This window comes from Rhododendron vialii, chromosome 11a (genome assembly GCF_030253575.1).
Source record: "Rhododendron vialii isolate Sample 1 chromosome 11a, ASM3025357v1".
Classification (NCBI taxonomy): domain Eukaryota; kingdom Viridiplantae; phylum Streptophyta; class Magnoliopsida; order Ericales; family Ericaceae; genus Rhododendron; species Rhododendron vialii.
The window spans coordinates 22838066-22910154 of NC_080567.1; the positions used below are offsets into that span (position 1 = coordinate 22838066).

Genomic DNA, 72089 nt, shown 5'->3' on the forward strand with positions numbered 1-72089 from the left:
GAGTGGTTACCCCTTTCGAAACTTCTCCAAGAATCAAGTCCTTTGGATGGTTTTGCACGAATCTCCAATCCTTGGAAAGATCTTGGTTGTCTCCCATGGCATCTTGAGGTTGATTAATAACTTCATCTTCTTTGATTTGAGAGCTTTCTACTTGAGTATCACCATCAACTTTTTCTTGAATTTTCAAGTCATGAATCTCATGTGTAATTTCTAAGTCATCATTATCAACAACATCCTTAGTAGCACAAGGATTAGATTCATCAAAGGAAACGTGAATAGATTCTTCAACAAGATTAGTGCGCTTATTATAAATTCTATATGCTTTGCTAGTAAGAGAGTAACCAATAAAGATGCCTTCATCCGATTTTGAATCAAATTTACCCAAGTTATCTTTTCCATTGTTTAATACATAACATTTACAACCGAAGGCATGAAAGTAATTAATGTTGGGTATTCTACCATTCCAAAGCTCATAAGGAGTTTTCTTGAGGATAGGCCTAATTAAAACTCGATTCAAAATATAGCATGAGGTATTAACGGCTTCCGCCCAAAAATATTTTGGCAAAGAGTTTTCACAAAGCATAGTGCGGGCCATTTCTTCCAGAGTACGATTTTTTCTCTCTACTACTCCATTTTGTTGAGGAGTACGAGGTACGGAAAAGTTATGACCAATACCATGTTCATCACAAAACTTTTCATATAAAGAATTGTCAAGTTCTTTTCCATGATCCGTACGAATGTTAGAAATAACAAAGCCTTTTTCATTTTGAACTCTTCTACAAAGTTTAGTGAAATTAGGATAAGCCTCATTCTTATGAGCTAGGAACATCACCCATGTATATCTAGAGAAATCATCAACAACAACAAGACAATAATAGTTTCCACAAAGACTTGGAGAGCGAGTTGGTCCAAACAAATCCATATGAAGTAATTGCAAAGGTCTAGTAGTTGAAACAACATTTTTGGACTTAAAAGAAACCTTGGTTTGTTTTCCTTGTTGGCAAGGACCACAAAGTCTATCTTTTTCAAATTTGATTTTAGGAAGACCTTTTACCAAATTTTTTCTAGAGAGTTTTGAAATAGCATCCATACTTGCATGTCCTAGGCGCCTATGCCAAAGCCAACTATTTTCACTCAAAGCGGAAAAACATTTTATATCACAATTACTTAAATCATTGAGATTAAAAACATATACATTTTCAAGTCTTTGTCCAACGAAGAGTGTCTTGTTGCTTTTGACATTTTCAATGATACATTTGGATTTTTCAAAGATAACACGATTTCCTCTATCACATAATTGACTTATGCTAAGAAGATTGTGTTTTAAACCACTAACAAGTAAAACATCTTCAATAATAGGAGAATTACCTATATCACCGATTCCTATGATTTTGCCTTTGTTGTTGTCTCCAAATGTGACATGTCCACCATCTTTAGGCGAAAGAGAATTGAAAGCCCTCTTGTCACCGGTCATGTGTCTTGAACATCCACTATCAAGGTACCAACTTCCTTCCTTGAGAGAACTTTTGAAGCATACCTACAATAGCACATCAATTCTTGACTTTTGGTACCCAAATCATCTTGGGTCCTTGAAGGTTAGCATTGATACGGTTCTTAGGAACCCAAACCTTTTTTGCATTAGAAGATGAGTATCCTTTCATAGGACATGTAGGAGAAATATGACCAATTTTACCACAATAATGACATGTCAATTTAGAATGGTTAGAAGGAGGAACATCTTTTCCAAAAAGATTTTTGTGTTGAGTGGGATTATAACCAATTCCGGCCTTGTGAAAAGAAACCATTTGTTTTCCAAGAAGAATGTCTAAACTTTCTTTTCCATTAGTGAGTTTTGAAAGAGAATTAGTTAAATCGTCAATTTGTTTTTCTAAAGATTCGTTTTTGGAAGTATCCTTCAAATACTCTTTTTCTTTTGCCAAAGAGGTTCTTAAACTTTCATTTTCTTCCTCCAAAATATCTTTCTCTTCAATTAAATCATCCATTTCTAGTGAGAGATCTTTAGCAACCTTTTTAAGAAATTTGTTTTTAGAAACAACTTTTTCAAATTCTACTTTCAACTCTTTATAGGCAATAAACAATTCATCAAAGGAATAGGATGAGTCGAGATCTACCTCGTTTTCTTCGATGGCCATGAAACACAAGTTAGCGACCTCTTGTTGCTCATCGTCCTCATCGGAGCTACTATCGTCACTATTGTCCCATGTGGCCATCATAGCTCTCCTTTTGTCCTTCTTTGAATATTTTTTGGCATATGGACATTCACTTTTGATGTGGCCGGGCTTCTTGCACTCGTAGCAAATGATTGGATCCTTTTTGCTACTTTCTTCTTTGCCTCCATCTTTTCTTGAAAATCCTCTACCTTTGCGAGATGCTCTATTTTTGAGGAGTTTCTTGAACGTTTTTGTGATGAGCGCCATTTCATCATCCTCACTTTCGTTGCTTGAATCCTCCTTGCTTTTTGATTTGCTTGTTGTACTTTTGAAGGCAAGATCCTTAACTTTCTTCTCTTTTTCACCCTTGAGGTTGTGATGCATTTCCTCCGTCATGAGAGATCCCATGAGCTTGTCCATCGTGTATGTTGAGAAATCTTTGGATTGTAGGATGATGGAGGTGGTAGTGTCCCAATTGGTTGGCATGGAACGGAGCACCTTCCTTGTCATTTCGGATTGACTGTAAATCTTTCCAAGAGCTTTTAAACCGTTAGTAATACTAGCAAATCTAGCAAACATTTGAGATATAGATTCATCCGGTTTCATTTTGAAGAGCTCATAGCTATGCACAAGAATATCAATTTTGGACTCCTTAACTTGACTATCTCCTTCATGTGACATTTCTAACTTATCCCATATTTCTTTAGCCGATTCACATGCGGAGACACAATCATATTCATTGGGAGTAATAGCACAAAAAAGAAGGTTCATAGCTCTATAGTTCTTTTCTATTGAAGCCTTTTCCAAATGACTCCACTCATAATCTGGTTTAGGCATAGTCTCTTCTCCAACTTTCTTAGTAGGAATAATGGGACCATTTTTGATAATTTTCCATAGATCATAATCCGTGGATTGAATAAAGATCATCATTCTATTTTTCCAATGAGAGTAATTTTCTCCGGTGAACAAGGGAGGTCTATTGGACGATTGACCTTCGATACAAGAAACATTACTAGTGGTTGCCATGGATCTTAACTCTTAGATGGTTAAATCTACAAACAAGAGCCGAGGCTCTGATACCAATTGTTACCCAAATTATGCAACCTAGAGGGGGGGTGAATAGGATTGCTAGTAATAATTACCAATAAAAATTTATCTCTAACAATATATGCAAACAATAAGTATGCAATCAAAATAGAGAGATAGAGAGATAGAACCCGTTTATAGTGGTTCGGTCCGGATTTGTCCACGGTCCGGCCCTACTCCACTTCTCCTCAAGCAATTACTTGAAGGTTAGACTAATCTTTAAAAGATTACAACTTGTAAGTCTTGCGGGTGCTTACAAGAACCGAATGCCTCTAGCTTTCCCGAGGAGCTAGCACAACCGCAAGAATTTTCTCCGAAAACTTCTCAAAAACAATAACACCCAAATTCCAACCCGAATTTGGTCTTCTAAGCTTTCAAGTGTTTGACTCAAACACTCACTTAGGAAATACAAGTATGTGAAGAAGGTATGAAAATTATCGCTCACGACTTGTACAAATTTTCTCTCAAGAATAATATGAAAGTGGAAGAACAATGAGAATTTTTGGCTTTGATCTTTTGAGAATTTTCTCTTGCAATAATATGGAATGTTCTAGCTTGTGTGTGTACTCATTAATGAGTTCTTGATGCCTTATATAGCCATCCATATGCTTCCTAGCCGTTGGAAACTAGCCGTTGGAACTAGCCGTTGGAAACTAGCCGTTGGAAACTAGCCGTTTGAAACTAGCCGTTGGAAACTAGCCGTTGGAAACTAGCCGTTTGAAACTAGCCGTTGGAAACTAGCCGTTTGAAACTAGCCGTTTGATAGAGTGGTCATCCGGGTGGTCGTCCGGTTGTCACAGCTTTCTGTTCAGACAGCCGGCTTGTCAGCCGGTTCGTCAACCTGTGGCTCACAATTTCATCTAAATAAACCGTTAAAGCATGTATTGAGCTCAATAAAGTCTTTGTAAATATAAATCATGAATCCAAGAGACTTTATGCTATATTTCAAGGTCACGAAAATATTTAATTCGGGAATCGACTTTTCGATAATTTTGTATTTGCCGAATAAAAATATCATTGAATTAATCATCAAAATAATTAATAGAGATGCATATAAATTTTCACAAATTATAATGCATACATTTTTCAACATGCATAAATTCCAAAAAAAAAGTGTCCATCAAACTCAAGTATATCAAATCCTACGTAAGCCCAAACCCCTAACATGTCTATGAAATATGTCTCTAGCAATGGGTTTGGTTAAAGGATCAGCAACCATGTCGCTCGTAGAGACATGCTTTAGGACCACCTGTCCTTGCGCAATGATATCACGAATGAAGTGATGACGGGTGTCAATGTGCTTTGTTCGACCATGGTACTTGGGATCTCTTGCATAAGCTATTGCTGATGTGCTATCACAATGAAGCACCACAGCCTCACCCAGATGTCCTGTTACACTCAAGCTTTGTAAGAATCTCCTCAACCATATCGCTTCTTAAATAGCAGTAGTGCATGCCACGTATTCTGATTCCATTGTAGATAAAGAAACACACTGTTGTTTCTTGCTGCACCATGTAATGACTCCTCCTCCAAGTATGAAAGCATAGCCAGAAACAGACTTACGCTCATCTCTATCAGCAGACCCATATGCATCATTATAGCCGACCAATCTAAGAGTGCCACCTTGGTAGCATAATGCGAAGTCTGCAGTCCCTCGCAAGTATCGGAATATCCTCTTAATTGCACTCCAATGGGCAGTACCAGGATTACTTTGATATCGGCTGACCATTCCAACTGCGAAACATATATCGGGTCGAGTACACATCAACGCATACATCAGACTACCAACTGCACTTGCATATGGAACATTTGTCATTTGCCTTTTCTCTTCTTTTGTTTTAGGACTTTGCTCAGTGCTAAGAATTTGACCCTTCTCGATTGGAGTATCTATGGGTTTGGAATAGTGCATACGAAACCGTTCCAAAATTCTCTTTATGAAAGTCTCTTGAGACATACTAAGATGTCTCTTGGAACGATCTCTTGAGATCTTAACCCCAAGCACATAATCTGCTTGACCCAAGTCCTTCATCTCAAATGTAGAGGACAACCACTCTTGAGTGGCTTTGATTAACTCTAAATCATTTCCGGCCAACAGAATATCATCCACATATAATGAGAGAATGAGAAACTTTTTCTCAACTCTCTTAACATACACACAATGGTCCTCTTCAATCATCGTGAAGTCAATACTAATAATTGCTCGATGAAATCGAATGTACCATTGTCTAGACGATTGCTTTAGGCCGTAAATGGAACGTTTTAAGCGGCACACCTTGCGCTCTTGTCCCTCGACCTTAAAACCCACTAGTTGATCCATATAGATCTCTTCGTCTAGTTCTCCATTGAGAAATGCTGTCTTCACATCCATTTGGAACAATTCCAAATCTAAATGTGCGACGATAGCGAGAATGAGGCGAATGGAAGCAAATCTCACCACAGGGGAGAACGTTTCCTCATAATCTATACCCTCACGTTGGGTATAGCCTTTCGCCACAAGCCTGGCCTTATACTTGTCAATTGATCCGTCAGCCTTGCGCTTAATCTTTAGAACCCATTTGTTGCCAATGGTCCTGCGCCCAGGCGGAAGATCAACTAACTCCCAAACTTTATTCTTAGCCATTGAACTCATCTCTTCATGCATAGCAACTATCCATTTTTCTGAAGCAGGTGACTTGATAGCTTCTTCAAAAGAAGCTGGCTCATCAACATCCACAGAAACAGTCATGAAGGACTCTCCTTCAATCTCGAAGCGGCGACGAGGAACTGTTCCACGTTGGCTTCTTCGAGTCTGTGGATCTTGAGAGGCTACTAGTGGTACACTCCCACTAGGTGAAGGATCGCTCCCACTATCTCCAACAACTATAGGATGAGGTTACATATCCTCATCTTGCCTATGTGATGGAGATAAATTTCTTTATGGTTCCTTTAATTCATAGAGCTCAAGATCCTTTTTAACCTCACCAATGCTTGGAAAATCCTGCTCTAGGAAATCCACATCGCGCGACTCAATTTCAGGTACACTCCCACTCAATGGTACACTCCCATTAGGTGAAGGATCGCTCCCACTATCTCCAACAACTATAGGATGAGGGTGCATATCCTTATCTTGCCTATGTGATGGAGATAAATCTCCTTGTGGTTCCTCTAACTCATAGAGCTCAAGATCCTTTTTAACCTCACCAATGCTTGGAAAATCCTGCTCTAGGAAATCCACATCGCGCGACTCAATTTCAGTCATTCCCCCATCTAGGTGTTCACCATACAGAACGTATCCCTTGGAGTGCTCAGAATATCTAATAAAAACACATTTATTAGCTCTAGGGCCCAATTTCCCATGTTTGTGGGAAGTATTGTGAACATACCTAGCAGTTCCCCAAGGATGTAAGCCCTCTAAATTAGGCTTTTCGCCATTCCATAACTCATATGGTGTGGAAGAAACTGATTTGGAAGGTACTCGATTAAGGACGTAGGCAGCAGTCAAAAGAGCATCTCCCCAGAAACTTACCGGGAGATTGGCTTGTGCCATCATCGACCTAACCATATCAAGAAGTGTTCGATTCCTTCTCTCCGCAACTCCATTTTGTTGCGGAGTACCAGGAATCGATAATTATCTACGTATCCCTTTTTCCTCACAGAATACTTTGAACTGATCAGATAAGTATTCTCGACCCCTATCGGTTCAAAAAACTTTCAAGTTTCTCTCTTTTTGATTCTCAACCTCTGCCACAAAGTGCTTAAAACAATTCAAAGCTTCAGAGCGGTGAGACAATAGAAATACTGAGCCAAAGCGTGAGAAATCATCTATGAATGTTATAAAGTAGGATGGGCCATGACGTGCCTTGACATTCATTGGTCCGCATATGTTAGAATGGACTAGCTCTAACGAATGAGTAGCCCTAGAAGCCTTACCAAAAGGCTTCCTGCATGCTTTACCAGCCAAACAAGGCTCACAGGTAGGCAGGCTTACTTTGGCGAGAGGGCCCAATAGCCCTTCTCTAGCCAGTCTAGCCAATCTTTCTTGGCCTATGTGGCCAAATCTCGCATGCCATTTTATTGAATCAGACACAATATCAGAAGAAGAAGATGCAACATAAATAGCAGAATTATTATTAAAATCTGAATCCAAATCTAGCATAAAGAAATCATTCTGCAAATACCCATGACCATAAAAAGTTTTACCAAGATAAATAGACAAACCATTATCCTTAAAATGAAAAGAAAAACCTAACTGCAATAATGTTAAAACTGAAACTAGATTACATCGGATAGAGGGTGCATGAAGCACGTCATGAAGAAGTAAAGAACGCCCAGAACGCATCTTTAGCTGATAGGTTCCAACACCCAAAACCTCTTCTTGCGCTCCATTGCCCATTATTATGTAGTGTCTACCAACTGGCATCCGATGATAATCTACAAACCCAGCTCGATCTCTAGCTACATGTTTTGTTGCTCCCGTATCTACAATCCAACCAAGGAGAGAATGAGTCACAAACACATGTGAACAAACAAAAACTTTTAGAGAGCTAGTTTTAGGGTTTACCTTCTTTGGCTCAGAACACTCCAGAGCAAAGTGACCCTTTTGTCCATAGTTATAGCATTTCAGTTTGGACTTATCCTTTTTAGCACGCTTGCCTTTTTGATGCTTGGTTACCTTGCCTTCTTTTGGCCCCATCTTTTCAGCCCTTCCTTGTCTTGCTCCCTTTTGCTGTCCTTTGCGCTGGGACCTATGTCCATTGCGCTTTCCAGCTTTAGCGACAAGTGCAGCACTGCGGTTCGCATCAACGCGCTCCGCCTCCAGCTCAAGGTGCCGAGAGATGTCATCAAAATTCTTTATCCCTTCATTGTGTGTTAGCACAATTTTAATGTCTTTCCACAAAGGATCAGGAAGGGATCTGATGACAGCCAAAATCTGTTGCTCATCAGTGAGATCATTACCAGCTGATCGCATTTCACGAATCATGGCTGACATCACCCTAAGGTGCTCAGCCATGGTATGCTTTGGGTCCATCATGTATTGACTGAACCTCAATGTTAAGGCACGAAGCCTTGTTGCGAATGTGCCACCATATTTTAGGCGTAATTGATCCCACATTGCTTTAGCAGTTTGGAAATTCTCAAATTCCCCAAGAAGGTCATCGTGCATGCAACTCAGCAAGGTAAAGCACGTACTTTTGTCCTTCTTACACCAAACGTCATAGGCTTGCTCATCACGACGATGTTGTGCAGTGGTCCCCTCCTCAAGCGGGGTCATGACATTGATCAAGTGATCAAGCGACTCTTGCTCGTTAAGAAAGTACTGAACCTTCCTATGCCAGATATCATAGTTGGTTCCATTAAGTTTCTCTCCCTTATTAAGATCAGCAATAATATTCTTGGATGCCATTTGACTACATTCATTGCACAAGAAATTAATTAGGCACATATCATAATATTTTATTCTCAAATTTAAAGACCGTGAAATTCTTTCCCACATTATAAAATCAAAAATTTCGCATTTTTAGGTGCTAGTAATCATCTCCCATAATGTGAGATAGAATTAAATATCTAGTTAATTTGAAAATAAAATATGGGGAACAACTCCCATTTTCCACATTATCTAAACATGTGACATTATGCAATAATAATAATAAGGCATTGAAACAACTATTGCATAATTTATTTGAACGAATCAAAATAACAGGCTAGTAGTAAATCATTGAACTAATCAATTACTAAACAACATGGCTCTAACATGTTGAACTTATCAATGATAAAGATGATAGCCATAAAATTTTATGTAACATATGCTAGCAGAAGAAGAAAAAAAAAAAAAAACAGAACATCTCTTCCCCTTTCTTTTTTTTTTTTAATGGAACATATTGATCATCAATAAAAGAACAGGGAAAAGTTCAGACAATAGGGATACTCCGAAAATAGATTTCGGTCCCACATAGCTTTTACATATGCAACCCATACGTCCAGTCAACATCAAACCTAACACTGTTAAGGAGTAAAAACAACCAATTAAAATTGATATGTCAAAATTCTGTACACAACTAGAGGGACTAACCAAAACTTTTCCATGCAAAAGAGACCTATGTATGACGTGTTTTTCAATAACACAATCTGTAGAAGTCCTTTTAGGAGATAAATATGATACATGGAAAAAACAGGAGGATTAAATGTGGAATAGCCATAAAATATTGAACTAATCAATAATATTGAACTTATCAATTAAAGCAGTACAACAAACAAAGTCAGGGAAATAGGCAGATGTCCTCATGCTCAAACCCTTTTATGCACATTCAGCAAAATAAAATAAAAAACAGATCTATCAACAAGAACATTATTATTTTCTGCTGTAAAAACAATTATTAATGGGTTATGCACAAAGCATTAATTATTAATAGCAAGCTTAGAACATGAAGCAAAATAAGAGTTGTATATCAGTACGTAACAAGAATGATCTGCTATAGTGGTGTCATGCACGTGCTCACAAAAAGCTGTGCCATGCCGTTTCGACTCCCACTGGATTCAAGCCACCACACAATTTTGATCTCAATTGAACACATGTCAAAACTGATGCAAACCTTCACAAGTCATAGTTTACTCCTTTAAAAACAGATCATGTGTTCACTGTACGGTTTGAAAGGTTATAGAAAATACTTTCAATCTGTAGCCCAAAGCCACAAAATAGACTTCCAACATTATCGAATAAAAAAAAAGGGATGGGGTTTCCGTTCGCTTACAATTTTTTTAATCAATCCAACCGTATGCATATAAAAGGCAAAAACAAGCATGAAGGCTCTGATACCACTGTTAGCAAATAATGCAGGTAATACAAAATACCTACTGCGGATTACTCAAATATAACGGATAGAAAACTTGTCTTACGAGCCCTATCAATACGCACCCTGCACAAAGAAATATTAGAAAACCCTTCCTCGTAGGTGGAGAGGCTACTAGAGTCCTCCACAAACTTCACACATTTCAAATCCCTAGGGACTAGATGGTGCCCTGGAGAGAACTAGGAGAGAGAGAGACTACTAATTAATATGTGAGAAAATATAACTGATATCTTTTCTATTGTAGGCTATAGGAATATATAGATGAGAAAGATAGAGATATAAGACTTACTTATCTCTATCACTTAGGTAGTTTGAGTCCCTGTAGGACTCATCACCTTAAGTGGTTGAATCCACTTAATATTTATCATCTAAAGTTGTAGAGTCCACTTAGGACTTGTTACATATTCAAAATACATGATAAATACAACCAAGTAATATCCCATGTGGACGCACCCATGGGTCCCATGCAACAATTTTAATATGTTTTCACGGAATAAAAAAGAAAGGGAAATATATGTAACGCCCCGCGCCAGTTGAACTACAAATCATTTGCCTAATCACATAACTCAAAAGATTAATATCGAATTACACAGTAGCTGTTCGCGATACGTTATATATTACTTTCATTTCTATTTTCTTCCCGATATAGGACAATTGGGATCTCACAATATCCATGTTTAAATTTGATACAATAAATTTCTTCCAATGTAGAAAATGATTTTTAATTACACTCATACAAAATGCATACGCACTTACAAGTGACATGATGCATTTTGTTTGTGGTTTTAGAATGGGTGCGGCAAAGGTTCATGGTCCCCAAAACTAGATGAGACGAATGTCAGTCTTCTATATTGACCTTTCTAGAAGTTAAACTAATGTTTGTGTCAAAATTTTATAGTTTAATTATTTATTTTGATGAGTGAAAATACAGCCAAAATAGAAAAAGAAAATTTAACTGGTTTTATCTTCGTCTTTTTTTGAATTTTTTTTGAAATTTGATCCATTTTTTTATCATTTTATTTTTTTATTGTCAATACAAATGATTAAAGTCAAAAAAAAAAAATTACAAAAAAAACTAAAATATACTTGCCAAATACTAAACATAAACTATTATTCAAAACAATGAATTTAATCGAAACCCAACCCGTTCCTAATCCACCCACCCACTCCTCAAAATTGGAAATTCTGTAGCCCTCTCCAATCTCCATCCCCACCCCGATCTCTACGGGAAATTTTTTTCTCCATCCCAACCCCAAACAAGGAACAAAAATCCCGGAATCAGGAATTCTAACCTTAAAAATACTTTAAAATAGCCTCGTTACTGTAGAAATGGAAACATAACTTTTCATTAATAAACATTAGTTTATTGTGGACTGTCGCCGACACATGAGTGAAACAGACTTGAAATTACATCAACCAACTAAAGATATTGTTTTCTAAAATTACATCAACCAGCCATAGAAATAGACAAACGGTCCATCTATTGACAGCAAAGAAAAGACAAAACACTCCCGTATACATTTTATACTTTTTATAATACCCTTTTATTCATTTTGCATTCACTTCAATACGCTTTTCCATGGAAAATTATTCAAAGCCTCTCGCAACTTCAATAGCATCAACCAAAACAGAGTTTACCAACACATCATAAATACTCCCAAGTACTACCAATTATAGGGGTGGATATTTGTCTGGCTCCACCCCGAATCCTGCCCGATCCCCAAAAAACTCCCCAGATTTCATACCCATTTGGGATGAGGATCGGAGCGAATAGGATCAAATTGGTCGAAAATGGCCATTTCTATTATAACACCACACATTTCACTGCGATCCATACATTTAGTGATGAACCCTGCAAAAATGTGTGAAAGTTAAGAGATATTGAGACACCACGTAGCGATGTTCTGTGACCCCTTATAATTTTTCCAATTGTAGCATGGCTGATTTGGGTGTGGGCCCCACCGCAACCAAGTTGTTCCGCGACCAATTCATAAATTTCCATATAATTGGGGTTAATGTCAGCACATCTAATCGTTATCCACATCGTACTTATTTATTGCCATTCCGGAACATGCTTTGCTTATTATTTTCACACGCTAACGAAAAAAAAACTTCGTAGGAAAGTGCCACTCCCCAAATTGTTAATGACACTCCCCAAGAGAATGAGTGTCAAAATCAATATGAGATTATCCACCCTCTATTTTTTGTTTTATCCTTACATTTAGCGCACGATTTGATTGTCGAATTAATTTTATGAAGAATTGGGTAAGATGAGATTAAGAATGAAGAAATATGAGATAAGTGGGGCCTACAAGATAATATATGAGATTATATAAATACTGAAATTAGTTGTACTGTGTTTGATTAAAGTAAAATAAAAATGAGATAAAGATGACTGTGATTATTTTTTCAGAAATCCTATTGGTACCGACGGTACCCATAGGGAAAATGCACCGACGGCCACCGGACGGCCGTCTCCGGTCACCGGACGGCCGATCCGAGCCGTCCAAAAATTTTAAAAAATAAAACCGAGGGGCCCTACGCGAGAATCAATGACATCCGAGGTGTGTAGGGTACTTGATCCGAGTACCCCTTTTTCGTGTATATACACGTATATACAAATATACACGAAAAATGGATGCTCGGATCAAGTACCCTACACACCTCGGATGCCATTGATTCTCGCGTAGGGCCCCTCGGTTTTATTTTTTAAAATTTTTGGACGGCTCGGATCGGCCGTCCGGTGACCGGAGACGGCCGTCCGGTGGCCGTCGGTGCATTTTCCCTATGGGTACCGTCGGTACCCATAGCAGTACTCTTATTTTTTACAGTTGGATGAGGAGGAAGATAATCCTAAAGAGTACTAGCTAATATCACCCTCTCCCCGGTGCGTGTTAATCTCTAGCTGGGATGCTAAATGAAAAATAGGGAGACTTAAATAATCATTCTCATATCTCAATTGACTTATGTTTTCATCCTGTTCAATTTGAACAGTTATAATTTCACCCTCACTTTTAAATAAACCCAATAGTACTCTGCTATATACTATTATATACTATTAAATAAACCCAATGGTCTTCGTCTCTTCGGGTAAAACCGGCGGCATGGGGAAGAAGCAAAACTTAGTCTAGTCCTCCAGCCCCATTACCGACGGTCCTCACCGGCCATATCCTTCTCTGATATTTGCAGCAAGTGGTGAACGGCGACGCATGGATTGGAGATGAACGGCATGGGGTAGATGCACAGAGCTCTCCACAAATCCCATCACCGGCGGTCCTCGTCGACGTCCAGCGAGTCTTACGATTTGGTCTGCAACATGAATCTCTCTTTCAATCAGAATGGTGCGAGATACTGAAGACGATCCAATGAAGAAGATAATGGTGGAGGAAAAGAAGTGTAGCAGGAGAAGCATCTTGTTCATTTCGAATGGAATTGAGTGTGTACCCCATTGCTTCATTCCATTTGTTTAATACATGTAGGCACAAATTGGTAACATTTTTTGCAAGAATTGATCAGATGGGGTTTTTATTCGCACTGCACTTATGATTCGTGGTAAATTATTAACATCATTTACCATGAAACGGGTTTGTCTGGAAACTTGACAATATTTTGCAAGAATTGATCAAGTTTAATTGTTCATGTAATTAAGTAAATGGTTTATGTTGCATTGTCAAATAATCGGAACAGTTCATGATGAAAAGGCCTTTGGCCATCAGCTTTGTGGATTATAGGTATTGGTTAACCATGTTTAAGTGACCATGTTTTATGAAATTAACATGATAAATTGACCACATTTTTACATGTATTGATCATGTTAAAATTCTCACGTATTATCCAAAAAGGTCATATTTTTAATTGATCTTATTCTATGAAATATGGTTAAATTACCATCAAAACAGGTGTTATCGTGATCAACGTTTCATGGTTAAATTACCATGCCGATTTCAATGTTTCATGACTATTCGTAATCTAGCTTGAAACCGATTTAATAAACATGGCATACTCTCATATTATCATTGAAATATAAAAGTAATTAATCATATAAAAATTACCAAAAAATCATGAATTATGATTGTTTTGATTTGATTCGATTCAATTTGAAATATAAAAGTAATAGGATAAAAAAATAAAAGTAATCAATCATATTTAAATTTATCAAATCCCACTGAATTAGGAAAATAATCCAATCTAATCTCACTAAATTGGAAAAACAATCCAATCAAATCCCACTAAATTAGGAAAGCAATATCATAATATATGTATATCATAGTGAAAATGGTAAGAAAAATAATTCACACACTAAGAGGATGAAAATATAAGCACAAAAAAGGGACGGGATGAATTCTTACATAGCATGAATAAAGAAGATGAATATTTAAATATTCCTGAAAAATAATCACACATTGTCGTGTCCGGTGTTTAATCCCAAATGTATCAAACACGGGACTAAGAAAAAATGTAAAACATGTGAACTCTTCTGTTCCCTCTAATCCTAATGGACAGAGGGTGTGTGCTGTGCAGCTTCGTGCTGCACAGCGTGTTGCACGGCCTCCGGCGAGGCTTTTCCGGCATCGGTCCAATGATCGGAGACGTTCACCACGTAGAGCTCGTCGAGTTCTACGTGTGCACCAAAAATCAGCTCGATCAAATATCGTTAAGGTCCTCATCCGAACATATATAACTTGAAAAAAATGGATTTAGTGGTTTTGATCCAGTGTTTCGTATCCATTAGGATTCATTTTTTTTCAAGTTATATATGTTCGGATGAGGCCCTTAACGATATTTGATAGAGCTGATTTTTGGTGCACATGTAGAAATCGACGAGCTCTACGTGGTGAACGTCTCCGATCGTCGGACTGATGCCGAAAAAGTCTCGCTGGAGGCCGTGCAGCACGCCGTGCAGCACGAAGCTGCACAGCACACACACCCTGTCCAATCCTAATCCCACCTTCCTAGTTCTACAATCAAACAAGCCTATTTTAAGGGATCTTGTTGAAGAGAGAAAAAGATGAGTGTTTCGAGGTCGAATACCAATTATTTTCATTCGAACTTGACTTGCGGCTGTTAACCCTTTGGCAACTTAAAAAAATGAACATCATTTCATTGATGTTCCCTTTTTTGGTATAAACACATTCATAACCTTCATATATAGATTTAAATCATTTGTTTTATAGGTCATAAAATCAAGAGAAACTCGTAATATACAAATGTTATGACTTTATAAATCCAAATACATTGAATTGTTAATTTAAGACTAATTAATGTAATGAATTATTATGCAACAACATGCCAGGAACCCAATGCTACTCAAAGGATACATACCACGTACATCCACACCCAAATATGAAAGTACGTATATTGCAACATTATGGTATTTCCTACTACTATTTAATACTTCAAATAATAGGAAAGATAGATTAAAACAAAAAAAAAAATAGCATTTTTTTTTTGTGGATGTGTTTTTCACATAATTAACTAGCGTTCGATTCTTGGGATAATAGCCGCAATAAAGTAATTTTTCATGAATTCTATGATTCCGGCATAGATGATCTGCTTTTGAGCAGACAGCGGATGAAATTAGTTAAAATGCGCCTAACCTCGTTGGGACACTTTGACAGTAAGTGAAAAGAGTGAAATAAATAAATTTAAAAATACATGTGAAATAGTACTAAGACTATGTTCCCGAAAGGGGAATAAGTATTTATTTTTTAAGAAGACAATTTCAAGTTCAAAAATTATGTGCATACCAAAATAATTTTTCTATCAATATGAATATTGTTTGATAGATTTCATTGAGATACTTTATAGGGTGCAAAAAAAAAATTGAAAAATTATTTTTTATTTATATTATTTTTAAGTTTAAAAATATTTTTAAGTTTAAAAATATAAAATAAATACTTTTTTTATTTTAAAAAGGTGTTCTAATAGTTTGATTTTGACTCATTACCAGGGAAATCGTATCGTTTTGTACAAGTCTTACCCAATACAAGTAACATCCCAGGGCGTGGGCCTAACCTCTCTCTCTTTCTCTCTCTCCTGCCCGGAAAACCGGAAGCATCCAAAATTCCAGTACTACCCTGCCCCGCCCCCTCTCTGACACTTTCTCCCTCTCTGTATATATAGATACACACATATAGTAATAGTATTACTTTCCCTGTTTCTTGTACATCAACGCTTGCTTCTCAGCTCTCTCTCTCTCTCTCTCTCTCTAGACGGCAGTGCATTGGAAATGACGTCGGAGCACGAGGAGAAGAAACCGGCGTTCGATTCCGAGGCCGCCTCGTCGCTGGTGAAGGATTTGAGAGACGCGTTCGGCACCGGAAAGACGAGGAGCTACGAATGGAGAGCGTCGCAGTTGAGGAGCCTGTTGAAGATGTTGAACGAACGCGAGAATGACATCATCGAAGCCCTTCGCTCCGACCTCTCCAAACCCGTCCTCGAAGCCTACGTCACTGAGGTCAACTGAAACTTAATTTCTATAATTGCTTCATTTTGTTCCTCAGTTGATCAAGTCGATTTCGATCGTTCGAGTTCATTTCTGCATTGTTTTGTCGTTTGTGCGTTCGATTCTGTATATTCGTGCATAAACGTTTATATTCGATCGTTTGAATTCATTTCTGCACTGTTTTTGTTGTTTGTGCGTTCGATTCTGTATATGCGTGCATAAACGTGTATATGTTTATTGTTAGCGTAAAGATAAGAATTTGAGATTTTTTCAAGATAAGAATTTGAGAGTTTTTTTTAATCAGTCTACTGAATTCGGATCGTTCTGTGGGTTTTTGTATCTCCCCTGTTGACCTACTGGATAAGATTTAAGAGAAGTGCATGTTGAATGTATAGGGATTTGTGTCACGGTTTTGTGTCACCGCCTAATTGGATACTCGTAATGGGTTCCATGTTCTGGGCCCGGGACTTAGGTTTGCTCTCACCTAAAGTCTCAGGTTCGATTCAATTCTCCATGCCATAAACTCTTGGAGCCACCTCAACCCCATGTGGAACCGTATGAAAATGTTGTGGGAGGGCTATGAGGATTGGGGCCGCCTCATCTCCCCACATGTAAGGATGTGAAAGGGTTGGGGGAGGGCTATAAGGATTTGTTGAAGGTGCACGCAAACTGGTCCGAAATATCTACTGGAAAAACAAAATTAAAAAATCGGGTCTTGTTGTTTACCAATTAGTACAATAAATTGAGAGAGGCTTAAATTGTTCAAATTCCATGTGTTTCGTTATTGTCGAGACATAATTGTTCAACAATAACCAAATTCAGTTTCTATTTAAACTGATTGTATAGAGGGTGGCTTAGACTGTTCATATTGAGTTTGGTTATTGTTGATGCATAATTGTACAAATTTTTCAAAAGAAATGCAATGTCACGCAAATTTTATCACCGTTTCACGATTAATGTAGTTGAATTGTTGTCGTGATTAGTTCTATTGATAATTAATATGAATCATATTTTGCCACGTATATAATTGTGAGAAAAATCTTTATCTGTTCTTTGTTTTCAATGACAACCTCCGGCTTTCTGGTGCTGGCAAGTGTTTTTGTCAATTTGCCATTGATGACTGTTTCGTAGACCTTAATGTTCAGAGAATTTATTAGTCCCATGGTCCTTGGAAAATACTATTGTGTGTTTGTTACAGCTGTCATTGTTTTGGTATTGTTTTCATGCATAACGGAAGTATGGGTGCTTTACATTTAATGCTTGCCTGCAGGGACGGACAAGCCAGAAGTGAAAAACACCGCATGGAATTGTTTCCTTGAGAAAAAACTTTTATGACAGACGTGAAAATTTGTTTATATTGGTTATTGGTAGGAGCATTTATTAACACACCTACTCCAGCTGTCCATTGCAAAGATTGGTTAGACCATAGTCATGGGTGGTCTAGGTTGTACAAACTTAGTTCCTCTGAGTTTTTCTTAATTACATAGGGCGTTCGCATATGTGCACCAACGCTAATCCTTGGGAACCAATTTCATTGTCCTCTGTGGAGAGCTCATTTCAAGTTGAGCCAATGCCCTGCGTAGACCGGTCCCGTAAGAATTAATAGTCTGTAGGAGGTTTCAATCCTAAGACTTTGGAGAGGACAATCCCCTAAATCTCCTTGACCAAATCAACTCCTTTGGTTTTAGTACGGCCAAATTTGTACCAAATTTTAGTAATTTATTTTGACTGCACTATATGTTGTTTGACTATATTTTCGTCTCTTAACAGTCCATTTGAATTAAAATTGAAAGAACTTCCTGTTTAAAAATCTGTTTTTTCAGTCTATTGAAAAATTGAAAAGTGTGATATGTGTACAAGGCATGGAGCATGCCGAAGTCAATAAGTCGCCCTTTTCAGCTGATAATTGAAAATTGAAAAGTGTGATATTAGTCTAAGGGCATAGAGCATGCTCAAGTCAATAAGTCAGTAAAGCGTTGGTTAATCTAAGACCACTAGTAAATTGAAAAGGTAAGATAGAACACTAAAACTTCTACTGTTACATTTCCCATACATAATTTGAAGACATCCTGATCTAATAATTACATGACACGTTTACTCTAGTAATTGGTGAGTTTTGATGGTTAAGCTATTTCTGTTGGTTTCTTGGTTTATGAAAAACTAATTGCTAATATAATGCCTTAACGATTGAAATGTCGTCAGCCCGTGTGGTATATAGCGCGTTTGCATGAACTATGGAGTCTAGCATTAAGGTAACTTTGTTTTTCACTGGAAAGGTTTGAAGGCTAGGTATATTTCATCACCGCCAAAATAACGAATATTAATGTGCATCAGTATAGAATAAAACTACCAAAAGAGAGAAGAAGACCTTCATGCAAGGAGGAGATTCAGGAGAAAGCCACCACAAAGGATAGGATACAAATCTCCACGCAGGACGGACTTAAAACTTCAACGTAGGAGGTATTATTACTGCAGAAACTAAAAAGAAAACCTCCGGAGTAAAGGAAACAAAAAAGTAGAGAAAATATCCGCTTTCTCCACAACTCTAGTCTTCATAGCTCCGCCAAGCTGTCTTCATCTCCGGAAAAAGTTTTAGCTCTCACCACTGGTACAAAATGGACTCTACTTGGCCGGGGATGATCGCCCACCGTGCGTGCAACATGAATAGATGCAATCAATGGCATCAGACTACGACTACTTAACAGATCTAAGACCAGATCTGAGAAAATGGTGATGGATTTAAGTAACTCTTACAGTTTCCGTTTAGTTGTGAGATCACTTGCCTTTGTTTAAACCAGTATACCCCTCTACTTAAGACATCTCATACATTTCAACCTTTAATTCAATATTTGATAAAAATGGAGAGGCAAACCGTATATTCGTAGTAGTTTCATGCACTAGTTAATGGCTATGCTGTTTTAAGAAGAGCCATTTAGTTTTATGAAGGTTTTGGTGAAATAAACTTGGTCCATTTGGACAAGCTTTTTTTGTCCTGTTAAGATTATGGTGAACTAACTCCTTTGTATGGATATGTACGATATACACACTTTCCTAAACCCTCTTTCGTTACTGTTCCAATTTACATTTTCTCCACTGAGTTAGATTGTTTTATATTGTGCAGGTTGTCATGCTTAAGTCCTCATGTGAATTCACACTAAAAGGGTTAAAGCGTTGGATGATGCCAGAAAAGGTGAATCTCTGTACAGATAGCAAAAACTATTAAATTAGTCATGATTACATAAAGACAATCGTGTCGTATTTTTCAGGTTAAAACCACAATAACCACTTTTCCTTCATCAGCAGAAATTGTGCCAGAACCTTTTGGTGTTGTATTGGTGATATCAGCATGGAATTATCCTTTCAGTATGTTAAATATCTTCTTCCTTGCATCTTTGTTTTCCTTATGTAGTCAACTTAATGATAAGGTATGACCCCTGCACAGAGAGAGAGAGATCTTTTTTTTAGCTTTTTTCCTATTCAGAAATTGCTTGCAGTTTTTAACAGCGGGACTTAAGCATTCGTTATTTAACTTATGGATGTCTTTATCCTATTCATTCCTAAAAGTTATTACCTCTGTTACAAATACATTGTTCAGGTCTCGATATTGGCCCTCCCATTGGCCTCAAAGTTGACTCAGTTGAACTTGTAGTCTGTAGATGTTTTATTTTATTTTATTTTATTTTATCGGCAACTTGTAGATGTTACTATACACATTGTTTTAGCATTTCAATTTTCCTATTCAGAAATTGCTTGCAGTTTTTAACTGCGGCACTTAAGCATTCGTTATTTAACTTATGGATGTCTTTATCCTATTCATTCCTTAAAGTTATTACCTCTGTTACAAATACATCGTTCAGGTCTCGGTATTGGACCCTCCCATTGGCCTCAAAGTTGACTCGGTTGAACTTGTAGATGTTTTTGTTTTTTTGTTTTTGATCAGCAACTTGTAGATGTTACTATATACATTGTTTTAGCATTTCAATTTCAATTATGGATACATCATAATTGGACACAAATTTTTTTACATTGGCTGTAATTTGACGAAAATTGAAGAGTAGAAATAGACGTAACTAGTTAATTGTGGTGGCGTCTAATATCCCTGTTCTTGGAATTGTCAAGAATATGTGCACTTGGTTCTTGTACTACTACATTGTTCATTACAACAACAACAATAACAAAACCCATCTAGGCCCGAATAACAATAACAGACCTAACCTTTGAAAATATATGCACAAAGTGGTTGCTCTCAGAATACCACTGAAACAGTGGCTCCCCTATACCTCCAAGAATCGAGGAGCCAAAGGGATGTTTTGTTGCGGAACCATGCCCCCAAATCAAAGCTGAAAGGGAGAGGGAAGTCTAGAGACCCAAATCAATTTCTATGCACATTACCATGCTTCCTTCATTCATAGTCCAGAGCATCGGAAAGCACAAACTACATTGCTCGTTATCTGCTGTATTTGTTGAAAGGTTTTCTTAGATAGTCCAATGCTTGTTATTGGAGGCAAAGCTAATTAAGAAAAGGGGCTGTATTTCCTCTTTTTTTATCATAGTCGTCTGATCTTGTTAACCTTGGATGAGGGGAGACCTGCGAGGGAAGGGCACTGGTAGTACTCACCAATAGTGTCTACTTCAGTTGCCCATAACATGGACTGGATCAGAGATTTAGAAATTTGATCTGCTTGTACCTTCATTTTTTTTCTAATTCACAAAGTTTTTTTGTTTTACCTTTAAGGAAGCGTATTATCTCACTTGTCTAGCTTCATGGCACCAAATGTATCAGGGCTCAAGCGATTCAATGAGAAATTTGAAAGCTTCTGATTTTCTGCACTACGTTTTCTAACAGCTCCTTATTTTGAGTCTTCACTCTTGCATTAGATTTGTTCATTGTTAATATTACGTTGACCTGACATTTTCCATATTATTATGACCTGTCATTAAGAATCACTTTCTGTGAAGAATATTTAGATCTCGCCATAATATATTTCTTCTGTTATGATCTTCCTTTTGCAGTGTTATCTATCGACCCAGTCATTGGAGCTATTGCAGCTGGCAATGCCGTGGTTTTGAAACCATCAGAAATTGCTCCAGCCTCATCCTCACTGCTTGCAAAATTATTTGGGGAATATTTGAACAGCTCTGCAGTAAAAGTTGTTGAGGGGGCTGTTCCTGAAACATCTGCCCTGCTAGAGCAAAAGTGGGATAAGATATTTTATACAGGTTATTCACCAAATCCTTTTTTTATTTAACTTCTTATCAACAAGGATCTTAAGATTCTATATCGCCTTATAACTTGACAAAACTGCCCTCATACTGTCTGAATCTTTTCTCATAATTGTGATAATGTTGTTTTCATGGTTGGGGAAATGGGAAATGAAATTTTCTGCTTGCTAGTAATTTGCAGAGTTTGAGTTTTTTTTTGTTTGTTTTTGGAACTGCAAGTCTTTTTTTTGGCTATCCTCCATTGTATTCTAGTTGTCTTCTACTTGGTTTAGTGTACTTTCATGTTGACAAATGGATGGAATGAATGGGCATGGATCTAAATTCGAGCACGGGAGACCATGATGTCACATTGTGGTCTAATCAGAGGAGGCATACACGTGGGAATTTAAGGGACTCTATGGTATCAAGAGATATAAGGTTGAATATTCGAATGAGTGATAATGGCTTTGATGTGATTTGTTAAACCACTGTGATTATTTATCTCTTCGTCAGTTGTAGATGTTATTGGAGGCAACTACCAAGTTGGTTTGGTTTTAATCTGAGTTTCTGATGCAATGCTTGGTGGGCATCCTCAAATGTCCTTTTTTTTGCCAGTCAGAGATAGTCCTCTGTTTTATTCATTTATGCAAATTTAGGTGGCAACTGGTGTGATATGAGGAGATTGAGGAGATTGCTGAGGTTGTTCGTGTGCTGGTAAAATACTCTCTTTTAGAAGGCATTCTCTCAAACTCTCAATTTCCAGGTCGATCTTCACCGTCATTTGGAACTGATGGATTATAGGTGCTGGAAAGATTTTGGAACTGATGGATTAGAGGTGCTGGAAAGATTTTTACTTTTAAGGAGTGCTAAAAAAATGAGTACTTTTGCATATTTTTCTTGAGAGTTGAGACTTTCGTTCTCCTGGTTGAATCTGTTTAACCTTTTGGATCTCGAACGAAGGGTGAAGTTCCTTTTGAATTGTGCTACCGACAATTGTGCCCTGCGGAGAAAAGTTGTCATTGAACCTGATTATAAGTGTTTGGTTGTTTTCTAATGCAATGGCTGTTTCCTAAAGTATGGGGTCTGCCCTATAACGGAAAGGTACACTCTGAGGATATATATACACGGGGTTTGCATGTTTAGAGGGAACAAGGTGCTAATTTGGGACAATATCGCTGGGTCGAGGCTTTTCCTTCTCATGTTTCCGAATAAGGGCCAAGGTGGAAACAATATGTAAGGACAGGAAAGGCATTTTCCATTTAGATTTGCCAACAGTTCAATGATATAGAGTCAAATCATGGACTTGTTTTATAATGTGTAGTGATTTCCACACTCCCTTTTTTTTTTTTTTTTATATAAATGCCCTCGATTTTTTTGTTCTTTAGTGAAACTTTTATGTGTAGTTGTTTCACTAAAAGACAAGAAGCAGTGTGCATTTATCCAAAAAGGGAGTGTGAAAATCATAATTTATGGGACTAATGTTTACTTGAAGGATCTGAAGAGGTAACAGGAATGGAGTTATTTGCACGGGCCTATTAATTACTAGCACTTCGGGTGGTTGTGGTGATAAGAGTTCTGATGTTCAACTATGTAGTGTTTTAATTACACCTGATCCTCCCTACGGTTTCTGCTCGAAGTACGTTGCAGACCTTGCGGTTCGACAAATGTCACCTCTCCCCCTCACCAACATTAAGGAGACCAAAACCTACCATCCTAGCTGGCATTTGGGTACTGTAGTTGTTGCAGTTTGTTGTGAATGAGATACGGCGCTGTTTGGAGGGAGTGGATTAAGGGGACCTCTTTGTTTGTAGCAAGCCATACAACAGAAGAGGTAGGCCAATCATAAGTAGGGAGTCCATCACTTAATCCGGCTAACATGCTGGTGAACTAGTTTTGGATGTGAAAGTAGTGCAGATGGGTAATGACATGGTGGAGGTGTTTAAACCCAGGACACTCAGAAACTCACACACGCACACAATCAAGTACAGGGATTTATTTTTGAAGACTGCAACGCACGTTGGATTGCAATTAATCTTCTTGAGATTGGCTGCAATTTACTGACTAATTTTCTCGGATTAGGCTATTCCTACATCCACGGATCCACCTAGTATGCAATGCTGCATCTTTCGAACGTAGCACACTGCCATTATTTTCACCTTTGTAAAAGAGAGAACCACAAAAGCACTAAGACTTGGTGTTCTTTCCCTAATTTATATTATTATTCATTCTGTGGAAGAAAAGCTTTGCAGCTGAAATAAACATATACACGTGGAATGCTCCCACTACCCAATGCATTGACCTTGGGTAGTGTAATGTTCAACATTTGGTCCTGGGTACGATTTATAGAATCTTACCATTGTTTATATTATGTCTAATTAAGTAATGATTTGCAGGCAATGGAAAAGTGGGACGCATTGTGTCGGCTGCTGCTGCAAAGCATCTTACACCTGTAGCTTTGGAGCTGGGAGGAAAATGTCCTGTTATTGTTGATTCTGACATAAATCTAACAGTATAGTTCTTTCCTTTTCCAGCACAACCTTTTCTGTGGTGCCAAATCCTCTTGTTTGTTGTCAATTATGGGTCCATGAAATAGTTGAATTGTATGTGTTTGTCAGGTCGCAGCAAGGCGTATTATTGGAGGAAAGTGGGCACTAAATAATGGACAAGCATGTATTGCTGCTGATCACATTATAACAACCAAAGATTTTGCTCCAAAGTTGGTAGGTTGCCTGTAAACATTTTGTTTTCTATCTATGTTTCTGTATAAATATATGCCCATATGATATGCATTTGATTCCTTCTTATGGAACTCGTTCAACAGATAGATGCTCTGAAACTTGAGCTGGAGAAGTTCTTTGGAAAGGACCCGTTGATATCCGAAGACTTGTCTCGCATTGTGAGTTCCAACCACTTTGCTCGTTTAACAAAACTCTTGGATGATGATAAGGTTTCTGGTAATATAGTCCATGGAGGTCGAAGAAACAAAGACAGCCTGTAAGTTCAACTGCATACTTCTATTATGTTTATCGATTTTGAAGTTTAGTAGATAAAACAGATGAGCCCTTCATATTATTCATGAATCTTCCAATTGTTGCAGAAAAATTTCTCCGACCATTTTGCTAGATGTCCCAGAAGACTCTCTTATTATGAATGAGGAGATATTTGGCCCTTTACTTCCCATTGTCACGGTAAAATTCTGGACGGGCCATTGCATTGTCTTGTTGTCGCTTTGTGTATTTAAAGGCTCAACAAAAAATGGGAAAATTACTGATTGCTGACAATTAGCGTCAAGGGATCACCTGATACAATTTTCACTCACATGCTGGACAAAGTGGTAGCTATAACTTCTGTATGATGTTCCACTTAGCAATAGGAAAACCTGTCCACTTTCGGACGCTCTCTTCATGATTGACGCTCACTACATTAAATGTTTGACGCTCACTACATTAAATGTTTTAGCGGCCTTTTTAATGGACTTGAGATCAATTTATCTGGAATGTAGCTTTCTAGATGGGAGTCTTTGGCTGGGAATACGTTGAAAGAAGTAAAGAAAGAAACTCTTTTTTGTGGTAGTTTTGTTTTTGTCTTTAATTTAGCGGAGTAAAAATCATGCAACCTTTCTTTATTTGTGAATAGGTGTCAATCATCAAATTGCTTCATTTGGTTTGTTTAGGTGGACAATATTGAGGAGAGTTTTAGTGTTATCAACTCCGGAGAAAAGCCACTTGCGGCCTATATATTCACCAACAACAAGACACTCAAAGGGGAGTTTGTGAGGAATATCTCCGCAGGGGGTTTGCTCATCAATGATATTGGCATGCATGTGAGAACTCTTCCTGAACTCATGCCACAAAAACTACTTTTTCCCTGCAGATTTTCAAATATGCATCCCGACATACATTCTTGCATACATTTATATGGAAAGCTCGTGGTCTATTCTTTACATATGGAAGTAACGTTTTAAGGAGTATCCACATAATCCCAGTGTCTGGTATTATTATTATTTATCAGGCATTAAGGTTAATGAAATTGAATCTGCTTATTCTGAAGATTAGACACATGTTCTGAATGCCTAAACTTCATCAGGAAAGAGGGCAAATGTGATTTTTGATATTTGTAAGGCTCACATGGAAAGTAGTATTGCTGAATTTTTTTTGAAGAACCAGAGATTTTCCTTCGTAGTGCTGGATACATATAATGCGTACCTACATGTGTTGTGGCTTGGCGTTGCTTAGTCAAATCAATTTTGAGTTTTAAACGAAACATGTATGCTGTAGCTATATATGCATGCACACACTTGGAAGCACTAGAATAGCAACATTTACCAAAATCACCGACTCCGTGTCTATGTTCCTATTCAAATTCATTTTCTCGTTCTGGATTGATTGACCAACGAATTTGTGTTAAAAAAAACGTTCATGAAACAGTTTGCAAACCCACATTTACCATTTGGTGGAGTTGGGGAAAGCGGAATTGGTGCATGCCACGGCAAATTTTCTTTCGACACGTTCTCCCACAAGAAGGCAGTTCTCTACCGAAGTTTTGCTGGTGATGCACCTGCAAGGTACCCTCCATACACACCTGGGAAGCTAAGATTACTGAAGGCTCTCCTAGGCGGTGATATCATCGGGATTATTCGCGCTTTGCTTGGTTGGTGAAAAAAGTAAGGTTATTATTCGTTTCCCCCCATTCCCGTACATGTGTAGAACTGTAAGATTACCAAAAACTCTTTAAGTGGCTTAATTGATGCTACATGGTTTTGTGGCAGTCCCTGTTGTTTTTCTTCTATTTGTGGCGGTGCCTATGGTTGTCTCAAATTGTACCATTTGGATTTATTTAAAAAATAAATAAAATTTGTCTTCCATTGTCGATTCTGACTCATTTCTTCTGCGGGATGATTTTTACTATGTTTTCATCTTGTATTTCCAGATCGAGGGACCTGTTCTTAAGTTGTTATATGTTGCGAAACCACTCCAATCTCGAGACGTAATGTGTAACTTACGGACCGGTTTCTCTTTACATGTTGGAGTAAATAATCTCTCTCATGTAGCCTATTGCGGGACCTATTTAGATGATTTGAGCGGTTAATCAAGAAGATCGTCATTTGTATTCTTTCAACGTATAGAATCAAATTGATTGGATCTCAAAAAATATTTGGATCACCGCTATCGTTAATTTTTTGCTCACAGTTTTTGATCATCCATTGTTAGTACAAATGTCAATCGATTAGATTGCTAGAGATGTCCAATTGCTTTTGAATTTTTGCTTAAATGTTACACCTCAAAATCTTCCAAACACTACAAAATAACAACTTGAATCTCATAAAAAATAAGACATGTAGTTGCCTAATTGGACGGACTATTTGATCCAGACACTTAAAAGAGAAGGGAGAGAAGCTACTTAAATAACTAAAACTGAGACCGAAATATTAATTCAGTCTTGTTATTGTCAGCCCACTAAGTTGACGATAAGCACACTAGAAGACAAGAAAAATATGTATTTCTGTGTACTTTTTACACCATTTAATACAAATTCACACACTTACTATTGTCAATCTATTAGACTAATTTTAGAATTTTTTATATTAATTTAATGGGAGAGAATTCGAACGCAAACATTGATTCAGAAGGGTTATAACGCCCTAAAGGACATGAATGTCATGCTATAAGAGAAAATACAATCACCGCATTCGTAAATACTTCTTGACAAGAATTATCATACAATAATTACGCATTAGTAGAAGCGTTCCAAATAGGGACATTTTCACGTTGTAAGGGGTGTTTTCGCTAACAAAAAATGCGAAAAACTTAACGCATTTTATCATTTCGTTTCCACTAACACAAAAATTTAGTATTTTGCTATCTCGTTTTCACTAACTAAAACTTTTTTTACTATAGTAATTCTACTCACAAACCAATCAATAACTTATTCACTATCGGAAACACCTAACAACTTCTCAACCACAAATAAAATTCTACAAAATTTTCACTACCGGAAACCCCTAGTGCAATTGTCGTTTATGTTTTTAAGTAGCAAAATGTTTTTAGGTAGCAAAATAAATCAAGAGATTCCAACATCCTCTGTGAAAGAAGCCGAGTCTGTAGCCTTAAATGAAACCATGTCTTTCGAAACGGGAAAGGAATACAACGCCTTATCACTACCTTCCCCTCCCTCCTCGAGTAGGTAACTTCCAACCAGCTCTTCCATTGACCAAAACACAAATTCTTTCTTTGATAACAAGGAAGAAGAATGGAATCCCGACTCACACTTGCCCTACTCCAATAATGGCGCAAACACTTACTACCACTTTTCTCCGTCTCTAAGTTTCTAAACAGGACAAATGTAGCCATAATATTCCCACCCTTGCCAGAACCACGAACAAATCATACACACGTGTGCATATAATCACATGCACGTGGGACCTATACATCCCATCAGTGTCCCTCTACACACCTGGCCCCTATACGTGTACTTGATGAATGTGATTTGTGACCTGTTTAAAGTGTCATCTTATTTATTTAAAATGGATTTAGAAATACCTATATCATGAGATTCTTCTTCTCTCTCTCTCTCTCTCTCTCTCTCTCTCTCACACACACACACACACACCTTAAAGAAGCCGTCGCCCCCCATTTTCAATGGCAGAGTCAAAATTTTCGATAAGTGGGGTCGAAAATTTGAACTTTGTGTGATTCATTTTTTATAGTTGCTAATTGAAAGAAGTTAATCAAAAAGTAGATATATATTAATAACAAAATGTAACTTAGATTCACAATTAACCTCAATGACTTTTCATACTTTGAAAACGATGGATGAAGCCTCGTTTGTAATGGTTTCAAAAATACATTTCTCTATATACACAACCAAACTATCAAGAAGAGAAATACTTGTAAATGATCAAGAAGAGATATACGATGAAGAATCTCTAGGAAGGCAGAAGCGAAGGAAACCTAGCTTCTTCTTCTAATTTTTTATTTCTGAAGAACGAATGAAACCGATGTTTGGAAATTTTGTGGGTGGTGGTTCTATTTTGACCCCTTTTTTTCGTAAATACAAAACCCTTATGTGGATTGAGACAAAAATAAATTTTAAAGTTGGGTCAAATGAGTAAAATGGGGTAAAAATTATACCTATCTCTAAGAAAATTTGGGAGGCAGTGGGGTCAACTGCCTCCCCTTGTTTCTCATTGCCTCCGCCCTTGCCCATCTTCCTCTTCCACCCACCCCCACCCCCCGGGTTTTACACCCCAATGGGTTACGGGAGGAGAGGGATTTCTCCCCCTCATGAGGTTTTTCCATCTCTCAATCCTAGATCTCGGAGGTGTTCTCTCTTTCACCTTTCACCCCCATCCTCTTTCCCAAACCTCCATCCGCTGCCCCTCTTCCACCATGGAGGTCGCTTTATAGATCGTAGTTGGTGGAGGTGTCCTCTTTCTGTCGGAGTGGGAAATCTAGGTTGGTAAATGAAGTCTGCTCCGGTACGACGGACTCCGTCGGGTTCCATTATCCATTTTTCTCTTTATTCTGGTTATCGGGAAAAAAAAAAAACAACAAAAACAAAGAAGATATATCAAAGTATAAATTTGATACAATAATTTTATTTCTACACCGCAGCTCGTAGGCCTTGTTTCATTAAGGGAAATAAGTACACTTTTTTTTTTTCAAATTAAATGTGATGTATTGTGAGAGAATGTGATGTAGGACAAGATTCTGGAATATATTTTTATTTTTAGGATTCAAGAATTAAATCCCAAGTAGCAATTTCCTTTTAGCTTTAGAAATATTATGTTTCTGTATTTGAGTAATTCTATTTTCCTATTTCTTTAGAAATAATTCTTAGTCTACAAGAATTAGGATTTTATTTAGGAATTTTTCATTAAAAAATTGGTGGGAGGTCCACTATAGTATGTTTATAACACACTAAGTCCACTTCTAAATTTCATAACCCCTCTAGTCCACTAATATAGTTATATAACCCAATAACTCCAATTTACTTAAAAAGAGATATTTTTCAAGACCAAAAAACCCTCTTATATAACATATGGAGAGAGAAACCCTAGATCACAAGACAGATCTGAGCCTCCCCTCTCTCCCTCTCTCTCTCTCTCTCTCTCTCTCTCTCTCTCTCTCTCTCTCTCTCTCTCTCTCTCAGAACGGATCTGTGTGAAAGACAACGGTGAGCAAGACGACGCTGGACCCCGCGATAACCCCGAGCATGACCCCGGTTTGTTTATGCTTTCTAGTGGATCAAAAGAGGATGATGAGGCGGAGCAAACCGGTGGTGAGCGTGGCTGACATGAGGACGGCGATGAGGTTTTGTTACATCCCAGATAGAAAAGTTAGGCTAGAAACCTTTTGGTATCTCCATCTCTGTTCTCTTTCTCAAAATTTCTCAACCTCCATCTCCATATTTGTATTTTTCACATGTATGTACATACAGTACGTTCAGGTATTGGGAATTTTGAAAGAATCTTTGTTTACATGGAATCCATGATGAATTGAGGGGAAGGAATCTGCCTTTAGAGTTTTTATTCTTAGTTTTTGTGCAAGTAAAACCCGACTTGAGGCAAATTGGGTAGGTTTGTTTTCTTGATTGTGGAGTTTTTTCTCATCAGACTATCAACCTCATAAATGGGCCTTTGTGGTAGACGGAATGAGGCGCTCCTCCTCCGATTGTAGTTTCAGTCAATCATATAACATTATTCCGCTTTTACATAAATGTGCTTTAAAGTTGGTGTTACCCAAATTATGCAACCTAGAGGGGGGGGTGAATAGGATTGCTAGTAATAATTACCAATAAAAATTTATCTCTAACAATATATGCAAACAATAAGTATGCAATCAAAATAGAGAGATAGAGAGATAGAACCCGTTTATAGTGGTTCGGTCCGGATTTGTCCACGGTCCGGCCCTACTCCACTTCTCCTCAAGCAATTACTTGAAGGTTAGACTAATCTTTAAAAGATTACAACTTGTAAGTCTTGCGGGTGCTTACAAGAACCGAATGCCTCTAGCTTTCCCGAGGAGCTAGCACAACCGCAAGAATTTTCTCCGAAAACTTCTCAAAAACAATAACACCCAAATTTCAACCCGAATTTGGTCTTCTAAGCTTTCAAGTGTTTGACTCAAACACTCACTTAGGAAATACAAGTATGTGAAGAAGGTATGAAAATTATCGCTCACGACTTGTACAAATTTTCTCTCAAGAATAATATGAAAGTGGAAGAACAATGAGAATTTTTGGCTTTGATCTTTTGAGAATTTGCTCTTGCAATAATATGGAATGTTGTAGCTTGTGTATGTACTCATTAATGAGTTCTTGATGCCTTATATAGCCATCCATATGCTTCCTAGCCGTTGGAAACTAGCCGTTGGAACTAGCCGTTGGAAACTAGCCGTTGAAAACTAGCCGTTTGAAACTAGCCGTTGGAAACTAGCCGTTGGAAACTAGCCGTTTGAAACTAGCCGTTGGAAACTAGCCGTTTGATAGAGTGGTCATCCGGGTGGTCGTCCGGTTGTCACAACTTTCTGTTCAGACAGCCGGCTTGTCAGCCGGTTCGTCAACCTGTGGCTCACAATTTCATCTAAATAAACCGTTAAAGCATGTATTGAGCTCAATAAAGTCTTTGTAAATATAAATCATGAATCCAAGAGACTTTATGCTATATTTCAAGGTCACGAAAATATTTAATTCGGGAATCGACTTTTCGATAATTTTGTATTTGCCGAATAAAAATATCATTGAATTAATCATCAAAATAATTAATAGAGATGCATATAAATTTTCACAAATTATAATGCATACATTTTTCAACAATCTCCCCCTTTTTGATGATGACACAAAATGATAGTTTTTATTCAAGTAGGAGTTATGCCAATCTCCCCCTTAATACATGCACCAAAGCAGTTATCTACGATCAACGAGTAATAGCAATAATCATCAGATCATAGCAAGCAATTTTTTAAATTTGCCCAAAATGGCAAGATAGATCAATTAAAACTTGGCTTTTTCTCCCCCTGTGACATCATAAAAAAAAACTAAAAAGAGAAAAACAATAGGGCCATGGTTCCAGCACCATGCCGCTCTTGCCCTGTAGCACTCTATCTTCGTACATTGAGAGCTTGGCGTCCTTGATTTTCGTATTCTCGAATAATGGCTGCTACAACGGCAGCTATAATGCCAATCCAATACCACAGAGTATCCACATTTACATTCCATCCGAACCATGGTGGTATTCTCATGGTAAGTAACGCACACAGCAGAATGAAGATAAAGAGTTGCATCCAAATGGTTTGGATAAACAACCTGAACTCTGCTCGTTCGGCATCTCTTTCGTAAAACTCAAACGGTAACCCTTGCGGTATGTTTGCCATTGCTCGATTTGGAAGGATAGAGATTTGGAGAGATTTAGGCCGAGAGAGAAGGAGAGATAGATAGATGAGGAGATAGAGATTGTGTTGTTGAATTTATAGAGTATGAGATTGCCGAATTGTTTGAAATGGTGCGCCGAATTGTTTGAAATGGTGCGCCGAATTGATTGAATTGCTGCGCCGAAAGAGAGATAATAGGGGATGCGGCACCGAATAGAGATAGGATAGGGGATGCGGCGCCGAATAGGACAAGAATAGGGGTGACGCCGAAAAGAACAAGAATAGGGGAAGAAAATTGTGTTCGGGTGTTTATTGTTGTGTCCCCTTAATACATGCTCCCCCTAAAAGAGAGCTTTTTAAAGAATGCGAGGGGTATTACCGAGAATGATTATCCCTGCAAGCTTAGAGACAAGAAATTCATATCGGCGAAGTATATAAGAGACAATTTAAGCACTAAGCCATGAAGTTCATACAAACTAAGTGTAACAGACTTAATAAATCAGAGTTAGCAACGCAAAAGCTTGAATAAGTCTCAACCTCACGGTTGTCCGGTTGGACATCCGCTTGGACATCCGACTGACTGTGACGACCCTGACCCGCCCCTTGAGGTCTTAATCATGACAAATGCCAGTGATTTCTAGCAGAGGGCTCCCAAAAGACAGATTTCCAAAACCCACGAAATTATCAGCATATAACAGATTTGTTCAAGACTCAAAATAAATGATCAAACTTGATTCTTGTACATCTAACCAACACTTAAACATGTAAAGAAGGTAGGAGATCCCTACCTCGAGGGTTAGAAGCAAGCCCGAACATGGAGGAAACCTCAAAGTGCTCCGATCATGATTCTTCTTCGATCAATAGGAAGATCTCGTCGTGTAGAACAACTTTAGTACTTGGGATTTTTCCGAAATCTCATTCTAAGGCGATGAAATCGAAGAGAGAAGTTTGGAGGAGAGGTGAGAAAGAGAGAGAGTCGGTCGAGGGAGTAGAGAGAGAGAAACGTGTGTGTGTCTGCCCGGAAAAGAAAAGAAATATATGTGGGGGAGAATTATCCCCTACACACACCTTCACTTATACACCCATGCATATTACACTTGCATCCCGAACTTCTAAATTCTAGCACATTCGACATCCGAACTCATTCTCCATTTTATATCACAACTCATGCCTTAATAAAACATAAAGAATTATGGAAATAAAATACGGGTCTCTACACTGACAAATGCAGGTTAAGTCCAGAAAACGTTTAAGAGGAGTAGCATTAAAGACCATAAAACTGTTTTTCTGCATACCAAACACAGGAAAATGAATCATATGATAAAATGTTTGGAGGGTGATTTCTATATCAAGATCATTTGTACTCTCCATCAAGTATGATATTTACGAATTCAATCAACTCAACATTGAATCCAAAAAAAAACTTTTGACATCAAGAACACAACTTTTTCATAAATGATTAGACATGCCGAGTTCTCGTCGAATGAAACAAAATTGTTCTTCACCAAGGGGTTTTGTGAAAATGTCCGCCAATTGCTTGTCGGTACTAATAAAGTTAAGTTCAATATCCCCTTTTTGAACATGATCTCTTATAAAATGATGTCTAATCTCAATATGTTTTGTTCGAGAATGTTGAATCGGATTCTTGGTTAAGCTAATTGCACTAGTATTATCACATTTAATAGGAATATGATCATATTGCAAATTGAAATCCTCCATTTGTTGTTTGATCCACAATATTTGGGCACAACAACTTCCGGCCGCTACATATTCCGCCTCGGCGGTAGATAGAGCTACGGAATTTTGTTTCTTGCTATGCCAAGACACTAGAGAGTGCCCTAGAAATTGGCAAGTCCCACTTGTACTTTTACGATCAACTTTGAAACCTCCAAAATCTGCATCCGAATAACCAATTAAATCAAATGCAACTCCACGTGGATAAAACAATCCTAAGTCATGAGAACCGGCAACATATTTAAAAATACGTTTAATAGCTTTTAAATGCGATTCTTTAGGACATGATTGGAATCTAGCACACATGCAGACACTAAACATTATATCCGGTCTACTTGCCGTGAGATAAAGTAATGAGCCGATCATACCTCGATACATCTTTTCATTGACGGCCTTACCATTCTCATCTTTGTCTAGCTTAGTTGATATGCTCATTGGTGTGCTCATTGGCTTTGATCCTTCCATGCCAAACTTCTTAATAAGTTCTTTCGCATACTTGGCTTGGTTGATTAGGATCCCCTCATTAGTTTGCTTGATTTGAAGTCCGAGGAAGAAGTTAAGCTCCCCCATCATACTCATTTCAAATTCACCTTGCATACACTTAGCAAACTCTTTGCACATATTATCATTAGTGGCACCAAAGACAATATCATCAACATATATTTGAATAATGAGCATATCTTTACCTTTGGCTTTAATGAAAAGAGTAGTATCAATTTTTCCACGAGTAAAGCCATTGTCAAGCAAGAATGAACTAAGTCTATCATACCATGCACGTGGTGCTTGCTTCAAACCATATAAAGCTTTTGAGAGTTTAAAAACATGATCGGGGTATACATGATCTTCAAAGCCGGGAGGTTGTTTGACATAAACTTCCTCATTTATGAACCCATTCAAAAATGCACTTTTCACATCCATTTGATAAAGCTTGAAATTTTTGAAAGATGCAAAGGCAAGCAATATGCGAATAGCCTCTAATCTAGCTACCGGTGCAAAAGTTTCTTCAAAATCAATACCTTCTTCTTGATTATAACCTTGAGCAACAAGTCTAGCTTTATTCCTAACAATATTTCCGGATTCATCTAGCTTGTTACGAAAAACCCATTTAGTACCTATAATAGTGTGATCAAGAGGCTTAGGTACTAATGCCCAAACTTTATTCCTTTCAAATTGATTTAACTCATCTTGCATGGCCAAAATCCAATTTTCATCATCTTGAGCTTCCGGAAAGTTTTTAGGCTCAATTTGAGAAACAAAAGCTTGATTTTCACAAAAATTTCTATGAGACGAGCGAGTGGTTACCCCTTTCGAAACTTCTCCAAGAATCAAGTCCTTTGGATGGTTTTGCACGAATCTCCAATCCTTGGAAAGATCTTGGTTGTCTCCCATGGCATCTTGAGGTTGATTAATAACTTCATCTTCTTTGATTTGAGAGCTTTCTACTTGAGTATCACCATCAACTTTTTCTTGAATTGTCAAGTCATGAATCTTATGTGTAATTTCTAAGTCATCATTATCAACAACATCCTTAGTAGCACAAGGATTAGATTCATCAAAGGAAACGTGAATAGATTCTTCAACAAGATTAGTGCGCTTATTATAAATTCTATATGCTTTGCTAGTAAGAGAGTAACCAATAAAGATGCCTTCATCCGATTTTGAATCAAATTTACCCAAGTTATCTTTTCCATTGTTTAATACATAACATTTACAACCGAAGGCATGAAAGTAATTAATGTTGGGTATTCTACCATTCCAAAGCTCATAAGGAGTTTTCTTGAGGATAGGCCTAATTAAAACTCGATTCAAAATATAGCATGAGGTATTAACGGCTTCCGCCCAAAAATATTTTGGCAAAGAGTTTTCACAAAGCATAGTGCGGGCCATTTCTTCCAAAGTACGATTCTTTCTCTCAACTACTCCATTTTGTTGAGGAGTACGAGGTACAGAAAAGTTATGACCAATACCATGTTCATCACAAAACTTTTCATATAAAGAATTGTCAAGTTCTTTTCCATGATCCGTACGAATGTTAGAAATAACAAATCCTTTTTCATTTTGAACTCTTCTACAAAGTTTAGTGAAATTAGGATAAGCCTCATTCTTATGAGCTAGGAACATCACCCATGTATATCTAGAGAAATCATCAATAACAACAAGACAATAATAGTTTCCACAAAGACTTGGAGAGCGAGTTGGTCCAAACAAATCCATATGAAGTAATTGCAAAGGTCTAGTAGTTGAAACAACATTTTTGGACTTAAAAGAAACCTTGGTTTGTTTTCCTTGTTGGCAAGGACCACAAAGTCTATCTTTTTCAAATTTGATTTTAGGAAGACCTTTTACCAAATTTTTTCTAGAGAGTTTTGAAATAGCATCCATACTTGCATGTCCTAGGCGCCTATGCCAAAGCCAACTATTTTCACTCAAAGCGGAAAAACATTTTATATCACAATTACTTAAATCATTGAGATTAAAAACATATACATTTTCAAATCTTTGTCCAACGAAGAGTGTCTTGTTGCTTTTGACATTTTCAATGATACATTTGGATTTTTCAAAGATAACACGATTTCCTCTATCACATAATTGACTTATGCTAAGAAGATTGTGTTTTAAACCACTAACAAGTAAAACATCTTCAATAATAGGAGAATTACCTATATCACCGATTCCTATGATTTTGCCTTTGTTGTTGTCTCCAAATGTGACATGTCCACCATCTTTAGACGAAAGAGAATTGAAAGCCCTCTTGTCACCGGTCATGTGTCTTGAACATCCACTATCAAGGTACCAACTTCCTTCCTTGAGAGAACTTTTGAAGCATACCTACAATAGCACATCAATTCTTGACTTTTGGTACCCAAATCATCTTGGGTCCTTGAAGGTTAGCATTGATACGGTTCTTAGGAACCCAAACCTTTTTTGCATTAGAAGATGAGTATCCTTTCATAGGACATGTAGGAGAAATATGACCAATTTTACCACAATAATGACATGTCAATTTAGAATGGCTAGAAGGAGGAACATCTTTTCCAAAAAGATTTTTGTGTTGAGTGGGATTATAACCAATTCCGGCCTTGTGAAAAGAAACCATTTGTTTTCCAAGAAGAATGTCTAAACTTTCTTTTCCATTAGTGAGTTTTGAAAGAGAATTAGTTAAATCATCAATTTGTTTTTCTAAAGATTCGTTTTTGGAAGTATCCTTCAAATACTCTTTTTCTTTTTCCAAAGAGGTTCTTAAACTTTCATTTTCTTCCTCCAAAATATCTTTCTCTTCAATTAAATCATCTATTTCTAGTGAAAGATCTTTAGCAACCTTTTTAAGAAATTTGTTTTTAGAAACAACCTTTTCAAATTCTACTTTCAACTCTTTATAGGCAATAAATAATTCATCAAAGGAATAGGATGAGTCGAGATCTACCTCGTTTTCTTCGATGGCCATGAAACACAAGTTAGCGACCTCTTGTTGCTCATCGTCCTCATCGGAGCTACTATCGTCACTATTGTCCCATGCGGCCATCATAGCTCTCTTTTTGTCCTTCTTTGAATATTTTTTTGCATATGGACATTCACTTTTGATGTGGCCGGGCTTCTTGCACTCGTAGCAAATGATTGGATCCTTTTTACTATTTTCTTCTTTGCCTCCATCTTTTCTTGAAAATCCTCTGCCTTTGTGAGATGCTCTATTTTTGAGGAGTTTCTTGAACGTTTTTGTGATGAGCGCCATTTCATCATCCTCACTTTCGTTGCTTGAATCCTCCTTGCTTTTTGATTTGCTTGTTGTACTTTTGAAGGCAAGATCCTTAACTTTCTTCTCTTTTTCACCCTTGAGGTTGTGATGCATTTCCTCCGTCATGAGAGATCCCATGAGCTTGTCCATCGTGTATGTTGAGAAATCTTTGGATTGTAGGATGATGGAGGTGGTAGTGTCCCAATTGGTTGGCATGGAACGGAGCACCTTCCTTGTCATTTCGGATTGACTGTAAATCTTTCCAAGAGCTTTTAAACCGTTAGTAATACTAGCAAATCTAGCAAACATTTGAGATATAGATTCATCCGGTTTCATTTTGAAGAGCTCATAGCTATGCACAAGAATATCAATTTTGGACTCCTTAACTTGACTATCTCCTTCATGTGACATTTCTAACTTATCCCATATTTCTTTAGCCGATTCACATGCGGAAACACAATCATATTCATTGGGAGTAATAGCACAAAAAAGAAGGTTCATAGCTCTATAGTTCTTTTCTATTGAAGCCTTTTCCAAATGACTCCACTCATAATCTGGTTTAGGCATAGTCTCTTCTCCAACTTTCTTAGTAGGAATAATGGGACTATTTTTGATAATTTTCCATAGATCATAATCCGTGGATTGAATAAAGATCATCATTCTATTTTTCCAATGAGAGTAATTTTCTCCGGTGAACAAGGGAGGTCTATTGGACGATTGACCTTCGATACAAGAAACATTACTAGTGGTTGCCATGGATCTTAACTCTTAGATGGTTAAATCTATAAACAAGAGCCGAGGCTCTGATACCAATTGTTACCCAAATTATGCAACCTAGAGGGGGGGGTGAATAGGATTGCTAGTAATAATTACCAATAAAAATTTATCTCTAACAATATATGCAAACAATAAGTATGCAATCAAAATAGAGAGATAGAGAGATAGAACCCGTTTATAGTGGTTCGGTCCGGATTTGTCCACGGTCCGGCCCTACTCCACTTCTCCTCAAGCAATTACTTGAAGGTTAGACTAATCTTTAAAAGATTACAACTTGTAAGTCTTGCGGGTGCTTACAAGAACCGAATGCCTCTAGCTTTCCCGAGGAGCTAGCACAACCGCAAGAATTTTCTCCGAAAACTTCTCAAAAACAATAACACCCAAATTTCAACCCGAATTTGGTCTTCTAAGCTTTCAAGTGTTTGACTCAAACACTCACTTAGGAAATACAAGTATGTGAAGAAGGTATGAAAATTATCGCTCACGACTTGTACAAATTTTCTCTCAAGAATAATATGAAAGTGGAAGAACAATGAGAATTTTTGGCTTTGATCTTTTGAGAATTTGCTCTTGCAATAATATGGAATGTTGTAGCTTGTGTATGTACTCATTAATGAGTTCTTGATGCCTTATATAGCCATCCATATGCTTCCTAGCCGTTGGAAACTAGCCGTTGGAAACTAGCCGTTGAAAACTAGCCGTTTGAAACTAGCCGTTGGAAACTAGCCGTTGGAAACTAGCCGTTTGAAACTAGCCGTTGGAAACTAGCCGTTTGATAGAGTGGTCATCCGGGTGGTCGTCCGGTTGTCACAACTTTCTGTTCAGACAGCCGGCTTGTCAGCCGGTTCGTCAACCTGTGGCTCACAATTTCATCTAAATAAACCGTTAAAGCATGTATTGAGCTCAATAAAGTCTTTGTAAATATAAATCATGAATCCAAGAGACTTTATGCTATATTTCAAGGTCACGAAAATATTTAATTCGGGAATCGACTTTTCGATAATTTTGTATTTGCCGAATAAAAATATCATTGAATTAATCATCAAAATAATTAATAGAGATGCATATAAATTTTCACAAATTATAATGCATACATTTTTCAACAGTTGGTTTGTCTATCGTATTAAGAAGGTTGATCCAGTCATTTATTTGTTTTACTGGAGAGAAATCTGGAGTAGTAAAAATAAAAAATATAATATTATAAGAAGGTTGATCCAGTCTATTGTTTGTCCCGTGCCCTGATATCATCAGGTTTTGAGGTTTTTGAATAAATACATAAGGTTATATCTGTGTTTTTTCTATGGTTAGAGATCTTAATTTTTTTGAATAAATATATAAGGTTATATTTGTGCTTTTCATCAATCACTTATTGATTTGGTTCGCGCAGCGGCCTCTCCGACTTACTTCTGATATATTTGGAGTTTTTTGAATAAATATATAAGGTTATATGTATGTTTTTCCTACGACTAGACATATAAGGTTGGAACAGATTGTGTTTTTTGAAAAAATATATAAGGTTATATGTGTGCTTTTCGTGTCACACAAAAAATAAATTTTTGTGTGGTTTGTTGTTATTTAATGTCATTTTTTTAAAACATCCTCAGTTAGAGAGAGATATAATAATATATAACGTTATATTGTTATATATAACCTTATATATGACCTTTTGTATCGTGTAATGTTATATATGAGTTTTTGTCATATATAACGGTATATACTCCATTGTTAATCACTTATTGAATTGGTCCACGTAGTGGCCTCTCCAACTTATACGTGAAAATATGTGATTTGGCTAAGATATAATGTTATATATTATATTTTTTTTGTGAGATTTAGAACTATAGAAGCTCAAATATAATGTTTTATGTTATGTTTTTTTTTTTGCGATATTTAGATATTCAAAAACTCACATATAATGTTATATTTTTGTATGGACCAGCATATAACGTTAAAGACTAAAAACAAGAAAAATAAAAAAAAAATGTTGCATGTTAGAAATTTTTTGCCACATATAATGTTGTATGTTAGAAATTTTTTATCACTCATATAATGTTAAAAAATCAATACAAAAAAAATAGGAAAAAACAAAAAGAGAAATTTGTCACATATATAACGTTAAATGTAAAGTATAGTGGGTTCAATAAAAAAAAATTGAGAAAAATGAAAAAATACGTTTTTTGTTAAACATATAACGTTATATGTGGCGTGATGGTAGCGGCTACAATGGTGGTGGCAACGGCGGCAGCGGCGACGGCTTGATTGCAACAAAAACAAAAAAAAAATGAAAAAAATACATTTTCGTTTTAGCCAAACAAGGCCCTTGTTTCTTAGGTGGGGTATTTTTGTCATTAAAATTATTAGTAGACTTAGTGGGTTATGAAACTTAGAAGTGGACTAGATGGATTTAGAAACTGCTATAGTGAACTTATGCAAAATTCTCCCATTTTTCATTCTTTAATGCCACGTGTTTTGGGAGTAACTTCAAACACCTTCCCCCGCCATCAAACTTCTATGGAAGTGAAAAATTATCCATGAGGTTTTTACCTTGGTGCTTGCTCAACAACGTGAGTGTTGTGTACAAAACATTAGTTTGAGTAAGGCTAAAACAGAGTTATAAACTCTCTTCCAAGTTCAAATCACAAAAAGCACATCAAAAAGTAAAAAGAGAACAAGAAATACCCAATTTTCATGTAGCAAACCTCAAACTTCTCATTTCAGCTTTTATCCCTTTTCGTTTAGTCTCAGATCATAACGAAGGCTACAAAGAAGGAGACCAAACAGGCAATTCCAACTCAATAGAAGGACCGATCAAACAATAGTACCACAAGTAGATCTGTTTACCGTTTGTTTTACGTGCTGTCGATGATTGAGTATTGATAGAGAATTTGTTAATTTGCGTGCTGGAATGTGGATGTTTGTGATGGTGGAATTTGGTTCCTTGCCGTATTTTAGAACTTCTCAGGAAGCAAACTTAGCGAAGTGAATGGAGAATGGAAGAAGAATAATAAATGGACTTTATTATACTTCAAGGTAGAAGTCAATCGACAATGAGAATACAGTCGAATAAAAGATTAAGTTACAGGAGTACTAGATAAAAAGTAGAAGCCTTTGGGCGATTGAATAGGGGTTCTATACATCTTTGATTTTTGTATTTATAAGCTGCTACTTTGACTTGAATTTCAAACTTGGAGAAGTTCCCTCCTTAAGTTTGAATGAAGCGGTTACTTCTCTCTTTTCTTCCTCATCTTTCTCCACGTTTTGAGTGAGGTGGTTATTTTGATAGGATGCCTCATCGTGCTCTCCATCATCAACTGCCTCAGCCACGACTCAGATGTGCTTCACTTGTTCCTCGATTATTCGCCACTTGTCCATATAGTTCGCTGCCACGCATCAACCATAGTCAAACTAGCCATTTGCTGTTGCCAGGTGTCGGCATCTGACCCAGTCGATCAATCAGTGTCCAATTTGCTAAATTATGGTATAAGCAAGATCCCAACCACAAACTTCTCATTTCCAAAGTTTGTTTTGCCAAGATTAATCGAACACAATTCAAACTGCATCCAGATTTGTAGCTAACCAAAGCAGTCCCGCCCATCCGCTGTGGTTTGGGTGCTTGACTTCTGGTGCAGGCCTATTGGGCCCTCTGTTGTGGTGCCACTCTTTAGTGGCAAAGCTCTTGGGCCTGCGTCAGCTGGGATGGATCCCCACATCGGGAGTTTGGGTATTGTGTGCGTGTGTTTAAAGGGTCCATTATACCTCTCTCTAGTCAACAATTACCTAGGTGAGTTGGTAATTAAGTGGAATTATCCTTTTGCCCTCCTCTAAAGATTTGTAGCTAGCAAACAAAATCAGATATTCGTACACATGCTAACAAGTAAATGATGACAAGTAAAATATGGGAAAAGTAAAAAGAATCCTTGCAAATAGAATTGTTATATACTAGTAACTTTTCATGCGATAATAACGCAGGGAACTGTTTCCATAACAAAACAAAATTTCTTGACTTGGGTTCATAGTTTTACAATTTTACAGCTGTCACGTCATTTTAGTGTTGTTGGTTTTCGAATTTTATGGTTCTGGATCATTTTTCCTTCCTTGAAAAAAATCAATAGCATTTTTTATTCATAAATAAACTCTTGTTTTGGGTACTCGGGAAATATTATGGGCAAGGGCCTTGTGTATAATGGCAAGCACATGATTTTTAAAAAAAGGGACCCAAATAAAAACATGAACATATTGCAAGGGTCAAAATAATTATGCAGAGACATGATGTTACAAAATCATTGTAAAATATTCTACTGTGCAGTCTATCGAGCCAATAGCGACAAAGTTAACTAATCCTTTTGTTCATGAATTGTATTTTAGCCTTAGGTGGTTAAAAATTTAGAAAAATACAAGGGGTGCAACGTATATAACGCACATGCAACCCAATATAAAAATTGGCACACAGTTACATATGCATAAATATCATCATCATATGCTAAAAATTCAAGATGCTGAAGCTCATGGCTTGGGTGAGATGCGGAAAATGAAAACCTGTAGCTATCCAAATAAAAGTATTTTGAATTTTTTTTGTCTTTGTTAATTTTGTGTAAAGCTTTTGTGACTTTCGTTGAGACGAATTGGAAAGGTAAATTTTTTTATTTTTATTATATCTAAATATTTTGAAAAATAACCACTCTTTGATAAAAAAAAAAGAAGTCAAAAAAGACTATTTCTTTGGAAATTGATATCCACCCTCCCCATTTCTCCACCTATACTCTTTTTTTTTTCTTTTTTCATTTTTTGTCTCTATTAGGGGGGCATTTTAGGGCCTGTTCCAGTTTGGCCCCTTAAAAAATAAGTACTCCCTCCGTCCCTAAATAAGTATCCGGCGCGCAAAATTAGGCTTTACAAAACATGCATATTTTTTATTAAAAATTTTAATTTTTTTTCACAATATAATATAACTCATTGCCATCTATTGATTTGTGAAAAAAATTTGATTTTTTTAACAAAACAAATGCTTCATTTTTAACGCCTAGTTTTGCGTGCCGAACACTTATTTAGGGATGGAGGAAGTACTTATTTTCAATTTTCAAACTTAAAAATAATGAGTTTATTGAAATAAAAAAAATGTTATATGGTTCTTGTTTGATAGATTTCGATGAGATCTATTAAATCCTGCAAAAAAAAAAGTGAAAATTTATTTTAGTAAACCTATTATTTTTAAGTTTGAAAATATATTCTTATTTTTTAAGTACTTTTTGAGAATATGGAACAGAGACTTAGTAACCTCACCCTAATAGAAGTGAAGTTACTAAAATGCCCATAGAGGAAAAAAAATACTCCCTTCGTCTCTTTTTAAGTGTCCTGCTTCGTAACTCCAACTTATTAAAAAGACATTATCATTATACCTTTCACATCAATTTTTTCCTTCACTTTCCCTACTTACCCATCATCATTACATTTTTACTCACTAACTTTTCGCAAGTCATTAATTACAAAGAACTACCTCAAATATTAGTAAACACCAATCTTTCTAATAACATGGACATGTCATATTTTTTGAAAAAATCTTATCCCTATTGTCTAAAGTATAAAAAAACAAGTCATTAATTATAAAAGACTTTGTCCGGTATTAGTAAAGACCAATCTTTTTGGTAACACGACTAAGTCCTATTTTTCGAGGGAACCCTGTACCATATGATTGATTATCTGAGGTATAAAAGAGCAAGTCAATGATTATAAAAGACTACGTTGGATATTAGTAAATACCAATATTTCTATTTTGATTATAAAGGATTACATGCATTGGGTATAAAAGATACAGAGTTGTTTAAATTAAGAACAAGAAGAACACAAATTCAAATATATTTTGATTGAAATTAGAAGACCCACGATTCAATTCACAAAAATCAAAACCCACAATTGATATACACACATGTTTTTCAAAAATTAATTTTATTTCTATTTTCTTCTCTTTCTGGTGAACCAAACAGAAAATCAAGAAATCTTTCGAAAGTCTTCAAATTGTTTAAGACTTGGAAAATTGTTCTAGCGAAAAAAATTCCCCTTCGGCTACAGAGCAAAACATTCAAGTCTATATTACTCTAGAAAAATAAAACCCAAGACCCGATACAGAGCAAAATATTCAAATCGTCCCAAATGTTATTAAGTGATCACTCATTCCACTCCCAAGCAATGTGGGATTCATTTCCTCAACATCCCCCTCACGTGCAGCCGCGTTTGAGGTCTGTCACGTATGGCCACTTTTGGGTCCTATCATCGTGCAGCCTTTTTGCTGGCCTGTCATCGCGGGGTGTGGATCGTGAATTTTATAAAATGTGGAGTGAAACGGGCCCCGCTCTGATACCATGTGGAAACTTTATATCCATCTCAAAACCAATTGACAAAGAGTGGAGAGGTCTCAAATGTTATTAAGTGATCACTCATTTCACTCCCAAGCAATGTAGAATTCATTTCCTCGACAGGTTTCAGCCACACTCTGTATTCACCGAGTATGGTCTGAAACTATGTATCTAATGGAAAACAACAAGCTAGTCCTATAAACTAAACTAAAAATGGTTTGAATTGGATTAGTAGAAAGGATCTGCACTTCATTTGTTTGAAAAATATATAGAAAATTTTCCGACAAAGTCAGATCTCTATCAACGAAAACAAAGGAAACACACCCTGTACACCACCGGCTCAAAATGGGAGACTTGGATTAGTCGATTGTGTTCTTTGCTCGGGTCACCACGCCATCCTTGACACACCGGCGGAATTTTTCATGGAATTTCTTTTGAAAATTTTCTCTTTCCCATATTCTTCCAATCTTCCAAATAAACACTCCATTTTCCTCCTCGAGTTGGGATTTCAAGGCCAAAAACAGAAAATGAACTCCTGTTGGGTTATGAAGTTGTGTTAGGCGAACTGTTGCGTGTTGACTGTGCAGAGAGAGAGAGAGAGGAAAATGTGGAAGAATTAAATTTGAGGCTAGGGCTTTGAAGTGATGTATCTTAAGCTTTAAAACTAAGAGAGTAGAAGCAATTGCACCGCTTGCCACAACTTGGCCGATTTTTTCAATTGTGCCCCACAATTGGAGGCCAACATCACTGCCCCTCGTGTCCTTAATTGTAATTTCTCACTTTCCCGACGTGGCACAATCTTGGCGCTAGATCTCGCTTCTTCTGGAGTCTTCAATGCCTGGAGTCGATACGACCGATAGGGGTTGGCAACGAACGTACCCAGTTTTTCTGGTTCCAATTCTCTCTCTCTCTGGTCTCTCGCACGTAGCGAGAGAGGGTTTTGCTATTCACCCGAGAATGGCAACTGCTCGCGTCTCCTCTGCCTTCCCTCTTCGCCGCCGACTTCCACTGCCTACTGCCTCTCTCCGTAGACCATGCCCGTGGCTACGCGATCAATAATACGTCGTCGTATCTTGATTATTTAAATTCAAACCCTAACTGATCTTCGTCAAAACCCTAATCCATCAACAAGATTTTACTAGTTTGTACTCAATTCCTAATATACTTTTTGGGTTTCCGATTTTGCGGAGTACAAACTCCGATTCTTTTTCCCCTGCTATGCAATTTTTTCCCTTCTTCCTCCTTTCACCGTTTTTCTTTTGTACGACAGTCTCTCTCACTCGTCTGCAACTATTGACGGCCTCATTCAAAGGTGTGGAACTCTCTCTCGAGAACGGAAGGTGAAATTTACGAATCTATTTGCCTTTTTGGGTAGTGTTCATCCAATATCTTGCCAAGACATGCTCACAGAGCCACTAACCCTATTTGGCTGTTTTCTGTAGCTTTTTTACAGTTATTGTGAGATCTCTTGCACTTTCATATTCAGGATGGGTTTTTGTTTTGTGTACCAGTGCTTGTACTAACGGAAACGGACAAAAATTTGCCATGCTATTTGAGTTGTGGCAATTTATGTTTTGATGTAGTAAAGAAGAAAGAAGCAAACTATAAGGACTGAGATTTCTTTGATTAAGGAAGTCGGGTCCCAACTCAGTGTCATATTATGCTTATGTTTTGCCAGTGTGTTACTGGTATTTTCGAGTATCTTCTCTTCCATTGGCAGACTTTGCTATGTAGATGAATAATGAGGATCTGTTTTAGTCTTTTTTTGTATACTTCCTGTGCACGAGTTTGTGCCCTGTTTGGCACCTTTTAAGTGAATTAAGTCAATCAAAAAATATCAACTAAGCTTAATCCTGTTTGTTAAGGTGGTTCCATATGGTTATTATATAGGTTGAGTTGACATTTAGTTCCCTTCAAGTGGTGCGCGTGAATTTCTAGGGCTTTAAAAACTAAAAACGTTGAAGCATAATTGGGTGGCTTGCAAATTTTTGGCCAATTTTGCCCTTCGATTGGGTAGCTGCTGGTTGCGATGTTGAGGGTAGTTTCGTCTTTCAATTGGGTAGCAGCTAGAAAATCTAAACCAACAATATGCCAAGCTTTTCTTGAAAAAAATAGGACGTCTTACCATCAGGGCAGGGGTTTTGTCGTCACCCATAGAACAATGAGCATCTTTAATTTCTGAATCAGTGACAGCAGAATCTATGAGGACACATGATGATCAGATAAGCAGGGTGAATGAGTCCCTCAACCTTGTTAATAGCATTATAGGTAAGGATTTGAAGTACTAAGCATACCATTGGAAGTAATTATCAACAATGTGTCGAACCTCTTTATTGTTTGTCAATTGTCATGCCTTATCACTTGTGATCATTGGTATAGATAGTATAAATTTGTTTTTGGCTTCGCGAATATCAACTTTTTGTGGAAATAGGACATATTTTGATCCCCAAGCTTAATCCCATTAACCTTGATTCTTGCTTGTAGAAAGCTCTGCCAGTAGGACAGTAATAGTATAGCGAGTAAGAGCAGTTTTTTTTCCACTGAGATAATAGCAGAAGGATCAGGACTAGATAGGATATCCAATTGATCTCGAGATTTTCTTTGGCTAAAATAACTCTCTTAAAATGTTGCTATAAGTAGAGGAATTCAGGGTTGTGAGTCTTCAGAGATCTTAGCTTGGAGTTTAACCGATACACATAAGCTGCCCCAGTGCCTTGCCGAACTTCATTTGTTAAATTTAGGATAATTGAACCAAAATTTAAAACACTTAAAAGCTCGAATCGAGAAGATGGTTTATACCTCAACCATAACAGAACTAGGAAAAAGGTCAGAGATGCTAGGGCGGAGAAAGGTGGCTCCAGAATTTGGAAAGAGGTTAGCTATTGCCTATTGATGTTCAGCATCCTGTCCAATTTGCTGAAGATAAACATGTCCTGTTTGTTGCTCAAAGTGTGAAAGCAACCGTTAAATGGAAGGTCAAAATATCTAAGCAATCCATGCAATTATTGGGATCCTGCCTAGCACCTTTATTCATACGAAGGCCAACCAGCCCTTGCATCTTCATGCTTAACAACATTAAAATTAACAAAGAGGAGCCATGGCACATTACCAAAGAATAATGGACATGGAGGATAGGACACTCCAAAGTTTAGTTCTAGCTTCTTTTCTGTTATCCCAATAAATCACACAGTAATTTGAATGAAGTTTTTTGTTTGACACAGTTGTGGTTAGTAGTTATGTTGCATTAGTAACTTGAACAGACTGGGTAGACTCATTTGACGGGAGAATTATTTCCCATTTCGGAGAAGGAAAAGGAAAGAGGACAATATTCTGCTGATATGAAGGAAATTGCCATAGAATTTCATAGGGGTAGAATATTACCACATGTAGAGGGAAAGTTAACCTTCTTATATCTCTCGGACAGATGTTTCTAGAGGATTGAGGATAGCGTTTGTGGTTTTTTGGGCAAATCAGAGGATAGTGCATGTGACTTCCGCTTGTTCCGGTGGAGTTGGCGGCTGAAACTGGTCGCTCTAGGTGTGATTCTAGCCCTTTAATGTTCTCGCCGTTTTTTTTCTCTCCAGTTTGTATTTTCTCTTCGTGTTGTGCAAATGGCAAGAGAAGATTCATACCTCACGGATGTTTTCCGGAGTAATGCGTATAATTTTTAGGGGTGATAGTATTTCTATCAGCCATTTATGTAGGGCTATCATGCACGGCTTGCGTGTGGTTCCAATTATTGCATACGTGGTTTTGTTTTAGTTCTTCCCGCGTTCATATTTCTGGGCCATTGTGAGGTCTTGCTATGAACACAAAAATGTCAATCCCTCTTCGAATTTGTCATTAAGATGCTGCCGGAGTAATTATGGAGGTGTAGTTTTGTTGTGGCCTTCTTAGGTGCCCTAGATATTTTGGTGATGTGCTTGCATAATTATTTCTTTTCCCCTTGGTTAATGAAATAAATAATTTGCCTGTTTTTAGTACCTTTGTATAGCACACTTGTCTAACATAGAACGATTGTTTATTTATTTTGTTGTTGCTTGGTTTTAGCTTCTCCTTTTACATTGTTCATGTAGAGAGCATTAAATTATTCCGCAGAATAATAATAACTAGCATCTATGATTTCACATTACCTGTTTTTTATGGATATGGTTGTGTTTATACAGGTGTAATTTTGTTACGGCTTTTTTTTGTATACCATGGATGTTTATGTCTGTGGTTGTATAGCTATTTGTCTTTTCCCAGTTAATTAATAATGAAATAAATTGATTCGCTGGTTTCACTGGCTTTCCTGTACCTGGTTTTTGGCATGGATGTGGGTAATTTTGGACTGATTGTTGTCTCCTTGTGTAATTAATACTATTATTGTTATGTTGTTCATTTTTTTTTTTTTTTGATCGGCTTATGTTGTTCATTGATTGTATCATTTTTTCTGCTTTACCTGCTCCGTTACAAGTCCACTGTGAAGTAATATGCCGACTTAGCTTGGAGGATACATCATTATGGTCATTCACTTGTCCGTTTATTCGCTAGACTTTGGAGAAGCACCCAACCTGTATGCATGGTGTTCAGCCCTTGTATTTCCTCATTGCTTCTGAGGCTGAAAAAGTGGTAGCTGCAATATCATACCAGGGAGAGAATGAATTTATGGACCATGCCACATTCATTCATGACTATAGCTCCAAGTATTTTCGATGGATGCTAGGAGATCGTTTGGGGGTTGTGCAAGGTAGAGATTTCCCGTCTCAGATTTGTGCGCTGCTACTCACCTCAGTTATTTGCTCTGTCCGGCGCTGCAATCGACGGCTCGTGCTCCTCCTACCAAGGTTTGGCTTTATCTCAGGAGGGTTTTCTGATTTAGGTTTTTCTTTGTGGCTTGAGTGTTGTTTCGTTTGACCTATCTACCTGTAAGAAGGTCATTCTCGCGGTTTATTATTAACGATCAAAGGTTTAGGTAGTGTTGGGGTGATTATTTGCCGCTGGAGCTTATTTTTCATTTTTCAACTTCCGTTGTGTTTGCGATATTCGTGTTATTTCTAGCGGTGCTGTGGCTGGGCCGGTTCTCTTGTGGGTTCAGAGCTTTACAATCGAAATTTTCATGCCAGGCTTGTGTGTTTATCGAGGATTATTCGAAGTGTTCCTATTGAGGATTGATCTGACTAAAACATTAACCATTGTGATGCTAGTGAATGATGCAATGTTGCCTATAAAATTAATGTACATAATTCCGAGATCAAATCCTAATGCCGATGCATGCGTTGTTATGCCTCAAAAACGTATGATTCCGAGTACAGGGACTATTTAATGAAACATCACTTAAATTTGTTGTGCTAAGTCTTGCCATTACCTGAAATTTGACTGAAAGTTTAATTACATGTGAACCAGAAAATTTTATGCTCTGAATTTGTCCCTGAGATTACATCGGGCTTTATTTGGCGTTGCTACTGTTAATTGAAAAGGGGTATTTTGCAAGTTCAAAACCTGATTATTCACCGAATTTGGTAGCCAAGTTTGCAAGTTAAGAGCACTAACGTTTACCTCTCGATGTACACACCTTAAACTTCTTCAAGCATATAGTACATCACAGGCACAAAATTTACAGGCATGAGACTCCGCGTGCTAGCACGCGCAGATCACCTAGTATATATATAAGGGTAGAATTGTAAACTAAAGTTCTCTTACCATGTCTTGGTGAATAATTTTGCTTATGTCATGAAAGTGGTGATTTGAATACCGGAGACCATGGAAGTGGTAATAATTGCTGGTCTCCTCCACACTGCGCGTGAGTGTGTGTTTTGGTGTGGTCCAAGAACTACTCTTTTCTGCTATAATAATTCTATAACTACACTCATCATATTACACACCCAAATACACACTCACACGTGTGTGTGGGTGTGGTCCTAGAACTACTCTTATGCTACAATAATTCTACAATCACACTCACTTTACACACCCACACACAAGTGTGTGAGCTCCACACGCACTACACACTCTAGTGTGTGTGGAGCCCACACACTTGTGTGAGTGGGTGTGTATTTGGATGTGGTACTAGAACTACTTTTTTCTGCTACAATAATTCTATAATCACACTCACTTTGCACACACACTTGTGTGTATGAGTGTGTATTTAGGTGTGGGCTTAGAACTACTCTTTTCTGTTACAATAATTCTACAATCACACTCATTTTACACACCTATGCATTTATGTGTGGGCTTCACCTACACCGAATATTTCAGTGTGTATGGAGCCCACACACTTATATGTATGGGTGTGGTTCTAAAACTACACCCTTTGTGCTCGCCGGTGCATACTAGCTTTCTTTAAGAAATTGTAAAATATGTTGTCACCCATCAAATTTTGACTTCACGCGCCTTTGACCGTTTGTTTCATTACTCCAACTTCAACACAGCTTTCAAAACCATCATTGTTGTTTTGTACTCCATCGAAAGTAACACTTTTAAGTTTTAACCCTAAGTTGTGCTTTCCATTTACCCATTCTACTTTTTAACCCTAAGTTGTGTTTTCCATTTTACATTTGAAATCCAATTCTAACAAATTACACCAGGTTACCTGATAAAGGTCTTAAGGCCCTGCTTGAATGAAGAAAAACGGAGGGGAAAAAATAAGAAGGGGTATATGGAGAGGGGCCCAGCCTATTTACCCCGTTTGGCATCCCAATTTGTTCCTTTATTATTTCTTACCCGTTCACATTTTCTCCAATTGAAGGGATTGTCCAGTTTATTTTTGGGCTCCTCTTGAGATCCCCAAAAATAATCCGGGTTGGAGGGATATTTTGTAGACGAAAATACCCTTCGTTATCCCCTTTCTCCATCCACCATTCAACCAACTTTTACTCTCCATTCTACCCAAAATTATATTTTCCATTCAAACTTATTCTAAGACTCCTTATTTAGTTTCAAGGCTCTCTTAGGGTGCTCATTGAAATGCTTTAGAGCCAAAAATCTATTATGACCATTTAAGATAAAATGATCAGAAAAATAAGATCTTTACACCGGTTCAAACAGATTGAAAATTGGAACACTTAATTTTTAACTATATTTTTTAATACATAAACGGTTTAAAAAAATAAGTGTTTCAATTTTTAATCCGTTTGAACTGGTGCGAAAATCTTAGTTTTCTGATCATTTTATCCTAAATGGTCATAATTAAATTTTGACTCAATTGCTCTTGTTGATTAGCCCTAAGAGATATTTGATTCTACGACTTTCTTAGAGCTAATCAACGAGAGACCTAGAGTCAAAATTTAACTATGATCATTTAGGATAAAATGATCAGAAAATTAAAATCTTTCCACCGATTCAAACGGATACGACTTTCTTAGGGCTAATCAACGAGAAACCTAGAGTCAAAAATTTAATTATGACCATTTAGAATAAAATGATCAGAAAATTAAAATTTTTCCATCGGTTCAAACGGATTGAAATTGGATCACTTAATTTTTTTTTAAAAACCAAATTTAATAAAAAAATTGTTTAATAGTAATACTCAATTCATTAATTTGTTAGTAGAAATAAATATTATGGCTTAAATTGTGAAAGAATAATTAAATTTGCAATTACATATAAAACGTAATACATAATTAATTTAGGGACTGCACAAGGGCAAAAGGGTCATTTAACAGCTTTTTATATCATCCACCATTTCTTATACCCCTTATTAATCATCCATCAAAACCAAGTATTATTTAATCCCTCATCGCTAATACCTCATCCAAACAACCTACTATTTAATTCCTCCTCCATAAATGTCACATCAATGTGGGTCATCCTTTATTAACTAATATCCCATACTGTCTTATCCCCCTTATTATCTATTACCCGCAATTTTTTTTCCGCATCCAAACGGGCCCTAAACCCCAAAACGCAGTTATATCACATGCATACATCTGGAGTACAATAATTTGGAATCCTACAAAAAGTTCACTTGAGTTTAGCTTAAATTTATTTATTTGGAAAAATGATTTATGCTTGTTATTATACTCTTTTTTTTTAGTTTTTGTCAAAGTACTTGACTATTTCAATTTGTCCAAGCAAGAAAAAAAATGGTCTTTCTTTTTGTTTTCCTTCTATCATTAGTATGTTTTTGTTATATTTTTATCACAAAAATTTTACATTTTTAATCCTCTTATCAAGATGAATAAAAAGTGATCATGAAAAAACGGATTGAAAAAATAAGATCACCCTTTAGGATTGAGAGCCCTAGAGACAAATATTAATGATGACCCTTTAGGATAAATTGACCAAAGAATAAAATCTCTGCATCGGTTCAAACGGATTAAAAATCAGAACACTTGATTTTTTTTAGGCTATTTATATATTTTCAAAAGACAAAATAAAACCAGGCTAAAAAAGGGGTCATTACCAAAAGTAAAAACAGGGGCAAGATCGAAATATACCACATTTATCTCTTATCCTCCCATGTCAACTACTGCCTAAACTTATCTCTCATTCTTAACTAATTCCCATTATACCATATTATCCCACTACTACAATAAAGCATAACAATCACAACTATTGGCTATGATAGTTAGTCTTCTATCACACTCCTCCTACCGTGATAGATGTGAGTGTGATTGTAAGTCATTCTCTTTTATCACGGTTATAAATAGGGCTGCAAACGATCCGAGCCGCTCGCGAGCGGCTCGAAGCTCAGCCCGATAACGACTCGGCTCGGCTCGGTTCGAGGCACAAACGAACGAGCTCGAGCTAAAATGTTCGGCTCGTTTATGAAACGAGCCGAGCTCGAGGTAGTCGAAACTCGGCTCGAATTGGCTCGCGAGCCCAACTATATTATATATATATATATATATATATATATATATATATATATATATATATATATATATATATATATATATTACTCACAGAGCTCGAGCTCGGCTCGCTCGGCTCGTTTATGATTACTTACAGAGCTCGAGCTCTGCTCGCTCGGCTCGTTTATGAAACAAATATATATATATATATATATTTGTTTCATAAACGAGCCGAGCTCGAGCTCTGTAAGTACATCTCGAGCCGAGCTCGAGCTCGAGTCCTGCAGCTCGTCACGAGCTCGAGCCGAGCTCGAGCCAACTAAATTTTTGGCGAGCCGAGCTTGAACACTCTAAAACTCGGCTCGTTTGCGGCCCTAGTTATAAACTGTGATTGAAAGATAGAAACAATCACACCCAAAACTGAGATTGGAAACTCATTTCCGTGTTCTTTCCCGGGTTTTGATCACACTCTTCCTGAAAAACCGTGATTATATGTCGATAACGATCACCACCAAACACTGTGATCTTTCATGTCTAAAAACTGAGATGGAAAATAGTTAGGTGTGATCTTTTCTGGTTTTTAGATCACGGTTTTCGTCTAAAACCATGATTAAATATTTTTATCATCACAGTCTAGAAATGTGATTGAAAGATGCATCTTTTTTTTTCTGTGCGTTTAAAAAATGCCCGAATCTCTAACCAATAATAAATACACGTAAAATATGTATTCAGCCCGTAGCATCTTGCACAAATCATGTCATAGATAGAAACATCATGCCGGAAAGCCTACTTTGAATTAATCTAACATCAATCAAATTTCTGAAAATGCATAAAAAATGCAGAACAAAAGCTTCAACAATAAAAAGGACAAAGAAAACTAATTGAACCACAAGCATGGAGTTATGTCCTAAGCCACAACGCATTCTTCATTCTTTGAAGCCAATTTCAAGTACTTCGTCATTCTCTGAAGCCAATTTCAAGCACTCGTCATTCTCTAAAGCCAATTTCAAGTACTTCGTCATTCTCAGAGCATGCCTAAATCCACCAGAAAACAAAAGGTAGTAGCATCAAGAACTCCAATGCTGAAATCCAGCAGAAAACAAAAAGTAGCAGCATCAAGAACTCCAAAAAAAAAGTAACAGAAAACACATCTTTAAAACCAAACTTTGGCAACTGACTGAACCTTGAAGTTCTCAGTACTACCATTAGGATGGTTATTTGACTGCACAAATGAAGCAAACAACCAACTTTCCAAACATCATTATGGCAAAAGGGGGTGTTTTCCATTTGTACACAATAAAGCAGACAAACAAACAAGCAGATGGGAAATAAGTGTTCAGCATCGATCAAAGTGTCCATCTGTATATTCAGCTAGCATTGCTCTTCAATTTAGATTATGATAGATATTTCAATCAAAGTGTCCATCTGTATATTCAGCTAGTATTACTCTTCAATTTAGATTATGATAGATATTTCAAGGGGAAGGCAATAAGCATTACCTGCCCACCCAAAACTCAAATCACAAAATCTGTTGGCAGTTCGTTACTCTAGAAAAGTAATCACCACTTAAAGTCATTTTGAAAGGCTTCACCCATTACCATGTCTATCACATGAATTACTTAAGTCAGGGGCTATGAAGAACCAACATGCCTAATGCATATCTGTATGGGCCAGGCGGGGGAGAAACCGAGACATGTATGTAGCTGTCCAATTACTTTCAATTTTTAAGCCTGGGATACACCCAGGACACCTCAAGGACACGCGTGTCTCAAGTTCGACTCAATCTACAAGGAAGGAAAGAGAATATTTAAGAAGTAAAAGGTAAAATTTTCGACTGGATAGGACCCTAGTTTAGACTATGATTTAAAAGTACAAGGTAAAGTTAGAAATTTAATTGGTTTTGATTCTTTTCGGACACAAAATTCAAACGAACAACATATGAGATTCTGATTATGTATTTTTCCATATTCCCCATGGTGTTCGTGTTCCCTTTTTTTTTTTTTGCAATTCTCGCGTCCCGTACCATATCTATCTCCATCTGTATCGCTATCCGTGCTTCTTAGGTTAGAGGATCCCATTCAAGCATAGGACATCTTCCACTCAACTAAACAAGCCATTTTGGGATTCACTAATCTCAACAGTTACCTACAAACCCTGTGAGTTAAATCCTCACTTTGCTCGCCATTCGCCAACCATTGATCATAAACAAAGAAAGCAATTTGCAGGCTCGGATGGAATAGAAAATTTTCATAGCTGTCATTCTAAAAGACCCAAAATTCTAGTCCAGAAAACAGCTGCTATCGGGAGCCATTATTCAGCAGAAAGCAACAAAAGCTATGACAACAACAGCAATAGTTGCTTAAGCTTAAGCAGTACTAGTGCCACAACCGAAGCAGTAGCAGAACAGAATCCATAGAAAAACAGCAGACAGGAACAATAGCCATCACAAGCAGCCACAATTCAGAACTAGACAGCAGAGCAAGCAGACAGTAAACTCAAATAAAGGAAGAGCTAACTTACACATATAAGCTGATTATACTTCGTTCATGATGGACTTTATCCACTCGGCTCGCATTTCATCAATTTCGCCTTTCGTGTAAGTTTTTTTTCCATTGAACTGCAATGGATTGAAAAAAAAAATTACTTACAAGTTAACAGTTCTATTCATAAAGCAATATAAAGAAATACAAGTTAAAAATAAGTCTTACATTTCCTTTGCTTAAGATTCTCTCATCTCTAATCAAATCTTTCATGTATTTCATTACATAGAACCCACATTCCACGTTTGTAGGTTGTTTAGGGCACTGTAGACAAATACGATAATTTCAATCAGAAGAAACATAAAAACCAATTCCAAAAAGAGAGAGATTGCATTGATACCTCGACTGTTTTCCAATTAATAATTCGACTACCCCGTACTGCTGTCATAGATTTTGAATGCACTTCAAGGAGGCAATACTTGTAAGTACTATCAACATAATATGATTAAGAAAAGGGCTCAAACAATACTTGTAAGTACTATCAACATAATGCTTGTGGTTTTTGTAGAAGTAAGACATTCAGCTCTTTGATGTTTAAATTGGCATTAGCTGCTGGGGTATACTTCATTTTGCTTGAGCGTAGTTCCAGAATTTTTGAAGGCAGACCAAGGAATTCAAGTGCAGTCTTAGATTGTATTGATGACAATATAAGACTAAGAGTTTGTAGTTGGAATCAGTTCCCCAACTGATTCCAAAAGCAGGCCAAGATACTTTTGAGTTATCGGATAAACAAAAAAAATACTCCAAAACAACTTAGCGTAAGCACGGAGAAGAGCTTAGACTCCAAACTTTTGGGTGATAACATAGGTGCAAGCACTACTAATGGAGTGTTTCAACTGCACAGTACATGTCAGTACTTAAAAGCACACGGAAGAAGTAGGTGACAAGAGAAAGCAAAATAAAAAAAAATTCTAATGAAAACAATAACTCATGTTTAAATTCTGATGGATATAAATTTGCGTGAATGAATAGAGCTAACAAAAATCCACGAAAGAGAACTTACCATTTGTTTCAAGAGAATGAACTTAACACCAAGGACCGATCTCTATGTTTATCCGTTTTTCCCTTTTTGCCTTTTCTCAAAGAATTCATTCGGAAGGGGAATGAACACTAAATGAGGATGGGCATAAACCGAAAGTACACAACAATCGTAATCTCCAGGTCGTGGTTGTCAAGAGCAAACTCATGTTCCTCAATCATTTTCCACAACCAGCTAGGGTAAAGATTATACTATCATTTACTCCAACAGATTACTAGTATAAATTAACATTTTCTTCATAATCAAGATACTATAAGCTGCAGGACTCTGTTTTTTACTTGAGACCTAATAGAACTTTTGATCTCCTACCAACATGAATTTCGTAGCGATTATGTAGCATTTGAAGAATGTATGATCATGCCCAACAGTCCGTTTTGGAAAATATAAAATTTGATTGCTAAATTTTTTACCTCAAAAAATATTATACCATTATGAACTAATCATACCCCTGATTTTTTCTTTTCCTGCTAATCCGTGATTTTGGCCACCAACATTGTTTTGTGGTCACACAGGGTCTCGCTTTCTATGGTTTCTTTCGATCAACTACTTGACAGGCATAAGAGAAATCTGGAAAAGAAGTCATCGAAGAACTTAAGATCTTAGAAGAGCAATGCCTTGGGGATAAAATGTTCATCGGGGGAAGCTCTTTGGGACTAGTAGTAGACATATCATTTGGATGGCTTGCGTACACAACAATCGTAATCTCTATGCATTTTAGATCTCAAGTACACCATAAATCTATAAGAACTGGGGAAGCCAAAACTTCAAGCGGAGCAAAAAATTTCTAGAGGAATAACTAAAAACCTAAACCAAAATGCTTGCAAACACTTAAACTGCATAAATACCTGTTGATTTGCGAAGAACAGAGAAAATCTTTAGAGAGAGAAGAACAATACCAATTGGTTTAGGAATTTTCCATTTCGATTGATCGACTTCTCCATTTGAAGCTCTCTCTCTCTCTCTCTCTCTCTCTCTCTCTCTCTCTCTCTCTCTCTCCCTCTCTTTCTCTCTCTCTTTGATAACAAACTCGTGCAAGGGAGAGCGCCGTTTCTTCCTTCACGGTGGTGGTGGAGAGAGATAAGGCGGCGGCAGCATGTGAGGATGGGGCGAAGAGGCAGTGGCCGGTGACGATGGGGATGGAGATGAAATGTGTACTGGAGAGGTGGGTGAGGATGAGGATGAGTACTGAGCTTCAACGAGTGAGTGGAGAGTGTAACTAGGGCTTATTTTGGGCTAACGTGAAATGACGTTGTTTTGAGCACATAACTTTTCAATTCGCGCCTAAATGCGAGAAGCAGCGCCCACGCAAAAATTCAGAAGTTCCCGGTTTTTATCACAGTCTTTTATCTCGCCACAAGAGCGAGATCTTTTATCTCGCTCTTTTTCATGACAAAATTTTTTATCACGCCGCAAGGGTGAGGTCTTTTTCTTTTTTTATCTCACCGCACGAGCGAGGTCTTAAAGTCTTCTATCACACTGTAAGGGTGTGGTCTTTTATCTTTTATCTCGTCGTAAGAGTGAGATCTATTATCTTGCTCTTTTCTGTGGCTAAGCACCACTTTTTATCTCAGCTTTTGATTTAAACTGAGATTAAAAAGTTAGTCTACAATTTTTATCACACTTTCACTGAAAACCCTAATCTTTGTGAATCTCCTTAGTGTGGTATTTATCTATTATTGTAGTAGTCCTTATCCCACTAATCCTTATACGTTCAACAAACGGGACAGAGGTGGAGGTGGCAAGATATGGATAGGTTAAGAAATCAACAAGTTTAGAATCACTCTCAAAACACATACTCAAATGTACAAATACTCACATAAATGTGTGGGACTCACACATAATACACCATCAATAAAAAAAAAATCTAGAATCACACCCACTGCATACTTATTTGCATAGTCACACTCACTAGTGTGAGAGCTCCACACACATTAGATAAGAGTAGTGTGTATGGAGCCCACACACTTGTGTAATATGGAGGAATCATTCGAAAAAGACAAAGAAAAGAAGGAAAAATGGGATAAGCGAGAAATGTGAAATAAAGAATATGGGTGGGGTGTTTGGGAGCCTACTATTTGGCTTTTCATTTTCAGCTTTTTGGCTTTTTAGATTATGGCCAAAATGTATTTTGATTTTGATAGAGTGTTTGAATGATACGTGATGAACATAAAATGTAGTACTTAAAGACGCTAATACTTGCATTGTTAGTCTTGACTTTATAATTATTTATGTAACGCTCCGAATTTCGGAGACATTATTTAAACATTAAAAAGAGATTTTTGAGAATAGTTTTCTTTTTCGAGGGATTAAAATTTCAAAAGTCTCACCAATTCAAATCACAATACGACATTTCAATTACAACTTTACTCTACAATAATACTTTGTCATACATTATCAAAATACTTAATTTACAATACAGAGCAACTAAGGGTACAACATCCAGGGTTTGACAAATACTTCATCGGTCAACGTCTCTTCACTTTTTCGTACAACCTTTCTACTCCGTCTTCAGTGCCTAGCGTTTGAGTTACCAGGACAACATAGTACCGTGAGCGATGACGCTCAATAGCCAAAACCCACCCGAACCCATTACTTACAAGCAATAGCAATATAATTGACATGCATTAAAAATAACATCAAAAGAGAACAATCAACTTTTCTTTCATTACTATCTCTCAACCTATGTGAGATCTTGAATCTTATCCACAGATCCGTTCTTACCCATAACCTCTGGCACAATACACTGGTGTGGTCCGACTCCACTTTTCCAGATCCCGATGAAAGATACCTAAGTTATATACCCGATATCCCATCTGCGACCATAAGTTCGGATAAAACTTCACCAGCAACACTCAAGCGCCATCTAGCCCGAGTTGTGACACAAGCACAATGCCACCCTTATGTCCCGTCCCAACATCCGAGAGCCGATCACCATCATGCCGTACCCAGGGTTTCGTAAATCAACACTTTCAACAAATCACCACCAATCATTCACCAACAATTCAATCCCCGGATTCCTTGTTCGGAATCACAATCACAGCCTCTCACATTATCCACTTTCCATTAAACCTACTTTCAACATCTAAGATGATAAGTCCACACATCGCAACCAACCCAGAAACCTATTTGTCCAATCTATCAGTACAACAACATTTCACACAATTCAACATTTTTCGAAACATGCTCATGGGCTATAACAACAATTAAATTTGCGATAATAAGAAATCATGCAATAAGGCTAAACACGCGAATAATTTGTCATACGTTAAATTTAATCATGCAATTCAATAATCCAACTAAACATACCAACATGCTAAAACTATTTAATCGTGCGATTAAAACAAATTAAGTTATTCCTTTTATTTTCTCTTTTCTTCTTCGAAACTAAAGTCTACGATTTACTCTTAATCACGTCGGGACTTGTAATTGTAGCCTTTAATACTCAAGGGTTAGATTTATGAGCTAATCTATTTGAGGGACTAAACCGCAAATATTCTAAGAAATTTTCAAATCCAGTGGCTACCATTTTCTGGAGAAACAGTGGGTGTTTCGGCCGGTTCGACCGGCGGCATCGGAATCGAAAACTGATTAACCTCAGGGCTTAATATTAACTTTTACCATTCAAGAGCTAGATTTATAAGCTCTTAAATCACGAGGGGTTAAACTGTAATTATTCTATTTTCCATTACATATTCCAGTACTGTTTTCAACGGAAATCAGTGGGCTTCCGCCGGGCGACGTCGGATTCGATTAATATCATACTGTAACGCTTAAAAATCATAATAGAAACACGACATATATTTAGGAAGGTGAGTTCCGAACTACCTCTCATCCGGAGAAACGGGTTTCGGAAAGATTTTGGTGTCAGTCGGAGTGGCGTGGAGCTCGCCTGGTGGTGGTGGCTCGGGACTGATTTTCAAGGCTGCGTTCAGAGCTGTTTTGGAGCCGGATCGAGACCCGGTTCGGTGCTGGTTTGAACTGGTTCTGGAGCTGATTCAGAAATGGAAAGGAGCAGGTTTACCAAGCTGTTCGGGCAGGAACATGACGGCTTTAGGAGCTGAAATGCAGCAGGTTTTTAGACTGGAATGCAGTTGATTTTTTGGGGCTGAGAGGAGCTGTGTTCGGGTTGATTTTAGAGCTCAAATCTTCCGGCCGTGGCTGGTCCGGTGGAGATGGTAGAAGAAAATGGAGAGAACTCTCTCTCTCTCTCTCTGCCGAATAAATGGAGAATGAGAAAAAGAAAAATGGTCAGGTGATGGATTTGTAGAAACAAATAGGAGGTGGAGTGTGGGAATTGTTTGGTGGTGGAGTAAAGTAAAATATTTGAGGAGTGATGCCTCACTCTCTATCCTCTTCTCCTTCAGCCGAGAAAATTCTGAAGAAGTGGGAAAAGGGTATTATAAAATGGGTTTTGGACTTTGCATGGGGGAGAAAGACCCATGGGCAATATAGTGTTGTCTCGTTGGGAGGAATTTAAGGAGTAAAATGGGGGATTTGTTCTCTCTCTCTGCCGAAGTAAAAAGAATGGGGAAAGGGTCCGGTGCAACACATGTGGACACATTAAGAAAAATATTCGCCGGATATGCGTCCACATGATTGATTACAAAAATAAAATTGGTGTCACGACATAAATAATTTTTCAAACAAAAATAATATTTTTGTTTTGAAAATTATATATATATATATATATATATATATATATATATATCGGGGTCTTTACAATTTATGTCGTATTATCATCTATTTATGTTTTGTAGGTATTTTGGACTTTATCACGCAAAAACGTTTCTTCCGAGACTTTTGAGATGGAGTCTGATTCAAGTGGACTCAACCCAATCTAAATTAGAAGATCCAAAAGAACAAAACCCAAAATCGAGCTCACGGAAATTTCCTAATATGAAATTGATTTAAGAAGATTTGGATTGCAAGGATTTTGTTCTAAAGTGGCTTGGACATCTAATTCTAGAACTCTTAAGGCAAGTATTTTTTAAGGAAAAGAAATATCACACAATCGGTGATTACCGAATTCACAAGAAGTTGACGGAAAAAGGAATTATATTCCAAAGGGATAAGGGGCCTTATAACTAGGAAGCATCAGAGGGCTTGAAGGGAGGACTTTTTTCACGCAGCAGCTCACCAGGAAGCCACGCTTAGCTACCACGAGCAACAGCAGAGAAGAAAAAGCTTGGAGAAATTGTTAATTCGTTTCTTTGTAATTAAGCTTTACTCAATGGAGTTTTATTTCAACGTGTTTATGTGTTTTGACTTTATGAGCGGCTAAACTCTTCAACTAGGGTTGAGGTTGAGGATGAAGCCCCATTAACGATTATTATTTATATATTTATGAGATTTGATTTTACCCGAATATGTGGTTTTGATTATGATTAAATTGTTCTTACTCCAAATCAATTGTTAGGGATAAATTCTGAATATGAGTTCAATCATATTTTTCTCATGATTTGGAATTGTCTTTAGCATTCAACGCTGGTTTTTCATTGTTAAAACTATAAAACTGGATATTTATTGTGATTTGTTAAAAGCGGATACAATTAATGATTTGGTTTATACATGCGAGCGGAGAGGAACAAACATTAGACTTTTTGATGAACTTTCATAATGATATTTTCCATGGTAATAGAATTAGTTTTCAGATTATCATGAAGTAATTTTGGGTAAAGTCAATGATCAAGAATATCTAATGATACTAGTTAATGGGTGTGGATTCCAAAACGTTAGTATTTTTTCATTGATTAAAAAGAAACTTCAATTTCCTTGTCCTTGCTAGTTTAGTTCATTGTTTGCTTATTATTGCTATTTACTTCAATTTTAGTTCCATTAAATCAATCACAACTTTTGTCAACTAGGTTAGGGTTTAATCGATCTAAATTTATTTATTTATCCTAGAAAAATCATAAGTCCATGTGGCGTTCGACCTCGCTCTTGCATTATTATACTTCGGTGCGATTCGTGCGCTTACGAGTACATTAAAATTTTACAACAATATGTGCAGAATACATTTTGCAATAGGAGTAGTGTTTGAGAGATATTTGATAAAAATGAATTATGAGTTGGTTTTTTACTAGGTTGCCCTTTGTCTTTATTATTTTCTTATGAAAGGTGTAAATATGTTTTTTCTTTACTTCTATTTTTTGAAATTTCATTTCTTGACATGCCACATTCTTTTTTTTATTATTTTAATTTATTATTCAAAGTTTAGAATAAATATTCATTACCATGTTATAAGTAATATTTGAAAAAAAAATAGTATACTTAATTTAATGATTCTCTAACTGAAAAAACAATAATAAGAGAAACACAAAACCTCAATATTAGCAAATAAAAAAAGTACAAACTGAAGCAAAAAAAACAAACAAGCACACAAGTCCAACATTACACAACTAATTTGGAACAAGTAGAAAAAAAATTGAACACTTGATAAAAAATAAAAAAAAATTCTCTTCACTTCTCTCTTGTCAGTTCTCTTTTTCTCTCAAAAAATTTGAACACACAACTAATTAGGAACAAGTATCTGGTGTGGACAGCAGAAGAGGTAACGAAATAAATTGGATGGCAGAACAAGTAACTTTGTAGATTACTTGGGGGTATTTTGGTCATTGCAGCAAAATGGAAGACGGCGAAAATAGAAAAAGCTCCTGGTGGCCAGAAATGAAAACATGTTTACTGTGAGTGATGGATTGGGTAAATGTCAAATAAAGGAGTGGGTAGTATGGTAATTATACATTGCCAAGAAAAAAGCTATTAATCCCATAATGGGAAAAACACCGGGAAATAATTTTGTCACTCATTTTTTTTGTTAACGTCACTCCCTTACAAGTGTATTTTTACACTTGCAAGGGAGTGGCGTTAACAAAAAAAGGAGTGGCAAAATCAGCATCCAAAACACCTCTTGGCATCTTTTTACGTTTTGCTCTCTAAACACAAAAACTGCAAACTCATTCTACCATAATGTGTTTTGAAAAGAGATAGCCAAACATCCAAGATGAAAAAATAGAGATAATGAAAAGTTGAAAAAGAGGGAACCAAATACCCCCCAGGAGTATATAATTTGTAGAAGTATCAAATTAATGGGCAATCATGTTATGCGTAAGTAAAGAATATGAGAAGAAAAGTGTAATTTGTAAAAACTATCCGCGTGCAATGTCTAAGCGCATCAATTCCTGTGAATTTTTTTTTTTCTTTTAGGTAGTGGCAGGATGACGCGCTTTTTTTTCTTTTTCTTTTTTATTACAAGAGGGAGAAGATTTTTTGTCACTATCCGCCAATGGAAAATATTTTCAGTGCCGAGAGGATACCACGTAGTGTTCGCTCAAAAGTGTATCGAACGTGTTAGGATGTGAAAACGCCGTCTCCTTCAGTTCCCACTCATCTTCTCTCTCTCTCCATACCTTATCTATTTCTAGGGTTAATTGATGGAGATTAATGGTTCTGCAGTTGAAGGAGGGTTCCAAAATTGAAATGTTCGCTGATGAACTACGATTGGGGTCAAATAGGGAGTGAATCACTGAATCGAGAGTTGCGAGGGTTTTTCTCACTAAATTTAGGGGGTCCACATAGAGGAAGGAAAGCCTTATGTCGAGTTTTAGACGGGAATTCACGAGTCTGGGCCATTGTTTTTGGTTGAGAACAGCGAGAATGGAGTATTGATTGGTTTCAAGGAGATTATTACTGGGTCTTGGGGTTCGAGTTTGAAGAATTTTTTCAAAACACACAAAGATATATTATTGAGTTTTATTCATTTTTTGAATTAGCCCCTAAGAGCATCTACAATGTAATAATCAAAAGTGAATAATCAAAACTTGTCATTCCACATTGTTATTTTTAATTATTCAAATGCCCAAATTTGATTATTGGTTAGGAGGTTGCTAACTTTGATTATTATAATGTAAGCACTTTTTTAAGCACACATTGCTAACTTTAGCAATCTTTTAATTTTGATTATTACATTGTGGATGCTCTAAGGATAAGGACTTTGTTTTGACCCTTTCATTCCATCTGCAAAAAAAGGAAAAAGAAAAAGGAAGTTAGTTGTTGTATTTTTGGTGTTTGCTGTTGTATTTTTGGTACATTTTGTGCTTCACGATGGAAATTAAGAGTACTGTATTTGGAACAAAAAATTTCAATGAACTTTCTTCTTCCTGATTTATTGAATCAATTATTTTATTTCTTTTGCCATGGGAATGGAATCTAATGTAAGTCGTACACAATAATTCTTACTTTCCTGCATTTTCTTGTGTAATCTTAGCAACGATTTAGTTGAGTGGAGTTGTGGGTTTGTCTTGAGTTGGCTAGAGATGTTGAGGGAGAGAGAGAGAGAGAGGCAGATGAGTGGAAGTGAGGGAGACGGAGCTGTTAATAGATTTTTTTCAAAACGTCGTCGTGCTTTTTAAAAAATAGGAGCCTTTTAAGTTGGGGTTACACTGAGCCTTCCATTTCCTTTATTAATGCGCCATCAACTTATGGTGAAAACATCCGGAAGATGTTGAGAAAGAGACTTTTGGAGAGGATTTGAGTCCAATTTTTCAAAAGGTGAGGGGAATGGGGTTCCCATTTTTGCATTTTACCACGTTATTGCCCTCAAACAACAGCCTATCTATATACACCCCTCGGCCTCCCCTCCAGTGAATCCAGCGCATTGTATCATCTCTCTCTCTCTCTCTCTCTCACCATTTCCCACACTGCAAGTCTTGAATATCCACTTGGGTTTTTGCAAACACCTTGAAAAACTTAAAATCCAATCTGGGTTTTTTTTTCCGTTTTGATAACGAAAAAAGATGGGTGATAACGCTGCCGTGGAGAACCACCACCACCAAGTTTTCGACGTCTCCGCCGACATGGCTCCAGCAGGGTCAACGCGCGATGATGACGGCCGCCTCAAAAGGACCGGTAAATCTCCGTCAAAAAGTCTAGAAACTTTGGTTTGTCTGAATTCAACCCTCAATACTTGGAACTGCAACTTCCTCTCCTTCCCCTTGAGTTTGTTAATTAGTAGTTAACAGAGTTTGGTTTTGGCGTACAGGGACTGCATGGACAGTAAGTGCTCACATAATAGCAGCTGTGATTGGGCCTGAACTGCTGTCCTTGGCTTGGGCCACAGCCCAACTTGGATGGATCGCTGGTCCAACTGCCCTCTTCTTGTTCTCCATTGTCACTTACTACACCTCCACTCTCCTCGCCGACTGCTACCGCTCCGGCAACCCTGCCAACGGAAAAAGGAACTATACTTACATGGATGCCGTCAGCTCCAATCTCGGTAAATTCCTCCTTCTCCTTTCAGAAGTTGATTTTTGAATTGGCTAGTGCTTTCAGAGTCGGTCTTATTTGAAACTTTTCCAGCTTATAACTATGCTTATTATTTCGTCGACAAAATAAAAAAGCTAAACAAAAGATCTCTAAACCTTAACAATAGATTAGTATAATATTCACTGTCTTTAGAAAAAATTAAGAGAGATCAAAACTCAGCCTAATCATCATCTGCTTTGTGTTTCTGGATTGGTTTTCTCAGGTGGTATGAAAGTTATGATATGTGGGTGGACTCAGTACCTTAACCTTTTTGGAGTTGCCATTGGCTACACCATTGCCGCTTCCACAAGCATGATGTGAGTATGATTTTCGAAATTTAGAAACTATATGTTTGGTTTGGTATTCTTTTCGTTTTGCTTTCCGAGGAAATTTAGAAACTATGGTTCCGTTTGTTTGAGCGTAAAATATTTTCCGGTAAAATGTTTTACCTATTTTCCGGTGTTTTGTTGTGTAAAAAAATAAGAAATACATTTTACATGTAAAACACTTTTCACTAATTGAATGAAAATAATTTATCCTTAAATCTTCAGTAAATTATTTTTCGAAATGAATCCGCTGCCTTCTACTGCAATTCTTACTGCTCAATTTTCTCGATCGTCAGTCCTGACTCACGTTCAATTTCAATATTCTCATATCTCTTCACTATTTAAGCCTCTCTCTCTCTCTCTCTCTCTCTCTCTCTCTCTCTCTCTCTCTCTCTCTCTCTCTCTACTATTTTGTCTATTTCTAAAAATATTTTCAAGTACTAACTAAACACCAAAAAATATAAGTTTAAAGTTTGTTTTTTAAAAAAAATATTTTACATCGAAACAAACGGAGCCAATATGTCTGTGGCATACATATGTGCTTTTTGCATTAACTCAGGTCCTTGATCTGGTTGTTTTGATTCATTCTTGTATTTTGTAATAAAATCTTTTACCTTGGGATATAGAAATGAAATGCTTGATAAAAATAATAAAAATAATAATAATAACAGGGCAGTCAAGAGGTCTAATTGCTTTCATGCAAGTGGAGGGAAAGACCCATGCAAAATATCAAGCACTCCATACATGCTCGCGTTTGGTGCAGCAGAGATCCTCTTCTCTCAAATACCAGACTTTAATCAGATCAAATGGCTCTCGATTGTCGCCGTGGTCATGTCCTTCACTTACTCTTCCATCGGTCTCGGCCTTGGAATTGCCAAAGTTGCCGGTACATACACCTACCAGCTTCCAAAACTTTTATTTTCTCTTCCGACATGAATTTAACTTATTTTTGAAGGTGGTGTAAACACAATCTTTACAGCCAACTAATAAGAACTCGCCACGTTGTTAAAATGTGAGCTTTTATGAAAACACTAACGTGTACCCTATTTACCCGATCATTCTCCCTTTCTTGACCCGATCTGTTCGTCTCTCTCTCTCCTCCACCGCAAATAACGCCCACCGACGGGAGGAAACAAATTAGCTCAAATGAATCATGAATTTCACCTTCTCGATCTGTCTTCGTTTCCTCCTACTTTCTCTCTTTGTTAGATCCCAACAAATGAATCATAAATTTCATCTCATCAAAACCCATATTTCATCTCCTCAATCAAAACCCAGTTAACCTCATCACAAATTTCATCTCAAACCCAATTAATTGTGAGGCAATAGACCCAGAGCACCGAATAATCTCTCCCACTTGATATTTTTAGTGGTGGGCTTTACTGTTTCTTGGGCTAGAGTTATTTTTTGGTTATTCTAAGAAAAGTGTTTTGAAATCGGATTTTGTCAATGGACGAAATCCAGTTAATCTGTCTGAGGTTTCAGTTCAAATTTGTTCCCTCTCATCGGTGACCGTTGTTTTGTGGTGGAGGAGAGAGAGAGACGAACCAGATTTAGAGATTGTTCTTTTAAAAAAGTCAATGGCTTTTTCAAAAAAAAAAAAGTCAAATAAAGCCATGTAAAGATAAAAATAAGTTAATAAGTTAATTTTTTTCGTTTTTATTTAAAAAAAATTGAATTTCGATTAAAATTTTTTAGTTTTTAGATTACTCGTCATAAGGATATAATAATCCTTAAAAAAATGATAATAAGCCGAGTGATACAAAAAAAATTTGAATAAGAACAAAAAATAAATGAGTTTGACTTCTTCTTTTTTTCCAAAAAGGCCTTAGTCAAGAATTGGAAAGGATATGATCGGATAAAGAGGGTGCACGTTGGTGTTTTCAAAAAAGCTCACATTTTAATCACGTGCGAGTTCTTATTGGTTGGCTGTAAAGATGGTGTTGACACCACCAGCGGAAATAAGTTTTTCTCTTGTGGTATTTGTCCCCTATATTTAAAGATCTATTGATACTTAAAGGAAATTGATATTTGTGCTCCACTTTTTATTGATGGTGTTTCACTTTGTTCATAAAATTACTAATTACTTCACGGTAAAATTGGAGCGCCATCAGTAAAAAGTGGAATGCGAATATCAATTTCATTTGATTTTTTGCAAAATCAGAGAGTGGGAAGTTCAACGGAAGTCTCACTGGAATAAGCATTGGCACCGTGACTGAGACTCAAAAAGTATGGAGGAGCTTTCAAGCATTGGGAGACATTGCTTTTGCATATTCTTACTCTCTCATCCTAGTTGAAATCCAGGTATATTTCCTTAATTTTTCCTAAACTTATAATTATTGTTATTTCAATTTTTTCGAAATCTCTACTTTATTGTGTGAGAAAACAATAAAGAAGCCAAGAAGGCCACACTAATGTTGTTTGTGTTGGATATGTAAAAACAGGACACACTCAAGTCCCCACCTTCAGAGTCCAAAACAATGAAGAAGGCTACCCTGATAAGTGTCTCCGTGACAACTCTTTTCTACGTGCTCTGTGGCTGCTTCGGCTACGCCGCCTTCGGGGACCTCGCCCCCGGGAACCTCCTCACCGGATTCGGTTTCTACAACCCTTTCTGGGTCCTCGACATCGCCAACGTGGCCATCGTAGTCCACCTCGTCGGCGCGTACCAAGTCTACTGCCAGCCCCTCTTCGCCTTTGTCGAAAAGACAGCCGCGGAGTGGTTCCCAGACAGCGAGTTCATTAAAAAGGAGTACAGGATCCCAACTCCGATCCCCGGGTTCAGCCACTTCCGCCTCAACCTCTTCCGGTTGGTTTGGAGGACCCTTTTCGTGATCCTAACCACTGTGATATCGATGCTCATGCCGTTTTTCAATGGTGTCGTGGGAATCCTTGGAGCTTTTGGGTTTGGGCTGTTGACCGTATATTTCCCGGTAGAAATTTACATTGTGCAGAAGAAAATACCGAAGTGGAGTGCTATGTGGATGTCTCTACAAATTCTTAGTGCTGCTTGTCTTGTTATTTCCATTGCTGCCGTGACTGGATCCTTTGCCGGACTTGTTGAAGATCTCAAGTCTTATAAGCCTTTCAAATCCAGTTACTGAGAAGCTACGTTTGATTTCGTCGGTAGCAGAGAGAGATTCCTAGAGAGCAAGAAAGGGATTGGACAAAATGTGATTTCAATTCTTGCTCATGTTTTTTTTTTTATCCGAATTCTTGCTCATGTTCGTAACAAGCTTGTTACTTCACAGTTTTATGTTGGTTTTTAATTTGTAGTACGAAAAGGGAAAAAAGACTGGTCCAATTTACGAATGTATTTGAAATCCAAATATGAATGTCCAATTTCAGTTCCCAAATGTGTGACCTTGTCTCTCTGTTTCTAGATTCAGATTGAAAAATCCTTTAGAAGGCATGTTGAGTTGTTCTTGATAAAAAATTACTAAAAATCAATATTACCTTACATCTATGAATGGCAGATCCAGAAATTGTATACAGATGGGTCACCTTTCAATTATAGTCTAATCTTGATCAAATAACAGATAATGAAGAACATTAAGAAAAATATAAACGGAATACTCCCTTCGTCCTAATTTAAATGCTCTCTACAGAAATTTGTGCAATTTTGAACTAAAAATATATATATTTTAGCATATTATTTTTTTTATTCAAAATTGAGTGAATTTTTGTATGGACTATGGAGCATTTGAATTGGGACGGAGAGAGCAATAGTTTATTACCTATCGCATAAAAACAACCATTCGTACCGCTGGTACAAGGCACCAGTTTTATTATGATTTGGGTAATTTTTATATATATTACTTATCTTCTCGGTTAAAAAAACATAATTCCAACAATTTCAAGTGGGTCACGTGACCCACCTGTGCTTTACTTAAATCCGCCCCTTGATGTATCCATTCCCACTCAGATCACACAGAGTTCGAAACATTTGGGAACTGAAAGCCACCGAAGCGCACATCAAGGAATATATATCACTTTGGTTGAACGCTCTAAGTTACATGTTCAAAACAATCATATAACCTTAACAAGTGAATCTCACACAGGGAATACCAGTCAAGGGGTGCCATTTAAACCATTACTAATTGGCTCTGTACAATTTTCATGTTGACTCTCGGTTTGGTCATATCGTCTCCCTCTGCATGTGTCCAGGTATTACCATTTGCACACTCAGGCCTCAGCTTTTGATATTGTACATCCAACCCCATCTGCTATAGAGCTTGTTTGGACGTTACTTTGCATCTTTGAGAATGCTTCCATTACTTAGTTTCCAGTACTCCATTTTGTTGGTCAATTTGGTTATTGGTGAAGGAAACAGGATATGGTGAAATCAAAGAAATTATATCAAAATATCCAGGGAAATGGGTTTCATATCAATTCAAACTTTTACTCAAACTCTCAACACTTTTTACATAAAGCTATTTTCTCAAACTATGACACTCTTTTCCGTCCTTTTTTTTTCCTCTGTAACAAAACGATTCCAGAAGCAACACATTTTACAAAAACCTCCCAAGCTTATGTATACAACACGTTGCCCACTGGGTGTATGATATACCCCATTAACTCATTGAAGTCCATCTCCCGATGGGACTTCAATAAGCCCGACTCAGAGCATGTGAGAATAAAATATACCTTGAGGGCAACGACTTGAATATCTCCCTATCGGTGTACCCTTGTGAATATCCCCCTATTGGTGTACCCCCGTTATGCCTTCTAGTGAAAATGATTATTCATTCTAGTGATAATGTTATGCCATTTTGAGGGAACACTGTAAAAATGGAATAACACTTTTTGGGAGACACCATAATAGCATAACATTGTTATGTCATTTTTCAAAGTATTATGCCATTTTTATAGTGTCCCTCCAAAATTTAAAAATGGCGTACTATTGTAATGCCATTTTTCAAAGTGTTATGTCATTTTTCAACGTATTATGCCTTGAGTGATACAGTATTCCCAGACAAAAGGGAGGATATTGTAGCATTATCCTAAGTACTATTGACATTACATCATTGTCCATTTGCTAGAGTATTTCTGTAGCTAAAAAGTAACAACTATTGGGCTCTTTGGTTAGATGTGGCTTATAACGGAAGGTAAGCACAAATGAAAAGAAAATTCATGGAAAAAACAAGTGGTCAAAATTCTCCACACCCAGCCACACATTTCATTTCCTGTCCCCTTGTCCATAGGGACCTCGTGGCATACAACCGAAACGACTTCCATTTTTCCTTTTTGAAACAATCTTTTGTATGTGCTCATTGCAATAGTTTCACACCAGAACTTGAAGCTAGAGTATTTCTGTAGCTAACAACTATTGCGAAGTGAATAAGTGTGCGTGCCTGTGTAGTTTGTAAAGATTTGGCTGGTTCCATTCCGTTTGAAAAAAATTAAAAAAAAGGC

The 72089-nt window shown here is 37.1% G+C and overlaps 2 protein-coding genes, 2 long non-coding RNA genes and 1 pseudogene across 4 annotated transcripts; 3 read left to right on the forward strand and 2 right to left on the reverse strand.

Annotated features, from left to right (window-relative positions):
• The first annotated feature begins 16085 nt into the window (after positions 1-16085).
• LOC131307290 (aldehyde dehydrogenase family 3 member H1-like) lies at positions 16086-26605 on the forward strand. Its single transcript, XM_058333711.1, has 10 exons — positions 16086-16541; positions 19651-19719; positions 19796-19892; positions 21543-21749; positions 24125-24240; positions 24347-24451; positions 24553-24725; positions 24829-24919; positions 25405-25554; positions 26159-26605. The coding sequence occupies exons 1-10, from the start codon at positions 16314-16316 to the stop codon at positions 26387-26389; spliced, it is 1467 nt and encodes a 488-aa protein (XP_058189694.1). The 5' UTR covers positions 16086-16313; the 3' UTR covers positions 26390-26605.
• Positions 20836-20937, reverse strand: LOC131309081 (small nucleolar RNA snoR100; annotated as a pseudogene).
• An 18839-nt stretch (positions 26606-45444) lies between the features above and the next one.
• On the forward strand, positions 45445-49842 carry LOC131307292 (uncharacterized). The gene is made up of 3 exons (XR_009194068.1): positions 45445-45836; positions 45966-46035; positions 49152-49842. It is a non-coding gene; the product is annotated as an uncharacterized LOC131307292 (long non-coding RNA).
• Positions 49843-54212: 4370 nt separating this feature from the next.
• Positions 54213-56476, reverse strand: LOC131307294 (uncharacterized). The gene is made up of 3 exons (XR_009194069.1): positions 56350-56476; positions 55990-56273; positions 54213-54504 (listed from the first exon to the last, which is right to left on the reverse strand). It is a non-coding gene; the product is annotated as an uncharacterized LOC131307294 (long non-coding RNA).
• Positions 56477-65840: 9364 nt separating this feature from the next.
• Positions 65841-69824, forward strand: LOC131307007 (amino acid permease 3-like). The gene is made up of 6 exons (XM_058333437.1): positions 65841-65952; positions 66086-66319; positions 66572-66665; positions 67346-67560; positions 68839-68978; positions 69119-69824. The coding sequence occupies exons 1-6, from the start codon at positions 65841-65843 to the stop codon at positions 69776-69778; spliced, it is 1455 nt and encodes a 484-aa protein (XP_058189420.1). The 3' UTR covers positions 69779-69824.
• The last annotated feature ends 2265 nt before the right edge of the window (positions 69825-72089 follow it).

Coding starts and splice junctions, on each gene's coding strand:
- LOC131307290 (XM_058333711.1), top strand. CDS start 16,314: ATGACGTCGGAGCACGAGGAGAAGAAACCGGCGTTCGATTCCGAGGCC. Junction 19,720..19,795: donor GTTGGATGATGCCAGAAAAG/GTGAATCTCTGT, acceptor CGTATTTTTCAG/GTTAAAACCACAATAACCAC. Junction 24,241..24,346: donor ATTCTGACATAAATCTAACA/GTATAGTTCTTT, acceptor TGTGTTTGTCAG/GTCGCAGCAAGGCGTATTAT.
- LOC131307007 (XM_058333437.1), top strand. CDS start 65,841: ATGGGTGATAACGCTGCCGTGGAGAACCACCACCACCAAGTTTTCGAC. Junction 66,666..67,345: donor GCCGCTTCCACAAGCATGAT/GTGAGTATGATT, acceptor TAATAATAACAG/GGCAGTCAAGAGGTCTAATT. Junction 68,979..69,118: donor TCATCCTAGTTGAAATCCAG/GTATATTTCCTT, acceptor ATGTAAAAACAG/GACACACTCAAGTCCCCACC.